At 43.2% G+C, this 50,885-nt stretch overlaps 2 protein-coding genes across 4 annotated transcripts; both read left to right on the forward strand.

Moving 5' to 3' along the window:
• Positions 1–12,773: 12,773 nt before the first annotated feature.
• Positions 12,774–17,191, forward strand: LOC127331280 (OVARIAN TUMOR DOMAIN-containing deubiquitinating enzyme 1-like). 2 transcript variants are annotated; one of them, XM_051357386.2, is made up of 9 exons: positions 12,774–12,999; positions 14,064–14,504; positions 14,799–14,861; positions 14,938–15,021; positions 15,109–15,255; positions 15,979–16,013; positions 16,142–16,197; positions 16,272–16,363; positions 16,645–17,191. In XM_051357386.2, the coding sequence occupies exons 1-9, from the start codon at positions 12,775–12,777 to the stop codon at positions 16,978–16,980; spliced, it is 1,479 nt and encodes a 492-aa protein (XP_051213346.1). In that variant the 5' UTR covers position 12,774; the 3' UTR covers positions 16,981–17,191. The 2 variants fall into 2 exon arrangements, with proteins under 2 accessions (XP_051213346.1, XP_071682000.1); XM_071825899.1 differs by lacking the exon at positions 12,774–12,999 and adding an exon at positions 13,505–13,604.
• Positions 17,192–28,858: 11,667 nt separating this feature from the next.
• On the forward strand, positions 28,859–33,157 carry LOC139835961 (OVARIAN TUMOR DOMAIN-containing deubiquitinating enzyme 1-like). Of its 2 annotated transcripts, none has more exons than XM_071825900.1 (10): positions 28,859–29,093; positions 30,156–30,398; positions 30,693–30,755; positions 30,831–30,914; positions 30,999–31,116; positions 31,535–31,569; positions 31,669–31,753; positions 31,828–31,919; positions 32,197–32,259; positions 32,540–33,157. In XM_071825900.1, the coding sequence occupies exons 1-10, from the start codon at positions 28,875–28,877 to the stop codon at positions 32,867–32,869; spliced, it is 1,332 nt and encodes a 443-aa protein (XP_071682001.1). In that variant the 5' UTR covers positions 28,859–28,874; the 3' UTR covers positions 32,870–33,157. The 2 variants fall into 2 exon arrangements, with proteins under 2 accessions (XP_071682001.1, XP_071682002.1); XM_071825901.1 differs by having other exon boundaries at positions 28,860–29,093; positions 30,999–31,142; positions 31,698–31,753.
• Positions 33,158–50,885: the final 17,728 nt, after the last annotated feature.

Raw genomic sequence — 50,885 nt, forward strand, 5'->3', positions numbered from 1 at the left:
AATCTACTGCAATACTGTTCTACTGTTTTCTGCAAACAATCATCTTCCACACAATACGGTTAATCCTTTGTTACAGCAAGCCGGTGAGATTGACAACCTCACTGTTTCGTTGGGGCAAAGTACTTTGGTTGTGTTGTGCAGGTTCCACGTTGGCGCCGGAATCCCTGGTGTTGCGCCGCACTACATCCCGCCGCCATCAACCTTCAACGTGCTTCTTGGCTCCTCCTGGTTCGATAAACCTTGGTTTCTTTCTGAGGGAAAACTTGCTGCTGTGCGCATCATACCTTCCTCTTGGGGTTCCCAACGAACGTGTGAGTTACACGCCATCAAGCTCTTTTTCTGGCGCCGTTGCCGGGGAGATCAAGACACGCTGCAAGGGGAGTCTCCACTTCTCAATCTCTTTACTTTGTTTTTGTCTTGCTTAGTTTTATTTACTACTTTGTTTGCTGCACTAAATCAAAATACAAAAAAATTAGTTGCTAGTTTTACTTTATTTGCTATCTTGTTTGCTATATCAAAAACACAAAAAAATTAGTTACTTGCATTTACTTTATCTAGTTTGCTTTATTTTCTGTTGCTAAAATGGCCAACCCTGAAAATACTAAGTTGTGTGACTTCACAACCACAAATAATAATGATTTCTTATGCACACCTATTGCTCCACCTGCTACTACAGCAGAATTCTTTGAAATTAAACACTGCTTTCTTGAATCTTGTTATGCGAGAGCAATTTTCTGGTGTTAGTTCTGATGATGCTGCTGCCCATCTTAATAATTTTGTTGAACTATGTGAAATGCAAAAATATAAAGATGTAGATGGTGACATTATTAAACTAAAATTGTTCCCTTTCTCATTAAGAGGAAGAGCTAAAGATTGGTTGCTATCTCTGCCTAAGAATAGTATTGATTCATGGACTAAATGCAAGGATGCTTTTATTGGTAGATATTATCCCCTGCTAAAATTATATCTTTGAGGAGTAGCATAATGAATTTTAAACAATTAGATACTGAACATGTTGCTCAAGCTTGGGAAAGAATGAAATCTCTGGTTAAAAATTGCCCAACCCATGGACTGACTACTTGGATGATCATCCAAACCTTCTATGCAGGACTAAATTTTTCTTCGCGGAATTTATTGGATTCAGCTGCTGGAGGTACCTTTATGTCCATCACTCTTGGTGAAGCAACAAAGCTTCTTGATAATATGATGATCAACTACTCTGAATGGCACACGGAAAGAGCTCCACAAGGTAAGAAGGTAAACTCTGTCGAAGAAACCTCTTCCTTGAGTGATAAGATTGATGCTATTATGTCTATGCTTGTGAATGATAGGACTAATATTGATCCTAATAATATTCCATTAGCTTCATTGGTTGCACAAGAAGAACATGTTGATGTAAACTTCATTAAAAATAGTAATTTCAACAACAATGCTTACCGGAACAATTCTAGTAACAACTATAGGCCATATCCTTATAATAATGGCAACGGCTATGGTAATTCTTATGGTAATTCTTACAACAATAATAGGAATTCACCCCCTGGACTTGAAGCCATGCTTAAAGAATTTATTAGTACGCAAACTGCTTTTAACAAATCTGTTGAAGAAAAGCTTGGGAAAATTGATATACTTGCTTCTAAAGTCGATAGTCTTGCTGTTGATGTTGATCTTTTGAAATCGAAAGTTATGCCTAATGAGAATCATCATAATAAAATTGTTACTACAGCAAATGCCATCCAAGTTAGAATTAATGAGAATATAAGATTAATGGCTGAACTGCGTGCTAGGTGGGATAGAGAAGAAAATGAAAAACTAGCTAAAGAGAAGAATGTAGCTAAAGTTTGGACTATTACCACCACTTGTAATGCTAATGCTACACATGTTGCTGCACCTCCTACTAATACTAATAAAAGAATTGGTGTTAGCAATGTTTTCACTTCTAATGCAAAACGCGAGAAATCGCACAAAGCTGCTAAAACTGCTGAAACTGCCTGTGATAAAGCTGCTGAAATTTTTTCCAACATTGGGGATGATGATCCCATTGCTTTAGATTATAATGGTTTGAATTTTGATGATTGCCACATCTCTGAAGTTATAAATTTCTTACAAAAACTTGCTAAAAGTCCTAATGCTAGTGCTATAAATTTGGCTTTTACACATCATATTACAAATGCTCTCATAAAAGCTAGAGAAGAGAAACTAGAGCGCGAAGCCTCTATTCCTAGAAAGCTAGAGGATGGTTGGGAGCCCATCATTAAGATGAAGGTTAAAGATTTTGATTGTAATGCTTTATGTGATCTTGGTGCAAGTATTTCCGTTATGCCTAAGAAAATTTATGATATGCTTGACTTGCCACCGCTGAAAAATTGTTATTTGGATGTTAATCTTGCTGATCATTCTACAAAGAAACCTTTGGGGAAAGTTGATAATGTTCGCATTACCGTTAACAATAACCTTATCCCCGTTGATTTTGTTGTCTTGGATATTGAATGCAATGCATCTTGTCCCATTATATTGGGAAGACCTTTTCTTCGAACTGTTGGTGCTATCATTGATATGAAGGAAGGTAATATAAAATATCAATTTCCTCTCAAGAAAGGTATGGAACACTTCCCTAGAAAGAGAATGAAGTTACCTTTTGATTCTATTATGAGAACAAATTATGATGTTGACACTTCGTCTCTTGATAATACTTGATACACACTTTCTGCGCCTAGCTGAAAGGCGTTAAAGAAAAGCGCTTGTGGGAGACAACCCATGTTTTTACCTACAGTACTTTGTTTTTATTTTGTGTCTTGGAAGTTGTTTACTACTGTAGCAACCTCTCCTTATCTTAGTTTTGTGTTTTGTTGTGCCAAGTTAAGCCAATGATAGAAAAGTAAGTACTAGATTTGGATTACTGCGCAGTTCCAGATTTCTTTGCTGTCACGAATCTGGGTCTACCTCCCTGTAGGTAGCTCAGAAAATTAAGCCAATTTACGTGCATGATCCTCAGATATGTACGCAACTTTCATTCAATTTGAGCATTTTCATTTGAGCAAGTCTGGTGCCATTTTAAAATTCGTCAATACGAACTGTTCTGTTTTGACAGATTCTGCCTTTTATTTCGCATTGCCTCTTTTGCTATGTTGGATGAATTTCTTTGATCCACTAATGTCCAGTAGCATTATGCAATGTCCAGAAGTGTTAAGAATAATTGTGTCACCTCTGAATATGTTAATTTTTATTGTGCACTAACCCTCTAATAAGTTGTTTCGAGTTTGGTGTGGAGGAAGTTTTCAAGGATCAAGAGAGGAGTATGATGCAACATGATCAAGGAGAGTGAAAGCTCTAAGCTTGGGGATGCCCCGGTGGTTCACCCCTGCATATTCTAAGAAGACTCAAGCGTCTAAGCTTGGGGATGCCCAAGGCATCCCCTTCTTCATCGACAACATTATCAGGTTCCTCCCCTGAAACTATATTTTTATTCCATCACATCTTATGTGCTTTGCATGGAGCGTTGGTTTGTTTTTATTTTTGTTTTGTTTGAATAAAATGGATCCTAGCATTCACTTTATGGGAGAGAGACACGCTCCGCTGTAGCATATGGACAAGTATGTCCTTGGTTTCTACTCATAGTATTCATGGCGAAGTTTCTCCTTCGTTAAATTGTTATATGGTTGGAATTGGAAAATGATACATGTAGTAATTGCTATTAATGTCTTGGGTAATGTGATACTTGGAAATTGTTGTGCTCATGATTAAGCTCTTGCATCATATGCTTTGCACCCATTAATGAAGAAATACATAGAGCATGCTAAAATTTGGTTTGCATATTTGGTTTCTCTAAGGTCTAGATAATTTCTAGTATTGAGTTTGAACAACAAGGAAGACGGTGTAGAGTCTTATAATGTTTTCAATATGTCTTTTATGTGAGTTTTGCTGCACCGGTTCATCCTTGTGTTTGTTTCAAATAAGCCTTGCTAGCCTAAACCTTGTATCGAGAGGGAATACTTCTCATGCATCCAAAATACTTGAGCCAACCACTATGCCATTTGTGTCCACTATACCTACCTACTACATGGTATTTTCCGCCATTCCAAAGTAAATTGCTTGAGTGCTACCTTTAAAATTCCATCATTCACCTTTGCAATATATAGCTCATGGGACAAATAGCTTAAAAACTATTGTGGTATTGAATATGTAATTATGCACTTTATCTCTTATTAAGTTGCTTGTTGTGCGATAACCATGTTCACTGGGGACGCCATCAACTATTCATTGTTGAATTTCATGTGAGTTGCTATGCATGTCCGTCTTGTCTGAAGTAAGAGAGATCTACCACCTTATGGTTAAGTATGCATATTGTTAGAGAAGAGCATTGGGCCGCTAACTAAAGCCATGATCCATGGTGGAAGTTTCAGTTTTGGACATATATCCTCAATCTCAAATGAGAAAATTATTAATTGTTGTTACATGCTTATGCATAAAAGAGGAGTCCATTATCTGTTGTCTATGTTGTCCCGGTATGGATGTCTAAGTTGAAGAATAATCAATAGCGAGAAATCCAAATGCGAGCTTTCTCCTTAGACCTTTGTACAGGCGGCATAGAGGTACCCCTTTGTGACACTTGGTCAAAACATGTGCATTGTGATGATCCGGTAGTCCAAGCTAATTAGGACAAGGTGCGGGCACTATTAGTACACTATGCATGAGGCTTGCAACTTGTAAGATATAATTTACATGATACATATGCTTTATTACTACCGTTGATAAAATTGTTTCATGTTTTCAAAATCAAAGCTCTAGCACAAATATAGCAATCGATGCTTTTCCTCTATGGAGGACAATTCTTCTACTTTCAATGTTGAGTCAGTTCACCTATTTCTCTCCACCTCAAGAAGCAAACACTTGTGTGAACTGTGCATTGATTCCTACATATTTGCTTATTGCACTTGTTATATTACTCTATGTTGACAATATCCATGAGATATACATGTTACAAGTTGAAAGCAACCGCTGAAACTTAATCTTCTTTTGTGTTGCTTCAATGCCTTTACTTTGAATTATTGCTTTATGAGTTAACTTTTATGCAAGACTTAATTGATGCTTGTCTTGAAGTGCTATTCATGAAAAGTCTTTGCTTTATGATTCACTTGTTTACTCATGTCATATACATTGTTTTGATCGCTGCATTCACTACATATGCTTTACAAATAGTATGATCAAGGTTATGATGGCATGTCACTCCAGAAATTATCTGTGTTATCGTTTTACCTGCTCGGGACGAGCAGAACTAAGCTTGGGGATGCTGATACGTCTCCGACGTATCGATAATTTCTTATGTTCCATGCCACATTATTGATGTTATCTACATGTTTTATGCACACTTTATGTCATATTCGTGCATTTTCTAGAACTAACCTATTAACAAGATGCCGAAGTGCCGATTCTTTGTTTCTGCTGTTTTTGGTTTCAGAAATCCTAGTAAGGAAATATTCTCGGAATTGGACGAAATCAACGCCCAGGGGCCTATTTTGCCACGAAGCTTCCAGAAGTCCGAAGACGAAACGAAGTGGGGCCACAGGGTGCCCAAACCCTAGGGCGGCGCGGCCCCCCCCTTGGCCGCGCCGGCCTATGGTGTGGGGCCCCTGTGCCCCCTCCTGACTTGCCCTTCCGCCTACTTAAAGCCTCCGTGACGAAACCCCCGGTGCGAGAGCCACGATACGGAAAACCTTCCGGAGAGACGCCGCCAACGCCGATCCCATCTCGGGGGATCCAGGAGATCGCCTCCGGCACCTGCCGGAGAGGGGAATCATCTCCCCGGAGGACTCTACGCCGCCATGGTCGCCTCCGGTGTGATGTGTGAGTAGTCTACCCCTGGACTATGGGTCCATAGCAGTAGCTAGATGGTTGTCTTCTCCCCATTGTGCTATCATTGTCGGATCTTGTGAGCTGCCTAACATGATCAAGATCATCTATCTGTAATTCTATATGTTGCGTTTGTTGGGATCCGATGAATAGAGAATACTTGTTATGTTGATTATCAAAGTTATATCTATGTGTTGTTTATGATCTTGCATGCTCTCCGTTATTAGTAGATGCTCTGGCCAAGTTGATGCTAGTAACTCCAAGAGGGAGTATTTATGCTCGATAGTGGGTTCATGTCTCCGTGAATCTGGAGGAGTGACAAGAACCACTAAGATTACGGATGTGCTGTTGCCACTAGGGATAAAACATTGGTGCTATGTTCAAGGATGTAGTTACTAGTTACATTACGCGCAATACTTAATGCAATTGTCTGTTGTTAGCAACTTAATACTGGAGGGGGTTCGGATGATAACCTGAAGGTGGACTTTTTAGGCATAGATGCGGTTGGATGGCGGTCTATGTACTTTGTCGTAATGCCCAATTAAATCTCACTATACTCATCATGATATGTATGTGCATGGTCATGCCCTCTTTATTTGTCAATTGCCCAACTGTAATTTGTTCACCCAACATGCTGTTTGTCTTATGGGAGAGACACCTCTAGTGAGCTTGTGGACCCCGGTCCAATTCTCTTTCTTGAAATACAATCTCGCAATCTTTGTTCTCTTTGTTTTACGCAAACAATCATCTTCCACACAATACGGTTAATCCTTTGTTACAGCAAGCCGGTGAGATTGACAACCTCACTGTTTCGTTGGGGCAAAGTACTTTGGTTGTGTTGTGCAGGTTCCACGTTGGCGCCGGAATCCCTGGTGTTGCGCCGCACTACATCCCGCCGCCATCAACCTTCAACGTGCTTCTTGGCTCCTCCTGGTTCGATAAACCTTGGTTTCTTTCTGAGGGAAAACTTGCTGCTGTGCGCATCATACCTTCCTCTTGGGGTTCCCAACGAACGTGTGAGTTACACGCCATCAATAACCTGAAGGTGGACTTTTTAGGCATAGATGCAGTTGGATGGCGGTCTATGTACTTTGTCGTAATGCCCAATTAAATCTCACTATACTCATCATGATATGTATGTGCATGGTCATGCCCTCTTTATTTGTCAATTGCCCAACTGTAATTTGTTCACCCAACATGCTGTTTATCTTATGGGAGAGACACCTCTAGTGAACTGTGGACCCCGGTCCAATTCTCTTTACTGAAATACAATCTACTGCAATACTTGTTCTACTGTTTTCTGCAAACAATCAGCTTCCACACAATACGGTTAATACTTTGTTACAGCAAGCCGGTGAGATTGACAACCTCACTGTTTCGTTGGGGCAAAGTACTTTGGTTGTGTTGTGCAGGTTCCACGTTGGCGCCGGAATCCCTGGTGTTGCGCCGCACTACATCCCGCCGCCATCAACCTTCAACGTGCTTCTTGGCTCCTACTGGTTCGATAACCTTGGTTTCATACTGAGGGAAACTTGCCGCTGTACGCATCACACCTTCCTCTTGGGGTTCCCAACGGACGCGTGTTGAACGCGTATCAGCATCTTGTCAATAGGTTAGTTCCGGAAAATGCATAATAATGACATAAAGTGTGTATAAAACATGTGTGTATCATCATAAAAGTAGCATGGAACATAAGAAATTATAGATACGTTGGAGACGTATCAAGATCCAATGCCAATTAGTTTTTGTGTTGCCTTAATTGTACGATCGCTTAGCATAAACTATCCCATGCAAAGTTTTTGTGTTGACTTTTCTCTTTTTTTTTGCTGTGTGTGTCCGTAATGTTTTAGGGCATTGCGTTGTTGCAGAGGTTAGGTGTAATTGGTATCCTTCGATATTAATATATTTCCTTTATCAAAAAAAGAAACCATAAAGAGATAAAAGTGTTGAACAATCGCTTTACTGATCCTCTGAAATTTCACCGGGAAGATATACCTAAATTCTTCACAAATTTGGATATTAATTAGAAAACCAGGAGAGCTTGATTACTCCCTCCGTTCCAAATAATTGATGTGCTAGATTTGTCCCAAGTCAAACATCCCTAATTTTGACAAAAAAAACTGTAGGAAAATGTGTCAATCGCTACAATATAATATATATTTGGTATAAAATTTATTGTGTGAAAAGCATAATAATAATAATTTGGAAGATCTTCTCAATATCTTTACAAGTTATTAGTGTTTTCAAGAGGAAGAAACATAGAGCATTGTAACAATTATATAATAGTTTATTTTTTTCCTATCTACTAATGAGAGGATGATTGTTTTTGTTTTTGTTCATGAAGAAAATTTATCTAGTGCGGTCGATCCGGCATTTCGAAGAGGTGCATGCCACCACGGTTGAGATCCGTGCCACTGCGACAAACAGTGTGGTCGATCAGGGCTATCAGAGAGTTGCATGACATCGCGGTCGAGGTCCGCACCACCGCCGTAGGTGATGCAGTCAATCTGGCCTATCAGAGAGCTGCATGTCACATCGGTTGAGGTCCACGCCGCCGCGGCAGATGGTGTGGACGATCCAGCCTATCGAAGAGCTGCACGCACCACTGTTGAGGTCCGCGCCGCTTCGGTAGAAGGTGTGGTCGATACAGCCTATAGGTGCATGTCACCATGGTGGCGAATGAGAGGGCCAAGGTTTCGTGCGAGTGGGGGATTTTTTATGGATAAGGGTCAGAGCAACCTTTGTGGGCTTAAAGGGAAAGAACTTAATTATAACGATAACCTTTGTTTTATCGATTTTTGGCAAGTAAAATGTTAAATGTCACATATTTTCTAACATTCATTTGATTAACACATTTGTATATAAATATGAAAAATCCAAATTTCATCATTTATTTTTTCTTGTAAGAATTTGCTTGCATCAACATGTTAGTAGTGTAAGGGTACATTGTCCCTATGTGTGGTTTTGGTAATTAATGACAACCCATATAGACTAATATCCCATGAAGATACAAGGTTGACCAATACAAAGAACAAAGAATAGATTCAAGTTTGGTCAACACATGAAGCATGAAGAATCTGCCACGTGAAGTCATGTGGTATGGTAAGCCTTGTAAATTATGCTTCATGAACTGACCCATCATATATCTGCTCTTGTGTTGTCTATGTGGGTTAGGTATCTTTCCATGAGCATGCATCAAAAGTGAGATCTCATATAGCCCATGAGAGGATGGCATCAAGTGGTGATCGTCATTAAGGTTGAGTTGGGCAAGTTCAAGTTGAGCATCTCAAGAGGATCACATGCTTGAAGCTTGTCGTTCATTTAGTGATAATGGACATGTGAAGATGTGCACCAATGGAGCTTTCCCATCATGGTGTATGGGGAGTATTTGTGAGTCTTCACGAAATAACATTGATCAAGTAAGGCATTCCGGCTTGAGTGGAGCTTGAAAAGTTATCATCAAGATCAAGCAGGATGCGCAAGGAAAAAGTATGGCCTTGCTAGGTTTCCCTTTTACCGGTCTCAAGGTGGTTGTTGGAAGACCGGGTTATAGGATAGATAGCCGCACTATTAAGAGGGGCTTTAGGTTGGATAACTTGATCACATCGTCTTAGGGAGCTCAACCATTTGCATACTTTGCATATCCCTATTACTTCTTAGTGTTTCTCTGTGTGAGGTTCTTGAGCTTATTGCTAGCTTTACAACAAGCCTAAGTTCATCGAAAACGGAATCCGCATGCATCTTCTATTGCGTTTTCGAGTTTGGATACCTTCACCATTTCTTGACGGTGGGAGACTCCCTCTCTAGAATCATCTAAAAATATCCTGTGAGGAGTCTCCATATTTCCAACAAAATTGGTTTCATGTCAATCGCAGTTCGGGAGCCTTTTCTATTTAAAAGAAAAAGAAAAGGTTTTTCAGGGGTCCCGAAATCTGGTCTCTGGCCCGGCAGGCCGAGTGCTGCTGCCGGGCAGCTCATCAGTCAGCCCGGCCAATCGGGTGCTGCTGCCGGAAAAGTCGGCAGCCAGCCCGGCCTACCAGGTGCTGCTGCCGGACTGCCGAAAAGAACCGTAGCCCAGGAGAAGTCGGCACACAGCCCGACATGCTGGATGCTGCTGCCGGGCAATTCGGCAGTCAGTCCGGCCCACCGGGTGCTGCTGCCGGGCAGCCCGGTATGTGGCCCGGTACCACCGGGTCAGCTGCCGGGTTGCTCGACTTTGCCTCAAATGACTAGTTTTCCCAGCCCAACTTTTTCCCAACGGTTATATTTTCCCTTACACTATAAATAGGCCTTCTTCCACCTTGGGTTGTGTTAAGTTCTTCCACTCTCTCTCCTCCATTGTTGTCTTTGAAGAACTTGCCCTATCTCTTGATTCCCCCATGATTCTTGCTCATTCTTGAGGTATTTAAGAGAGGAGATCTAGATCTATAACTCCACCAATCCATTCCTCCTCTTTGTGAGGGGAACTATTGGGATCTAGATCTTGGAGTCATTTGTTGATTTCCTCTTTGTTCTTTCTCTCTAATCTCATCCTAGGATTTGTTGCTTTGGTGGGATTTGAGTGTGAAGGATTTGAACACCTTTGGTGTCCATTGCATAGTGTTGAGCTCTCCACCACGATTACTCCGAGTGAGAGACCGTGAGCTTGTTACTCTTGGAGGGTGACCTCCTAGTTGGCTTGGTTGCTATCCCGGTGATCTCTTCTTGGAAGATTGTGAAGAGGTCCGGGCTTCTCCTTCGTGGAGCTTGTGAAGTGGTTGTGGAGCTTGCCATCTCCGGAGTGGAGGAAAAGCTAACTATAAGGAAGGGGCCATTATCCTTCGTGGGTTTGGCTCGGAGAATAGGGTGAGCGTTCGTGGCGTTGGGGGATCCTTCGTGGGACCACCACCCCTCCAAACGTGATGTACCTTCTTGCAAAGGAAGGGAACACGGGAATACATCCTCGTCTCCGCGTGCCTCGGTTATTTCTATACCCGAGCTTACATTTCTTGTGATAGTCATCGTGCCTGAAGTACATATATCTTGCTATCACTTGTGCTACATATATCTTGTGCATATCTTGCTTAGCTCTAGTTTTTGTTGTTGCACTTAGTTGAGCCTAGCATATTTAGGGTTTGTGCTTGTAGAATAAACATAGTTTAATTCCGCATTCTTACAAGCCAAATCCGTAAGAGTTTTTAAACGCCTATTCACCCCCACTAGGCGACATCTCGTCCTTTCAAGTAGACGTGTACATTGTGAGTAGCATAGGAATCCAATGCCTTTGTGGTATTTCCTTGGAGTTTAAAACGGAGGACCTTGGCCCCAGAGGAGAGTGGTGAAGCATTAGAAGAGGAACACCGGCAAGAGAAACATCTCACTTTCTAATTACTTGGTTCATCCGCATGCCTCGGAGATATACACATCTAGGAATGTTAGCTTCCAAGCATCCTGAACCTAGGTAAATTATTTGTATTTTTGCAGATTGTCTAAGATCCCGAACAAACTTGTCGCCCCTCGCCGAATCTCCAAAAGGGGGTATCAAGACCTCCGGTGTCCGTGTTCCCGCACACGACACCATGACCCTCCGTTAGTGATGCATGCAAACATGCTTTTGACCCGAGGGTACTTGGCTTTTATCAGCTTTAACCACAAGCTTTGCTCAATTCTGTAGCTAAAGAGCCTCCAAGTCCATTTGGACATGATTGTAATATTCATGTTCTTTGAGTTTTCAGGCTTGCAAATCTCTAAACAATTAACCATATGATATTTAAGTTTTCCCTGGGATTGTCCATGAAAAATCTCCCTCTGTTCCTGTAAGAATCGATGTGTGTGTGGCGAGCTAAAAGGAACAACCCTATCAAAAAATTGGGAAAGCTTGAGAGACTATTTGGTGAGCACAAGGCATGACGCAGACGACATGATCTTTTGTTCTCATGGTTTAACATGTTTCCCCACATTACGGGGAGCAAAATGACATCTAACTTCATAGATTTTTTTATTGTAAAAATATTTAATGCAGAGAAATGGCTCCATCAGAAATAAGCCGAGCCTTGACCAAAGGCATTTACGAGGGGCAATGCTCTCGTGTGTTATGGGGAGCAACCACAAGGCAAACACTTTTGCTATGAAATTGAAAACTAAATTGATAAGAGGATAGGCCTATATTTCTTGATGAACTCGGCTCCTGCCAGCTTAGGTATTAGCAAGAGGATCCCAAATTTAAGCCTAGCGACATCTACTATATCTAGGGAGAAACCGTTTAGAATCTGAATGATTAACTAATGTCAGTAGTTTTTAAAGAACTCGATAGGGATGACCCTGGCGCCATATCCGTCTTGGTGTTCTTCACCACCTCCTCAAGCTCATCCGAAACGAAGGAGAGATGTGACTGCCTGTAACATTCCATGTGTCTATATATGTTTAGAGACAAGAACTTGGGTTTCTCCGAAACCAGACTCTCAATGCAAAAGTTGTTGATATTTTCATGAATCTCCTCAAAACATATATGGTGTTCAGCTTCATTCAACTATATCATTGTGCTTTACTATTTAAAATAGGAGGTGGGCTTGAGGGCACAAATCTTTCTATATATCAAAATATAAGGAAAAAATTAATGAAATTTCTTTCAACAAAAACGAATTGTTGTTATGGCGCAAAATTTGCTACGGTACATAGAAACGACTTTTCAACCTTGAACTTTTATGTGCTTAAGAGACTACAAAAATATTCTCCTGTAATACATTTTCCATCAATATATTTCACCACCAAAATAAAAAAGAAAAAAACCAGCCGATAGTACCAAGGTAGTACACTCATATGCCGGTAGTATAAATATGTGTCAGTTCGGTCCCTGGACGAGAGTGATACACGAATTTCAGACGAAACGAGGGGAGAAGTGCGAAAATCGAAGGGGCAGAAAAGGCAAATCCAACGAGGAAAGAAATGGGGTCCAAGGGAAATTCCGATGACCTTGCTCGGGCATCCAGCGCGGGAACTAGCAGCGGCGACAGCGGCGGCGGCGGAGGCGATACCACACCGCCGTCGCCACCACGGATTCCGGTGGCACCACCGCCCACGTCGCCCTCCCTCGGCACTGGGGCGCTTTCCACATCAGCACCCCCGCTTCAGCCGCCACTTGCCCCGCCGCGTGCCGCCGACAGGGATACGGTGAGTTCTAGGCTTCTAGCGTCCTGTTATGTTTTGGGTGGCGATTGCTAGGCAATGGTTTCGCCAAGATATCATTCGCTCGGTGAAATTTGGTGCGTACGGATGTTTCTTTTGTTGTTCGTTATCTGTTTCCGAATCTTTCTTGTGCTCAGTTCATGGCGGGTGCGTTCTTGCTGCAGGATTGGGCACGGTCGTAGGTTCTTCGAGTTGGTGCGATTCTTGCATGATTTTTTTTGATACTGAGTTACTGACGGACCCTGTTCTTCCTACACTGTGTAGTTTCTGAATTTGTTTGTAGAGGAGGGAAAAATGGTGGGATTTTCTAATTGGCCCGAATATGTTTTCTGCTAGTACTTGGTATAATCGGATGGCATGGTAATCTGAAAAGGATATTCATGGCAAGATAACCGACTGAAGGATGTTTAGTCGTAGTGTTGGATTTCCCTCTAGTCCGGATCCGGTGTTCTGGTTTTCACTGCACATTTTTCTTGTTTCCCTATTCACAGCATTTGATCTGGAAGGTATGCTGTACAATCGAATGTTCTTCCATTTTCTAAGATCGAGGACCAGATAATGGGGATTTAAGGGAAGAGGAAAATGAGGAGGTGAAACTTTGTGCTCCTATTCTAGTCCAATTCCGTGTCTTGATAACTTGGGTTCTTGGCCCCTTGTCCCAGTTGTAATTGTTGATTGTATGTTTGTTTCCTTGCTGACACTATTCACTGGAGTCCGAGTCAGTTGTTATGGGTGCTACTGGTCTTGCTTTTTGTAATAGCCCATTCACTGAATTTGTGCTGGAAAGTTTTCTGTACAAGGATGGCCTCCAATTATTTAGGGTGCAGGTCTGATGATGAGAGTTTGGGCTATAAGAGAAGCTCTTTACTTAGGCTTAATTAAGTTTTACTCCAAGCAAATTTCATCATCTGTCTAGTGCTTTTACACCTTGTGATCGATGATCCTTTACATATATACTGAAACATAGGTGCACGTTTTTACTGTTTACTTGTTCACTGCATTTGTGCTGGAAAGTGTTTTTCTACAAGAAAATTTCCCCCATTTTCTAGGATGAAGGACTGGATGATGATTATATGCCCGAAAAGGAAGATGGTGAAGGGGAAGATGACGGGGGCTGGAACTGGGAGCAGGAGGAAGCTGAGTACACCTATGGGCATCTGGGAGAAGGGGAACTAGAAGATGATGCCGATTCTCAGGAGCCTGTAGAAGGGGAACTAGGGTATGACCAGGATCGGGGAGAGAACCTCAGAGGACCATCTGATAGTGAATTCTTCTCTATATTGGGCATGAGTGTTCGAAGAAACATCCCAGATCATATTATTCGGAATGGCTTTGTTCCGCTCAACAAGCATGACTATTTTTCATGCCGCCATAACTGGAGACTGTTGCTGGGTCACTACAGAAGTTTCCTCCCACCATCAAAGGACCACCGTGTGCTCATTGGTAGTTTCCGACGTCCATATAATTATCCAAGGGCATTAAGATTCCAGGTAAGAATATTGTACCTTATCTTTTTTTAAGCTATCAACCTTGAAATGAATGTACGCTAAAATGCAGTAAGTTCTTTTTCTTGTGCCCAATTCATCTAACCTCTCATATGTCCGTAGCCTGTCATAAGATATTCATTTTTTCACCAGTGACTATCACTTGATATTTGAGAGTTTCATTTTCTGCCTTGCGTCACAGCACGAATTATTCAAGTACAAACTCAAGCTAGAAGAATCTTACATATTATCCATCATACCTTAAAGATACCTTTTGTTATTTTATTTTTGGAATGATAGGAACCAATCTCGGATTTGATTCTTCGATCTTCAAATAACTACATCATCCAGGAAAAGATCAAGGTTTGTTTGCATGCAACTAATTTAATGCTAGAAGCTTTAGTTTATTTGCACGTATCTGAAAATCATTTTTTAATAGATTCTCAGTAAGCAGTATGGGCTCTTCAGAAGAACTCGGAGTGATGGCAGCTGTTTTTACAGAGCTTTACTGTTCTCTTACTTGGTAAATTTTTTCAGTTTATTTGTTCATGATGATGGCATTGCTTTCTTTATTTCCATAGCAGTGTAATACAATTAGACTTGTAAACAGGAGAACCTTGGACAAATGCAAGATAGGCAAGCTGAGGTTATTCGTTTGATGGAATGTGTTGAAGTATCTATAAAGAGGATCTATCAACTTGAGTGGGGAGAAGCATACTTCTTAAATCCCAAGGACAACATCTTATCTGTTGTTTATGTAAGTACTATAGTAGCCTACAAAAGCCTAAACTTGTTTTGCACCATTCTTTCTCTAAATATTATAGTAGGTTAGCTTGTATTGCATCATCTCTTTAGCCCAAATTATCCATACTGTTAGCTCAACCATCTACGGACACAAGAATTATGTGGGACATCTGTACACAACAATAGTCTGTATCCCTTGTGGTTCTTCAGCTGTTCTGACAGTTAAATGCCATCATGCTGCTTCATCAGATCTTGTTGGGTAAAGCTTCGACCTTTGAATTATTGTTTGGTAAAAACCTTCGACCATCTGTTAAAAACCTAACAGTGTGAACTATGCCCTACAGAAAATAATAAGTACTAGATAAGATGGTGTAGAATGCAAGACTAATCCAGTTTAGCAGGTGACTGGTACTAGGATGGCCATCCTGTTTCAGTAGTCTGAAATATGCAGTTTGCCGTGTTTAATGCTATTCTTGATAATTACAATTTTGCTTTCATGTTTTGCTACATTATGGACACTATTTAGCACCATCAAATGCTTGTTGCAAACTAACTTCACCATGCAAATAATACAGCACTATGCATCAATCAGCATGATCATTTGCTGAGCTTATATCATGTTGTTTCACCACTTTCACCACTAATGTGTGAATATGGATGGTCTACTGTAGTACTTTGATCTTCTGTTCATGATATAGCTAACATTCATAACCAAATGTCTTCACTATTGTTTCAGGAGTTCTATTGTTTGGTCAACTCAGTTGCAAACGGGTATGTGTAGTTTTTAACATGACTGTTTTGTTGAGATTCTTAGAAAATGTCTTGACAATATGTTAAAGATACCCTTAATTCATCTTAGTTACATTTTAGTTTACAACAAAGTTCTTTTATCTCTTTAGCCTGACTTCTGACAAGCTGTATGAGAGAAGCCTTGGAGAGACCTCGTCAGGCAACAGTAAGGATGGCAATCCTTGTTGTGATGTTTTGTTTGGTTTGTTTGTTCTTTATATAGCACATTGTTTTCGTCAGTTATTTATTTTCTTAGGTTGCTTACGGAGGCTGAGATCCGTACACACGATATCTACAAGCCATTTATCCCCAAAGATATGCATGTCCTCCAGGTTAGGTTTCTGCCCTGTAGTACTGTACTCTGATATCATTCACGCCATACAGTAAATGGATTATATTGTCCTCTTTGGTCTTTATCTTTGAACGAAGTAATTCAATTTCATTAGCAATTTTCCTGGTGTGCGCATTACCTGTCTCTGGGTAAACAAACTCTAGAAATAAAGTTTGCCACTAATCAACTAGTGACTGTGTAAAGAGAGCCAATAGTAAGTTTTACCACTCACAAATTATGGTTTACGCTCAAGACGTACCACATGTATGGTTTTTGTGGCAGTTCTGTTGGAAGAAGGTGCGTGGCATGTATGCTGAAGCCGGTGCTATACAGATGAGGGCTTTGACATATGCACTCGGCATACCTTTGCGTGTCGAAACTGTGGACAGAAGGAAGTCAACGTTGGGTCAAGATGTGCGAGTAAAGCGCCTTGATTTCTTCAATCATTCAGGCCTAGGGAAGAGGCCTTATTATTTTGTTCAAAGCTACCATTCCTCAAGTACAGCTCATAAGTCGCTGGAGCGGGGAAGCGGTGACAACTTGCTATCATCGGATGGCGCACCCTTGCTGACCTTGCTGAATAGGCCTGGGCACTGTGACATTCTTTATCCCAAGTGAACAAACTACGTGATGTATGCTCGATCGACAGCAACTTCTTCCTGGATGATGCCATGGACAAGTGTACAGATAGTCTCATGTAGTGTTGGTGCTCCATGTTTTTTTTTGGTTGCTACTGATTCTGTTCCTAACTCTGTATCCGGAAGTAAGGTCCAGAATGCATGAGCTATGAGAAACGTGAAGTCTGGCATGGCGACATGAGTTTGTATGATTCCATTACTTGGTCTACTGCAAGTCTGCAACATGGGTATATAGTGCTGTCATCAGAGCCTAGCTGAACACAGAACGACACCAGTTACCATTCCCCAGTGCATCTCTAGATGAACACAGAACACACAGCCACCAGAGATTTCCCAGTGCATCCCTAGGTGAGCACAGAACACACAGCCACCGTAGATAGATTCACCATCAGTACATCCCTAGCTGAGCACATAACACACAAGAGCCACCAATCATGGAGCAAAAAACGTACCACCTTGGCTCTCCTCCTCCCCATCCTTTTGGCTCCCCTCCTCCCCATCATCTTGGCTCTCCTCCTCCCCATCCTCCTACTGAAGCTGATCAGGAAACGCGAGAGCGGGAGGCTACCGCCTGGCCCTTTCGGCAGCCTGCACCACCTTGCTGGTAAGCCTCTCATCCACCATGCCCTGGCGGACATAGCGCGGCGGCTGGACAATGCTCCCCTCGTACCTCAAGCTTAGCGAGGTGCCCGTCGTCGTGGCCTCATCCCACGATGTCGCGCGACATCACGAAGACGTAGTATGTCACCTTTGTGACGCAGCCATTTTTTCGATAAAGTTGCGACACGGCCATGGAGCCCATCCACCAAGATCATCATGTCCGATGATGTGGGACTGGCGTTCGCGCCCTACGGTGACCACTGGTGGTAGCTCCACAAGATCTGCATCACGGAGCTTCTTAGCGCCCGGCGGGTGCAGTCGTTCCACCATGTCCAGGAGGAGGAGGTTGCCCCCCTAGTCACCGCCATATCGCTAGCGCCCTGCCCGGCGAGATCGTCAACATCAGCCAGGGGCTTGCGGTGCTCATCACCGACTCGACCATACATGCCATGGTCGGGGACAGGTTCAGGAGGTGGGATGAGTTTCTAGACAACCTCCGGGATGGGGTCAAGCTCCTCTCCAGGTTCAACCTTGCCGACTTGTACCCCTCCTCGTGGCTCGCCAGCTTTGTCACCAACTAGTCTCGCGTGGCGTGTGAGAACCACACCAAAAGCTTCGAGCTTATTGAGTACGCCATGAAGCAACTCCAGGAGCTCAAGGCCACCACCGTGTCCAATGGTAATGTGAAGGAGGAGGAGGAGGAGGAGGAGAAAGAGGACCTCTAGACGTACTCTTCAGGATACACGAGGAAGGTACCCACGACATGCCTTATACCATGGGAGCCATCAAATCGCTTATCGTTGTAAGTCTACACCAATAATTTTCAAAGCACACACATGTGGACATATGTCTCTTTGATTCTCTTTCATCTTATAATTTGGGTTCAATTAGCCTTGTGCGGAACCTGTTTCGTGCTGGGAGCAAGACATCCGCGACAACACTCCAATGGGCTATGTCAGAGCTCATTAGGAACTCGGACGTGATGAGGAAAGGGCAAGTCGAAGTACAAGACGAGATCAACGGGAAGCAAACGTCACCGAGGATGACTTGGCAGACCTAAGGTACTTGAGGCTCATCATCAAGGAAACGCTTATAAAAGAGGACGGATGGATTAGGTGCTAAGTAGGTTATCTCTGATGGTTTAACAATCTCTAATGCAATTGTTAAAAGAAACTCTAATACAACAATCAATGTAGGAGTACCAAGAAATAGTCATTATGGGCAAACCACGATTAATCTGGCAATGCTTGGTACAAGCGGCTTGTAGGCTCCTATTATGTTTCTGCGTGGTGTGGAGTGCATAAATGTCAAGCAAAATCCGGTGGCTTAAAAATTTATTATTTTGCGTAGAACATAAGAGAGGTGAAGGTGGCTAACCTGTTTGGACAGGCGCCATTGTATGTTCTGTCTTAGGGTTTTTCTAGGAGAGAACCCTTCTATATATATACACAAAGCTACATGAGTCACATGGGCCAAAGGGATACGCACTAGAAAAACCCAGTACTGGTTCAACAATCCCCCTCAAGATTGGTGATAGATATCTATCATTTCCATCTTATCACAAGCTAAACTGCACTCCATATGCCACTTGATGTCTTGAACTCACATAAGATATTTTGATAATTCATGCATCCAATTTTTCCTTGATGAAGAATCGTTCAATCTCCACATGCTTGGAATTATGCTTCACATGATTATTGGCAATGTTGATGGCTGATTGGTTGTCACACCACACATTTAGATTTCCATGTCTCGCCACCTTCAGTTCACTAAGGAGATTTCTCACCCACAACATTTCATTTAGCCCTTGAGACATTGCTCTGAGCTTCAGCAGTTGATTTGGAAACTATGGGTTGCTTCTTGCTCCTCCATGACACCAACTTCTCTCCAACAAAGACACAATAGCCTGAAGTTGATCTTCTATTATCCAGACAACTCGCCCAATCAGCATCCATGTACCCATCAACTCCTAAGTGTCCATTGCTCCTAAACCACAGCCCTTTACCTGGACTACCCTTTAGATACCTCAAGATTCGGTGAACAATATCCAGATGCCCACTCCTTGGATCATGCATATATCTACTCTCCGGATCCACCTGTCTGATGACGGCTAATAGCAACACCAAAAAGATCTTGATACGTTGGGACTCCAAGTGCAAAGTGTTGTATCAGTAGATTATCTTCCCCACAAGGGTGACTTGAGGGTTTATATCGAACTCTCGGGGAACTAGACAAAGAGTATTCTCTTCTCGGTTCTTCTAGCAATCCCGCAAGTAAAATAAAAGCCTTGTGTCTCAAACTCCACCGTGTGGTTGTCAAGCATAAGGTTTCGCATAAGTAAATAACACAAGTAAAAATAAAACAAGTAAAACTAAACTAGATAAAATAACTAAGTAAAAACTATAAAGAGGTTGATTGTTTTTGTTGTTTTGGATGCAAATAAGAAAAGGAAATATTTTTGTATTTTTAGATTAAAATAGTGCAGCAAATAGAAAACAAGAGAAAATCAATATAAAGGTGTTTCTTATGATAAAAAGTGGACTGGGGTTCATGGGTTTACTTGACTACTCTCTTTTTAAGTTGTAGTGAACAAATAGTAATTCATCAATGAGATAGAGTGTGCAAATAATAATATGTGTAAGATCAGAATTAATATGGGCATCACGTCCTAACATAGATATGGTGCAACATATCTCTCTTATACTCCACAAAAAAGGGAAAACTCCATGCAATCTTGTATTAAGAATTAACAAAGTATAGCCATAGGTACTTTGACATGATGTTTGAATATCAAATATGCTACCTTTAACAAACAAGATCATCACTACTGTCAGGTGACGAACATAGCATATGCATTCACTTTATCCCTAGTGAGGTAGCAAAAGAAAAGGCCAATGCCATAATAGGTCATGAAAATAGTGTCACTGTCCAATAACTAAAACCATGTTACTCCATCTAATACAGACATCACCCCATACACGTTCTTGCACATATGTTTGATCAGAACAAATACTTAAGAACGGGATACATAATATGCATCTATCAATACATCTTACACGTAATATGATTAGATCTCATAAAACAATATCATAGAATAAGGATTCACCACATAAAGTCAATTTTTCCATAGTGTATATAGTGGATGTGGTCCATTTGCTCCAGATTTTGCATCTGTCGTGCTCATGTTGGCGGGCGGTACTACCGCTCCCAGGTGTGGTACTACTGCTCCCAGGTGCGGTACTACCGCTCCTGGAGCTGAGCGGTACTACCACTTCCAACGGCGGTACTACCGCTCCTGGCAGGACTTTTATCCATCCATCTATATCCTCTCAGTTTTGCTCTCCATCGTGTGCAACCCTCTCATGGTCCCTCGCTCTTATTCTCTCACAGGTGTAGGTGGTTCTCGGGCTCCTAAGAGGCGTCATCCTCGTGAGCAACAAAGTGAAGTGGAAGAAGTCATGCCAACTAAGAAGACCACTAAGCAGCTATCCCTCACGACAAAAGAAGCTGCTCGGAAGTTTTCTGCAGCGAAGCTTGCCACCAAGCCCATGGACAAGTGGCCGGAGAACGACTAGATCAACTTGCGGAACAAGAACCCATATTTGGCAGCAAGGAGTCCGCAATGTGCCAACCCTCACTTTGGAACTCCACTCAAGAAAGGATATTCAACGATTGCTATGCAACCAAGGCATTCCGCGTCGCCCCAATGCACACTACCATCTCCCTTATGGATGATAATGAGGAGTACTTTGGTGAGGCCAAGGCTATTTGCGAAGAGTTTGGCTTGATCCCCTTGATGAACTTCGCTCATGATTTTGATGTGGACATCATTGGTCAGTTCATTGCCACTGTCTTCCTTGGATCCGATGATGCTAAGACTACGACATGGATCACACTTTACCATCAGATGACTGGCACATGGGCTCAGTTTGAATACTCTATGGAATACCCGGATATTGAAAATCCCCGGGATCACAACATGTTCCGTGCTCACACCACCAAGAAAGCTATGCCCAGAGATGTGCTTAGTGAGCTATGCATTCCCGGTCGTGGCATAGCTGGTCGCTCCAAGGACCTCCTCCCCATGTATGACATCATGCTTCTCATCTATCGGGAGGTACTCAATCCCAAGGTGGGCGTTCATGATAAAATTCATGGCTACTTGGTCAATCTCATGCACTACACTCACAAGAACCGTGGCAAAGGGAAGCAACTGGATGTCATGAACTACTTATGGGAAGAGCTTCATCTTGGCATTATTGACCGCAAGGCGCATGTATTTGCACCATATCTCATGAAGTTCATTTGTGGACTTTGAAAGGAGGTCTGTCACGGATATCTTATGGAGCCTACACATGTGGCTCCGCACAAGGTGCATGACTTGAGGAAGAAGGATCATGGTATACCTCACTTTGGACGAGGGGCTCAAAAGGAAGAATAAGATGCAGATGATGATGCTATGCTCCCACCGGCTGGATCTCTCGCATTGAGGCCAAACTGAGCAAGCTTTTATGTTTCAAGGCTATTATTCACTAGCGCCAGTATCAAGCCCACAGGGCAAGTAAGCTGAGTAGGGAAAACTAGAAGCTCATCATGAGGAAGCTTGAGATCCCTTGTCAGTCGGGATCTGAGGGAGAGATTAATCCTGAGGAGAGGTGGATGTCTGAGCATGCCAACTTGGGTGCGTTCGAGGCTTGTGGTGCCGGTCCGTCTACAAAGTACAAGTTTGCTGGCTCTAGTGAGGATATTCCGGATGCCGACGGGTCTGACGAGGAGTCTGAGGAGTCCGAGGAGTCGGATGATGAGGAGGTGTGACCTATGGGACGTTAGCATCGCTCTTCGACCTTTTTGGTGTCTTGATGCCAAAGGGGGAGTAGAGATCTATTAGGTTGCTCTCGGGTATTTTCATGGGCTAAGTCACAAGCATGCTCTTCATTCTTCAATTGATCTTCTTGGCTTGTGAACTTTATTCCTCTACGTACGTGTTTGTTGTTTATATATTTGGTTTGTGAACTACTCGTGGTATTTGTATGTGTGTAAAACTAGGCCGTGGGGAGTAGAGGTCTATTAGGTTGCTCTCGGGTATTTGCATGGGCTAAGTCACAAGGATGCTCTTCATTCTTCATTTGATCTTCTTGACTTGTGAACTTTATTCCTCTACGTATGTGTTTATTGTTTCTGTATTTGGTTTGTGAACTACTCGTGGTATTTGTATGTGTGTAAAACTATGCTCTATGGATATGTACTATGCTTAGGATATGCTTATCTTTATATCATGCTTGATAGATGGAGCTAGTTCACATTACTCTCTAACATATAGCTCTATCATATGCTTATAGTGGTTGGTGTATAAAATTTAGAGAGAGTTCCTTACCATTCTTGATATGTGGCATCGCACCTATATGCAAGTGATTGGGTGTAGCACATGTTGAGGGGGAGCTCTGGCTAAATTTTATTCACCTTTATGCTTATATCATAAAATCTATGCAAATTGGGTATTGTCATCAACTACCAAAAAGGAGGAGATTGAAAGGGCATTTTCCCTATTATGTGTTGGTATTGATGACAATGCGGTATGTGATCTAATTGTGTGCTGCAATGTGACAGATAAGTATCTTGTCTAAAAGATTGCTTGAGGGAACTCTGGGAAAAGGTCGAATGAAGATATGTGTGTGGAATGAGATTTGCTGCCTGAAGTTTACAGGGCGGTAGTACCGCTGCTGAGAGCGGTAGTACCGCTCCCAGCAGTAGTTCTGCACATCTCTCCTGGCGCGGTAGTACCGCGGTCAGTACAGTGCTGGTACCGCTCGGGGTACTACGCTCTCGGGAAGTTGGGCAGTAGTAGAGCGGTAGTGGAGCAGTGGTACTGATGATGTGCAATAAGCGGTAGTATTGTTCTCAACTAGTTGTAGTACCGCTCCCACCATTTACTGCTGGAATTTGACCAGGTGAAAGTCCGAAGAATCAGTCAAGTGGTACTACCGCTGGCAATAGAGGTAGTACCTCACTAGATTTTTTGCAACGGCTACATTAGATGGAATGGGTATAAAAGACTCCTTATTCCTTGGAATTTTGCTCATCCATCCTCAAGAACACCATACCTGGTTGAGCCACAAGAATCACTTGATCTCCTTCCTCAACCACCCAAAGCTCTTGATCTATGGAGAATCGAAGGAGAAGACCCCGATCTACATCTGCACCGAAGCGATTTACATTTCCACCTCATTTGCTTGAGTGCACCATTGCTAGTGCTCCTTTTGGAAACCCTTGTTGTTGTTACTTGATTTGATCTTTTTGCTGTTGCTGTTACACCTATTGGGAGCCTCCAATTCAGTTGTGGATGCGTGCCCCAAGAACCTTGTAAAGGCACAGTTTCCGCCTCGAGGAATCCCTTAGTGGATAAGTGAGCTAGACCTTTGTGACGTTGCTCACTAGAGAATAGGGTGAGGCCTTTGTGGCGTTGGTTAGGCCTTCGTGGCAATCACACCACTCCAACATAGACGTACTTCCCCTCAAAAGGAAAGAACTACGAGAATCATCTCTTATGTCTCCGCGTGCTCCACTATCGGTTACCTCTATCCTTATTGCATTACTATGTCTTCCTTAGTTGTGTATCTTGTCATCTAGGTAAATTCACATAGTTGCATATCTAGAGAGGATATACCTTTGTGTCAAACCTTAATTGAAAAAAGACTAAAAATTGGGTAGCACATATTCACCCACCCCTATAGGTGCGGCATACTATCCTTACACCCTTGCATTTGTTGTTCCCCGTGCACCTATTTCTCCCCATGCACCTGTTGCTCCTGTTGTACTCCACGTCGAGGTCATCGCGGATACACTAGCATGATGTCCCTCTACATTTTTACATTTTCAAGTTGTACAACAGGTGGTTCAATATGGATAGGTGGTTCAGTATGAACATTAGATGGAGCAGCAGTTATAGAAATAGGGACTGAAACCACAATTGGTTGTGGATCATGTTATTCTGGACTTGCAACAATACTCTCCCCCCTCTTGGCCAACCTCATTATTCTTTTGTTGGTTAGGCTCCTCAAACAACATACTTATATCAGTCTTTTCACCATAAAATGGCTTAACTTCTCGAAAAGTGGCATCCATACTTACAAAGGTACATCGTTTTGATGGACTACAACACTTGTAGCCACGCTTCCAAGATGCATATCCAATAAAAATGCATTTAACTGCTTTTGGGTCAAGTTTACCAACAGATGGTCTGTGATCTCTAACAAAACAAGTACAACCAAATAATTTTGGTGGGACTAGAAATGTATTATCACCCATTAACATGTCAGAGGGTGACTTTATGCCCATAACTCTTGAAGGTATTATATTTATCAAGTAGGTGGAAGTCATCACCGCTTAACTCCACAGGAGTTTCGCGCTATTCCGGTGGTTGGAGAGCGCTCGGCGTTTCCAAGCGGCGTCGGGTGGTTGGAGTTGGGAGTCTGGCGGGTGGCGGCGGCGTGGTGCCGATGGATGCTGCTTGAGTTCTTCCTCCCCCAGGCCAAGAATAAGCTTGATGTGGAGGCCAAATCCCTAGATCCAGGATTTGGGATCTCTCTTTGCAGATCGACGACGGTTGTGTAAGATTTGGATATCCAGCAAGATGCTCACCATGGTGGTGAGCACGGCTCAGAGCTCCTCTCTTTAGGAAATCTCCACTCTGGTTTGCGCCAGGGTACCAGAGAATCCACTCTTCGGAGACCTGATGTTCGCCGCGACCGATATTGCCTCTTCCTGCCCTCCCGAGTTCGTGTAAGAAACTTTGGGCTAGCTGGTAGGTTAATCCTCCTGCCTGGGTGTCGGTGTTAATCTGCTGCTTTGCTTTGAGTGGATTTGGGGTACAAGAACCTTCTCTTCTCGGAGCATCTCTTCTGCTTTCAGATCGATGGCCAAGATGGTCTTACCAATGTCGGTGTGCTCCGACATGATTTCAACCTCCGTTCGGAGGCCTTGTTTCAACACAGACGCGGGGGGATTTGCCAGGTCGAAGACAAGTGGTTTCATACCCGTCTTCGCCCATGGCTGCAGTGAGATGTGTTCTTGGCTCCATAGCGGGGAAGAGCAAGGATTATATTGCAATTTTAGATCTTTTAGCAAGGTCCTTTCTACAAGTACTAGGGATCCATATGTGTAACTCTCTTATTTCTTGGGGTCCTTTGTAACAAATTTGTACCTCCTCTATTATTTTAATGAAAGGTTCGAGCCCCTTCTAGGGCGCTCTGGTTAAAAAAAAACTCCATGCATTACATCAGGGAAGACTCTAATGATCTTATCAAAAGACATATGACCCATTCTACAATGATGAATCATGGAAATATTCTCCTTTTCAGCATCACCAACAGCAAACACCGAACCTCCACGATCCATGTACCACAGTCCTCTAGGCCTAGTTCCAGTCCCAATCCTCCTACCCGCCAGCCTCTCCTGAATCACACACATTTTCTTATGAAGATATATTATGTAGTCCAATTGATCAATTAAAGCACTTAGAGATATCAAATTGACAGGGAACGTTGGAACATGTAACACTCAATATAGTTTTATGAAGGGAGTGCACTAAACAATCCCTACACCTTTGATGGGTTGTGCCGTTGAAAGGGCATAGATACCGCCTAGAGGGGGGTGAATAGGCGAAATAAAACTAACATTTAATTTGTCAAGCACAAATCATATATAACTAGGGTTCACCTATGTGCACCAACAACTTACGCTAAGCAAGACAAGCAACTATGTGATAGCAAGATATATAACTTCAAGCACGAAGGCTATCACAAAGTAAAGTGCATAAGTAAATAGCTCGGGTATAGAAATAACCGAGGTGACGCAGAGACGGCGATGTATATCCCGAAGTTCACACTCTTGCGAGTGCTAGTCTCCATTGGAGCGGTGTGGAGGACAAAGCACTCCAAACGACACGAAGGCCTCACCATATTCTCCTCGACCCTTCCCACCAAAGTGGAAGACCTCGATCCACTATGGAACCTTAGGATGGTCACGAAACCCGCACAAAGCTTTGGGATATCTCCACAACTTAATTGGAGGCTCCCAATAAATCGCCATAAAGGTCTTGCCCTTGAAGAATCTCCACAACTTAATTGGAGTCTCCAAGAACACCACAAAGACCACTAAACCGTCTAGGGTCCAGAGACCCAAGACGAACAAGCTACGGGAACAAGCTCCCAAAGTGAATATCTCACGAACTTTCACCTCCACGTATCACCGTAAAGAAGTCAAACCGATGCACCAAATGCAATGGCAAGAACACCACAAAGATGCTCAAATCCTTCTCCCTCAAATTCTAACAAAGCTACAAAAAGCTATCGGGGGAATATGAGAGGAAGAAAAAAAATAGGAGAACACAAAATTCTCCAAGATCTAGATCCCAAAGGTTCACTCACAAAGAGATGATTTGGTTTGGTCAAAGTGTGGATATAGATCCCCTCAAATTTCTCTCAAATAGATGCAAGAAACAATGGTTGGGGAGAAAGATCTCAAGCTCAAGGATGAACAACAATGGTGGGGAAAATATTGAGAAGAGGGGAGGAGGAAGAAGTATTGCAACAGGAAAAAGAGATGGCTTAAAAATGGGCTCGCGTTTTTCTGCCCACTGGGGCTGGTCCAACATGGGCCGGTACTACCGGCTGGGTGTGGCCGGTATCACCGCCCGCTGATCGACTTGGTGAGAGGAGGCGCCGGCAGCAGGCCAAGGTGACGTGGGAGACGGGGAGGGGGTACCACCGGCCACCCATGCCCAATACCACGGCCAGGCCGGGGCGGTACCACCGGCCGTGGTACCGGCAATGTGCGCGGGGGTACGGTACTGGAAAACATTTGTGTCTTTTGAGGCATTGCCGGTACTGCGAGCGACATCCCGAGCGATGCCACCGGCCGCTGACTGGCTGTGGTACCAGCTTGCCCCTGGCGGTACCACCGGTCAGGGTGCGCCAGCGCCCAGTCTTTTTCTTCTCCTTTTTATTTTCTCTCTTAAATCAAAGGCAAACTTAGTATCGCGAAATCTAGAGTTTGGAAACTCCGATCGACATGAAACCAATTTTGTTGGAAAGAGTACGATAAGAGCTACCCCAACAAAAACTCCGTCATTGAATTTTATAGTGGGGGTTGATTTTCTATGAATTTTAGAGTGAAACCTCTAAACCCAGAGAACCAAGAAAAACTCCAACATCGAAAACGAAACAAGTGATATGCGCGGAATCCATTTTCGATAAACTAGAGCTTGTCATGGAAATAACCACAAGCTTTAAAACATTACATACATAAGATCCAAATAACAACTAAGAAATATGATGCAAGGATGCAAAGGTTTGACCGCACTACGAACGATACGACCGAGTTACTCACTCGAGAGCCTCTTGATAGTACGACGTCTAGCCTATGAACCGGTCTCCCAACTAAACCACGAGACCGGTTAGAAACAAACTACCAAGAGCAAACCTTAACCTTTTGCATTCCACTTGATCTAGATGAAGGCGATCTTGACCGCAACAAGACGGAACACCTTTCTTAATTGTGCTTGCTTGATGAGGTCTTGTGAATTGCTCTCCCATAATTCACTATACTATAGGAGAGCTTCTTATTTGGTGCATCTTCACATATCCATGATCACCATATGGGTGGCAAGCTTCAAGTGTTTGATCTCTTTGAGTTGGCTCATCTTAAACTTGCACCTTATTTCTTCTTATTGCAATCTTAAAACCAACATATTTCAAGCGTTGTCTAGGGATAACTTCTGTAAATATAATTCAATGTAAATATTAGTCCATAGGAACTGTCATTAATTACCAAACCACACATCGGGTTCTATACACTTTCAATTTTCCCCATTTTAGTAAAATTTTGGACCAGGTCTTATAAAATTATTTTCCGCCATAAATCCTCTTATATAGAAAAACATATATAGAAAAATTTAACAGAATTTGTTTAAACAAAATGGAATTGTTGCTATCGCGCAATGTTTGTTACATAGAAACAACTTTTCAACCGTGAACTTTTATGTGTTCAAGAGACTCTACAAAAATATTCTCTTTTAGTACGTTTTCCGTCAATATATTTCACCTGCAAAAGAAAAAGTAAAAAAAAAAAAAAACAGCTGTTAGTACCACCGCGGTACCCTCATATGCCGGTAGTATAAATATGTGTCAGTTCGGTCCCTTGACGAATTTCAGAGGAAACGAGGGGAGAAGTGCGAAAATCGAAGGGACAGAAAAGGCAACTCCAGCGACGAAAGAAATGGGGTCCAAGGGAAATTCTGATGACCTGGCTCGGGCATCCAGCAGCGGCGACAGCGGCGGCGGCGGAGGCGGAGGCGATACCACACCGCCGTCGCCACCACGGCTTCCGGTGGCGCCACCGCTCACGTCGCCCTCCCGCGTCCCTGGGGCGCCTTCCACATCAGCACCCCCGCTTCAGCCGCCACTTGCCCCGCCGCGTGCCGCCGACAGGGATACGGTCAGTTCTAGGCTTCTAGCGTCCTGCTATGTCTTTGGTGGCGATTTCTAGGCAATGTTTTCGCCAAGATACCATTCTCTCGGTGAAATTGGGTGCGTTTCTTGTGTCGTTCTTGGTCTGTTTCCGAGTCTTTCTTGTGCTCAGTTCATGGCGGGTGCGTTCTTGCTGTTGGATATGGCGCGGTCGTCGTTAATTATTAGTTTCTTGGCTGCAGGACTGGGCGCGGTCGTATGTTCTTCGAGTTGGTGCGATTCTTGCATGGTTTTGTTTGGTACTCGCGGACCCTGTTCTTTCTACCCCGTGTAGTTTCTGAATTTGTTTGTGGAGGAGGGGAAAATGGTGGGATCCTCCACATACAATGGCAGCCCGAATTTGTTGTCTGCTACTAGTTCTTGGTATAATCGGCTGGCTTGGTGACCTGACCAGGATATTCATGGCAAGACAACCGGCAGAAGGATGTTTAGTCGTAGTGTTGGATTTCCCTCTCTAGTCCGGATCCGGGTGTTCTGGTTTTCGCTGCACATTTTTCTTGTTTCCCTCCTATACACAGCATTTGTTCTGGAAGGTATGTCCTTCCATTTTCTAAGATCGAGCACCAGATAACGGGGATTTCAGGGTAGAGGAAAATGATGAGGTGAAGCTTTGTGCTCCTATTCTGCTATTTCTCAGTCCGATTCCGTGTCTTGATAACTTGAGTTCTTGGCCCATTGTCCCAGTTGTAATTTTTTTATTGTATTTTGTTCCTGAAATAGCGTTGATATTATTCATTGGATGCCGAGTCAGTTGTTCTGGCTCTTACTTTTTTTTTGTAATAGCCTATTCACTGAATATGTGCTGGAAAGTATTCTTTACAAGGATGGTCTGCAATTATGTAGGGTGCAGGTCTGATGATGAGAGTTTGGGCTATAGGAGAAGCTCCTAACTTAGGCTTAATTAAGTTTTACTCCAAGCAAATTTCATCTGTCTAGTGCTTTTACACCTTGTGATCGATGATCCTTACATATATGCTGAAACATAGGTGCACGTTTTTATTGTTTACCTGAATACTCTGCCATTTTCTAGGATGAAGGACTGGATGCTGATTATCTGTCTGAAGAGGAAAATGATGGGAGCTGGAACTGGGAGCAGGAGGAAGCTGAGTACAACAATAGGCATCTCAGAGAACTAGAAGATGATGCCGATTCGCTGCACCTGGAAGAAGGGGAAGTAGCGGATGATCAAAATCGGGGAGAGAACCTCAGAGGACCATCTGATAGCAAACTCATGCGACCACCAAAGGAATATCCAACAGCGTTACGATTCCTGGTGAGAATATTGTACCTCATCTTTCTCATCAACCATGAAATGAATGTACCCTAAAACGCAGCAAGTTCTTTTTCTTATGCTCAATTCATCTGACCTCTCATATGCCCTTTTACCGTAGTCTGTCATAAGGCATTCATTTTTTACCAGTGACTATCACTTGATATTCGAGAGTTTCATTTTCTGCCTTTCCTCACAGCATGTCTTATTCAAATCCACACTCAAGTTAGACGAATCTTACATATTATCTATCATACCTTAAAGATATCTTTTTGATTCTTATTTTTGGAATGATAGGAACCAATATCGGATTTGATTCTTAAATCTTCAAATAACTACATCATCCAGGAAAAGATCAAGGTTTGTTCGCTTGCAGCTAATTTAATACTTGAAGCATTAGTTTATTTGCACATCTGAAAATCATTTTTTTTATAGATTCTCAGTAAGCAGTATGGGCTCTTGAGAAGAACTCGGAGTGATGGCAGCTGTTTTTACAGAGCTTTCCTGTTCTCCTACTTGGTAACTTTTTTCTGTTTTTTTCATGATGATGGCATTGCTTTCTTTATTTCCATGGAAGTGTAATACAATTAGGCTTGTAAACAGGAGAACCTTGGACAAATGCAAGATAGGCAAGCTGAGGTTATTCGTCTGATGAAATGTGTGGAAGTATCTACAGAGAGATTGTATCAACTTCACTGGGGAGAAGCATACTTGTTAAAACGTGACTACTTGTTATCCCTTGTTTTTGTAAGTATTCTAGTAGCCTACTGCCTACAAAAGCCTAAACCTGTTTTGCATTACCGTTTCTGTAAGTATTATAGTAGGTTAACTTGTTTTGCATCATCTCTTTAGCCCTAATTATCCATACTGTTAGCTCAGCCATCTACAGATAAAAGAATTATGTGGGACATCTATACATGCCAACAATAGTCGTATCCCTTGTGGCTCTTCAGTTGTTCTGACAATTAAACGTCGTCATGCTGCTTCATCAGATTGTGTTGGATAAACCTGGCTTAGATCATGTTGTTTCACCTCTTTCACCAGTACTGTGGGAATATGGATGGTTTCCTGCAGTACTTTGATCTTCTGTTCATGATATATCTTACATGCATAACCAAATGTCTTCACTTTTGTTTCAGGAGTTCTATTGTTTGGTCAACTCAGTTGCAAACGGGTATGTGTAGTTTATAACATGAGTGTTTTGTAGAGATTCTTAGAAAAGGTCTTGACAATATGTTAAAGATACCCTTATTTCATCTTAGTTACATTTTAGTTTACAGCAAAGTTCTTTTATCTCTTTAGCCTGACTTCTGAAAAGCTGTATGAGAGAAGCCTTGAAGATCCCTCGTCACGCAATAGTAAGGGATGTCAATCCTTGTTGTGATGTGTTGTTTGTCTGTTTGTTCTTTATATAACATATTGTTTTCGTCAGTTCTTTATTTCCTTAGGGTGCTTACGGAGGTTGAGATCCGTACACAAGATATCTACAAGCCATTTATCCCCAGAGATATGGATGTCGTCCAGGTTGGGTTTCTACACTGTAGTACTATACTCTCTGCTACCATTCACGATATACAGTAAATGGATTATTTTGTCCTCTTTATCTTTGACAGAGGATTGAATTTCAGTAGCAATTTTCTTGGTATGCGAATTACCTTTCTCTCTGGATAGACATGTAAACTCTAGAAATAAAGTTTGCAGCTCGTGAACTTCTGAGACTTTTTGCGTAAAGAGAGCCAATATTAAGTCTTACCACTCACAGATTACGCTCACCATACCACATATATGGTTTTATTGCCAGTACTGTAGGAAGACGGTGCGAGGCCTGCATCCTGAAGGTGAAGCCAGAGCCGAAGCTCAACAGGTTGGGTTTCTGCCCTATAGTAATGTACTCTACGATATCATTCACGATATACAGTAGTAAATGGATTATATTTTCCTATTTATCTTTGACAGAGTAATTGATTTTCAATAGCAATTTTCTTGGTGCACGATTTTTCTTATCTCTGGATAAACATGTAAAGTCTAGAAATAAAGTTTCCCACTAGTCAACTGCTATGACTTGTTGTGTAAAGAGAGCCGATAGTAAGTTTTACCAGTCACAAATTAGGCTCAACATGCTGCATATATGGTTTTGGTGCCAGTTCTGTCGGACGAAGGTGCGTAGCCAGGATGCTGAAGCCGAAGCTATACAGATGAGGGCTTTGACATATGCACTCGGCATACCTTTGCGTGTCGAAATTGTGGACACGAAGTCGACGTCGGGTCAACCTGTGCGAGTAAAGCGCCTTGATTTCTTCAACCAGTCAGGTCTAGGGAAGATGCCTTATCATATAGTTCAAAGCTACTATTCCTCAAGCACAGCTCATAAGCCACTGGAGCGGGGAAGTGAAGACAACTTGTTATCATCGGATGGCGCACCCTTGCTGACCTTGCTGTGTAGGCGTGGCCACTGTGACATTCTTTATCCGTAGTGAACAAACTATGTGATGTACGATCGACAGTAACTTTTTCCTGGATGATGCCATGGACAAATGTGCAGATAGTCTCATGTAGTATATAGGTGCTCCATGTTTTTTTTTGTTGCTACTGATTCTGTTCATAGCTCTGTATGCGGAAGTAAGATCCAGAAGGCATGAGCTTTGAGAACATATGATGAAGGATTATCTGGATTCGGTTCATAGTTTGCAAGATTTGCAGCATAGGGATTCGGCTGAGTTGTGAACTTTTTTGGGATAATCAATTCTCTTTTGTCTGGGTCACTGATGGTTAGTCTTGCATAAGGTGTCAAGTGGGATCGGGGTGCAAACTGATTACAGAGGAGACCATGTCGGATTCTGTGGTTCATATTCGGGAACAAGATTGGATTGGAAGCTGGGATGTGTCCATCCGTTTTGAGTTAGAGTCGAAGTATCTAGCAGCTGAGATGATAAACTCGGAGCCAAACCATGCACCGCTGCCCTCTCCCGGCGATGGCGGCCGCTCTGGCCACGCACTGACACCCTCAACCTCGACACCAGGTGCTGCGGCAACCTGGGCAGCGAACACTTGTCCTGGATGAGCCACGACCACGACGGCCAGGAGGTCGAGGATCGGCTACGCTCCGACGCTCAACAGTGAATCCTCGGAAGTTGCGGAGCTCCCTGGTTTGAGTGGTTGCTGGTTCAGTTGCTTGGAGAGTCATTTGAAAAATGTCAAGTTGCAGTTTGAGTTGATGGGAGCTCGATAGCTTTGAGGTTTGCCTAGCCAAGTTCTTCACAGAAAATTGCAAAGTTCTTGAGGTCATGCAAATAGATTATGGGAATCTGAACTTTTTAAGGCATATCGATTGGATGGTAAAGAGATGGAGAGCTAATGCATTGGAACAAAGGAAACAAATTGGATGGGATCACCTGACTCGTCCAAATGTAAACATGGAAGCAAACGGAAACATGATTACGTTTTGCAACGCAAAGTAAAATCCAAATCTTAAGACTGTTTGTTTTTGAAGAACTTTGTTTCTGGCCTTTCTAAATGATGGGCATAACATATTATCGGAAAGGAGTACATAATGTGCTTATCATTCGAGAAACCAACTTGACTACACGAGAAAGAAAGTAACAGCAAAGCGTAGTTACGATACTAGTTTGGCAACCAATGAAGGCTAGACCAAGAAACCCTACGTCATTTGTTTTTGTCCTCTTAACTGTAGTTTGTGCTGCGAACAGATCGCGTTCATAGGGAGCAACAATGTTTCCTGTCATGGTCGACCATGACGATTGGTTCCTCGCAGGTTGCAGTGCTCCCTTGCCTGATTGGCTGTAGATTCCGTTGCTTGGAGAATTATTTGAAAACATTGACGTAGGTTTTGTCTTGTAAATTTCTTTGACTAAAACTGTGTGGTCCTTGAGGTCATACAAATTGTTGATGGAAAGCAAAACTTTCCAAGGCTTACCTATTGGATGGTAGAGAGATGGAGAGCTAATGCGTCTAAAAAATTATATTCCAAAACTTAGTTCTTTCAAGGTCATCCATAACAACAGTGTAATGTCACAATTTACGATGGAGAATCACGTAAAGAAACCCGAAGTCTACTTGCTTTGCGAACAATTTCCACATGACAAAATAGAATACTTAGAGTTTAGAGTTTATGAAATCTACACTATGCCGACTTTTCATTGCTTGGATGCAGCCGAGAAAGACAGTTCAATCTTACCAGGCTGGGATTAGACTTTGTAGCAAAGATATGCATGAACATATTGTGCTACAATGCAGCTCTCATTGAACCATCATATCTATTTTTCAGTATAGACAGAAGTATGCTGAACACATTAAGAGTTAAAATTTAAGGCAATACAAATATAAATTTAAGTGATTGACACACAATCACCGGTGCAAAATTTCAAGACAAAAACCAGAAGTGTTGGTGCGAACATGTTTGGCGAATCTTAATCCCATCACTTTCTGATATAATTTGTTTATGGAAAGCAAAACTTTTAAGGCATATCTATTGGATGGTTGAGAGATAGGGAGCTAACGCGTCGAAACAAAGGAAAAAAACGAAACAGAGGTGTAATAGGTTAAAAAAATTATAGGCTAAAAACTTTGTTCCTTCAAGGTCATCTACAACCACAGTCCATTTCCTGGCCATTCAGACCAATTCCCATCAGATCCCAGTTTCTTCGGAGGAATTTTACTATCCTGAAGCTTTCTGCATTTGATTGACACAACCACAACTTACAGCTAGAGTACTGTGATGTGGTCATCATCAGCATAAGGGCATGTACAATGGTAGAAAAGACATGTATTCCCTTACCTTACCACATCAACTAGAAAAGGCATTAGATATAAGTCATACACTGCATTATCTCTTGCAACCATCTCTACCAATTAATATGAATAATTAAATTTTGGTAGAAAATTTGTTGCTAAGAGAAGACATATGTGATACAATGGAGAAAATAGTCTTCCCTTATTTTCTAAGAGATGATCCCTTAGCTAAGGAAAGATAATCTTCTCTCTCTTCTTTCTCTCTCCTCCAACTAAGTAAAAATCTAATGTGACATCTCTAAGGGAAGGCTAACATCACCCCATTGTACGTGCCCTAACATACATGGAAATGAACATGTGTAACTTTTTCAGATTAGTTGTTCTGTTTGGCTTGTAAGATTTACCCGTTTGCAAAAAAAAAAAAGAAAGATTTGCAACATGAAAAGTTAATGAAATACACCGGCTGCATGCAGGGTACACATCCCTTTTCTTTTATACTGACATGCAGGGGTACAAATCTAGTGTTGTGTTGGAGTTTTTTTTTTTTTTTTTTTTTGCTTTGCCCAACCTCGAGCCAAAAATGGTGAAGAGGCGCGATACCGAGCCTCTAAGCTGCGTCACAGCCAATGCCAAACACCAAGAAAGCACGACCAAACACCGATGCTGCCTAGACCAACGTACCACTACTCAAGGGCCTAGAAAAATCGACGAGAAGTGGGCGAATGGCGGGGTCTGGCCAAGCTTGGAAAGGGGACAAGTGGATGCGGTTGACGATGACGTACATTGCGCCCCAGAGACTCACACCTAGAGTAGTAGACTGCACACAACACCACACGAACCTCGCGGGGGAAACCGGTGAGGTCACCATCTCCGAATGCCACAACGGGGACACCCCTCGCAGCCTATGCCTTCTAGAAGGGGAACATCATTGCAGCGCCACTACCTCCCGGTCCGACAAGCAGACCTAGAGTTTCCCCTGGCATCAATGGGAGGATGGTCAGGCCCATAGTCACGCCTCCAAGAAAGAAGTGGCATCCGCATGTGTCACCGTGACCAGCAACGGAAGCAGCAAGCAAGGTTTTCACCCGGACACAGACCTTCCCTGGAGAAACGGAGACAAGCAGTGAGGATGCAGCTACCACCATGGAAAGCAGCACTGTCGCTGGTGAAGGAGAGCGTTGCCCACCGCCGTAGCATCACCCTAGCTTGCTAGATCTGAGATCGAGATGGTCAAGACAAGGAAGAGCAGGGATGCTGCAATCATCGGAGCAAGACTCCGTCCAACACCGGCCCTGGAGGAGGACTACCATGGCGGCCAGCCTACCGGCAAGAATCAGGGCCGAGCTAGCGTGATCCAGGACCAGCTAGGCCCAACCATGCCCATCCGGATCAATACGGGCGTCGCCGCCAACCACCATGCATAGCCGCCACGTCAGGAGCAGCAGTGAGCCACCTCCCACGCCGCCGCAACCTCTAGGACCGCATCTAGCAGCGCACTCGAAGAATTGCCATGTACGGCCACAGCCTTCATGGCGAGCTTCCGGCCAAAGCCTTTGGAGGTGAGGGCGTCCGCCGCCACCGCGGAGAGGCTTGGGCGGCATCAGCGGCGGAGGGGTTGGTGGTGGGCGGACTAATGTTCCCTCAAGTCACTCGTACAGAGCAACGCGAGGGACGAGATTTCTTAAGGCGACAATATCTGTCAGCCGAGTTAGAATGTTGGCATTTCTGAAATAGCACGTAAAATATACGAAATCGGCCGTAGAACTTGGGTACCAGGGCATCTGGTTTCAAATTTATTGAAAAATACTATTTAAATGATTTGGAAAATTTTGAAATAATTCACGCATGTATGTATCACATTGATACTTGCCCGTGCAAATTTTCAAGAGAAAATACGACCATACGTGACCGGCACAAAAATGTGAAAACAGAACTCTTTTATACTTAGTTAAAAATTTTATTTTTGTATAGGTTACATACTTTCATATATTCGGTTCAAAATTGACATGCACATATCTAAATAAGTTCTCTACATATTTATGCCATATTTTTATAATTATTTTCGTTTTTTTGGTTGAAAACAGGTTCTAGCGCACCCTTTAGCCAAAAGTCTGCGTCCGTAAAATATATTGCCTCAAAAAGGAAAATATAAGAAGAACAGTACCTTCCCTAACACAAGGTCCATCTGGCCACTTCCTATGGAAAGGTCTTGCCTACGCTAGGCAGTCAATCGTTTCATTTAACGCGGGTTGATTCGAGCAAAGAAATTTAAGAGCTGAGATTCACAAGATCACTTACCCAAAATCTGAATATATCCTTCCTGTGCGCATCTTGATCTTGTACTATATATAAGAACCATACCCTGCCCACAACCATCTCTGCATACCCAGACACGACACGAACAAACACAGCTGTATATTCTTTCAATTCTCCAGATTCAGAGGAACCAGCAAATGGCACTTTCGTCCAAGCTTTTCCCGGCCGTCCTTCTGCTGCTTCTCCTAGTTACAGGTACGCTACATGCAAGTTTCAGAAAAGAAGGATATGCATAGACGGATCAATCCGACAAAATCTTGATGTGTTAACTTGCTAACCTGAGATGGAGCGGATCTAATTAATGGTGGTGTCTGTCTGCGTGCAGATATGGGGCCTGTGCAGGAGGTGATGGCGGGGGCGCCGTGCCAGCGCAGCCTCTGCAAGAAGTGCACCGGATCCTGCTTCGACCCAGATGAGTGCAGCATCCTGTGCCGGAACGAGGGTTACCAGACCGGCGATTGCACCACCCAAGACCAAGCCTATCGTTGCATGTGCAGCAACAATTGCTAGCCAGCGAGGTCATTCGTTCTCTCGTGTCATTCGATCGTGTGCACTTGGAAGGAAAATAAAACCTTAGAATGTTGCATTTTCGTATCCTCAATCTTAACTGTAGGGATGAAAGCGGATACGAACGAAACTGAGTGATACCACATTTGTTTTCTTTTTTTTACAGAAACAAAAACAAATACATAAACCCTTGGAAACAAAAACGAAAGCAAATATTGTCGGAAACATATATAGACCGAATTCAGTGTGAAAATAGAGAGATGTAAAACATTCGCGGGAAGCAAGAAACTCCTTAAATCATGCAAAAAATTCAAGCATTCAAGCGAATCAACAAACTTGTTTCTCAATTCTAATGTGCTGCTAGATTTACTAGGAAGCGGAGGAGGTCGACAAGTGGAAACCTCCTTGAATATATGAAGGGATTACCTAAGAAAGTCATGTAATGGGATTTCTTGGCCTGGGACATACCCATCAAACCTAAAGCAGAAATTTCATTTTAGCCGAAAATGAAAATTCCATTTCCATGTAAGTTTTGCTGGAAAATGCTGTTTTGCTTCCATTTCCATTCCCGCCACTTATTTGGGTTGGAGTCGTTATTTGGTTCTTTGGCTCAAATCACATTTCTCTTTCATCCCATTCGTTTGGAATCTTTCATCCTTTTCATCTCCGCCACTTTATGCCGCCTTTAATCCCCTCTATTCCGCTTCTCCAAAGGTGCCTCGAATTTTGCTCGGTGTTTGCCATATTTTCTTCTAAAACTTTTGTTCTCCACAAAAATATTTTGCCTCTTGGCAGTCCACTCTATTCTCCACAATATTTCACTCTTTCTTTCTCCAATTTTTTTGCTTTGAAGTGTGGCTCGAAGTGTGCTCGGTATTTTTTCCAAAAGAGAGAAAGAAGTAAAGAATCAAAAGGAAAGGAAAAGAAACAGAAAAAAAAGAAAACCCCGTCGGTCAAACCAGGAAACTAGCCGGTAAAACCGGCCCACTCTCCATTCAGAAACCAGAGGATCTGGCCGGTCATTCCGACCGAATACCCGGTATGACCGGGCCAGCCCACTGCTTTTTTTTTATGTCGACCCAATCCCGAAGCCACTCGCTCTAGCAGCGCGTGCTTGGCTCCTCTCTGTTCGCGCTGCTAGCCGCTCTTTTTTCCTTCGACTTCTCGCTCACATGAATCAAGCCGACATGTGCTGCCGCGCGGCTCTAGGTTCCTATGCCACGATGGCTCATGAGATGTGAGCCGCCTCGCTCGCCCTCTGCTGCGCCGTGGTGCTGCTTGGGCCGGTATAACTGGGCCACGGCCAACTTGTGTGTTTATTTTTCCAGGCTCCGTTTCTAGTAGGTTGGGCTGGTATAACCGGGCCTAGAGCCGGCTATACTGGCCGTCCCTTTTTCCTACGCGAAAATGAGCCCAACGACTAGTTTCTCTCCATATAAGGCAACCCAGATTTTGTGATCAATTGCCTTTACCATTCTATTTGATCCAGATCCATTTTAAAAGGTCTCAAGAACTCTGTTGCAACTGCTCACCTCAAATCCTTCATTCTGGGAGGTTCGTCCAACGATTTTTGAGAGTTGAACCGTGCATCTCGAAGATCTCTTCATCCTCTCTCTTTGAACCACACATATTTCGATTTGAGCCATCGTACAAAGTGTCTCTCTCCGATCTTGTTACTCTTCTAGGTTGAGGGCTCCGCCTAGGCGGTAGTGGTCGATGATACGTCTCCGACGTATCGATAATTTCTTATGTTCCATGCCACATTATTGATGTTATCTACATGTTTTATGCACACTTTATGTCATATTCGTGCATTTTCTGGAACTAACCTATTAACAAGATGCCGAAGTGGCAGTTGCTGTTTTCTGCTGTTTTTGGTTTCAGAAATCCTAGTAAGGAAATATTCTCGGAATTGGACGAAATCAACGCCCAGGGGCCTATTTTTCCACGAAGCTTCCAGAAGTCCGAAGACGAAACGAAGAGGGGCCACGAGGCAGCCAGAGCATAGGGCGACGCGGCCCCTGCCCTGGCCGCGTGGCCCTATGGTCTGGGCCCCTCGCGCCGCCTCTTGACCTACCCTTCCGCCTACTTAAAGCCTCCGTGACGAAACCCCCAGTACCGAGAGCCACGATACGGAAAACCTTCCAGAGACGCCGCCAACGCCGATCCCATCTCGGGGGATCCAGGAGATCGCCTCCGGCACCCTGCCGGAGAGGGGAATCATCTCCCGGAGGACTCTACGCCGCCATGGTCGCCTCCGGTGTGATGTGTGAGTAGTCTACCCCTGGACTATGGGTCCATAGCAGTAGCTAGATGGTTGTCTTCTCCCCATTGTGCTATCATTGTCGGATCTTGTGAGCTGCCTAACATGATCAAGATCATCTATCTGTAATTCTATATGTTGCGTTTGTTGGGATCCGATGAATAGAGAATACTTGTTATGTTGATTATCAAAGCTATGTCTATGTGTTGTTTATGATCTTGCATGCTCTCCGTTACTAGTAGATGCTCTGGCCAAGTAGATGCTTGTAACTCCAAGAGGGAGTATTTATGCTCGATAGTGGGTTCATGCCTGCATTGACACCTGGGACAGTGACAGAAAGTTCTAAGGTTGTGTTGTGCTGTTGCCACTAGGGATAAAACATTGATGCTATGTCTAAGGATGTAGTTGTTGATTACATTACGCACCATACTTAATGCAATTGTCTGTTGCTTTGCAACTTAATACTGGAAGGGGTTCGGATGATAACCTGAAGGTGGACTTTTTAGGCATAGATGCAGTTGGATGGCGGTCTATGTACTTTGTCGTAATGCCCAATTAAATCTCACTATACTCATCATGATATGTATGTGCATGATCATGCCCTCTTTATTTGTCAATTGCCCAACTGTAATTTGTTCACCCAACATGCTGTTTGTCTTATGGGAGAGACACCTCTAGTGAACTGTGGACCCGGTCCAATTCTCTTTACTGAAATACAATCTACTGCAATACTTGTTCTACTGTTTTCTGCAAACAATCATCTTCCACACAATACGGTTAATCCTTTGTTACAACAAGCCAGTGAGATTGACAACCTCACTGTTTCGTTGGGGCAAAGTACTTTGGTTGTGTTGTGCAGGTTCCACGTTGGCGCCGGAATCCCTGGTGTTGCGCCGCACTACATCCCGCCGCCATCAACCTTCAACGTGCTTCTTGGCTCCTCCTGGTTCGATAAACCTTGGTTTCTTTCTGAGGGAAAACTTGCTGCTGTGCGCATCATACCTTCCTCTTGGGGTTCCCAACGAACGTGTGAGTTACACGCCATCAAGCTAGATTTCTGGCGCCGTTGCCGGGGAGATCAAGACACGCTGCAAGGGGAGTCTCCACTTCTCAATCTCTTTACTTTGTTTTTGTCTTGCTTAGTTTTATTTACTACTTTGTTTGTTGCACTAAATCAAAATACAAAAAAATTAGTTGCTAGTTTTACTTTATTTGCTATCTTGTTTGCTATATCAAAAACATAAAAAAATTAGTTACTTGCATTTACTTTATCTAGTTTGCTTTATTTACTGTTGCTAAAATGGCCAACCCTGAAAATACTAAGTTGTGTGACTTCACAACCACAAATAATAATGATTTCTTATGCACACCTATTGCTCCACCTGCTACTACAGCATAATTCTTTGAAATTAAACCTGCTTTACTGAATCTTGTTATGCGAGAGCAATTTTCTGGTGTTAGTTCTGATGATGCTGCTGCCCATCTTAATAATTTTGTTGAACTATGTGAGATGCAAAAGTATAAAGATGTAGATGGTGACATTATAAAATTAAAATTGTTCCCTTTCTCATTAAGAGGAAGAGCTAAAGATTGGTTGCTATCTCTGCCTAAGAATAGTATTGATTCATGGACTAAATGCAAGGATGCTTTTATTGGTAGATATTATCCCCCTGCTAAAATTATATCTTTGAGGAGTAGCATAATGAATTTTAAACAATTAGATACTGAACATGTTGCTCAAGCTTGGGAAAGAATGAAATCTCTGGTTAAAAATTGCCCAACCCATGGACTGACTACTTGGATGATCATCCAAACCTTCTATGCAGGACTAAATTTTTCTTCGCGGAATTTATTGGATTCAGCTGCTGGAGGTACCTTTATGTCCATCACTCTTGGTGAAGCAACAAAGCTTCTTGATAATATGATGATCAATTACTCTGAATGGCACACGGAAAGAGCTCCACAAGGTAAGAAGGTAAATTACTGAAAGAAACCTCTTCCTTGAGTGATAAGATTGATGCTATTATGTCTATGCTTGTGAATGATAGGACTAATATTGATCCTAATAATGTTCCATTAGCTTCATTGGTTGCACAAGAAGAACATGTTGATATAAACTTCATTAAAAATAGTAATTTCAACAACAATGCTTACCGGAACAATTCTAGTAACAACTATAGGCCATATCCTTATAATAATGGCAACGGCTATGGTAATTCTTATGGGAATTTTTACAACAATAATAGGAGTTCACCCCCTGGACTTGAAGCCATGCTTAAAGAATTTATTAGTACACAAACTGCTTTTAACAAATCTGTTGAAGAAAAGCTTGGGAAAATTGATATACTTGCTTCTAAAGTCGATAGTCTTGCTGCTGATGTTGATCTTTTGAAATCGAAAGTTTTGCCTAATGAAAATCATCATAATAAAATTGTTACTACAGCAAATGCCATTCAAGTTAGAATTAATGAGAATATAAGATTAATGGCTGAACTGCGTGCTAGGTGGGATAGAGAAGAAAAAGAAAAACTAGCTAAAGAGAAGAATGTAGCTAAAGTTTGGACTATTACCACCACTAGTAATGCTAATGCTACACATGTTGCTGCACCCCCTACTAATAATAATAAAAGAATTGGTGTTAGCAATGTTTCCACTTCTAATGCAAAGCGCGAGAAAGCCCGAAAGCTGCTAAACTGCTTAAACCGCTTGTGATAAAGCTGCTGAAATTTTTTCCAACATTGGGGATGATGATCCCATTGCTTTAGATTATAATGGTTTGAATTTTGATGATTGCCACATCTCTGAAGTTATAAAGTTCTTGCAAAAACTTGCTAAAAGTCCTAATGCTAGTGCTATAAATTTGGCTTTCACGCATCATATTACAAATGCTCTCATAAAAGCTAGAGAAGAGAAACTAGAGCGTGAAGCCTCTATTCCTAAAAAGCTAGAGGATGGTTGGGAGCCCATCATTAAGATGAAGGTTAAAGATTTTGATTGTAATGCTTTATGTGATCTTGGTGCAAGTATTTCTGTTATGCCTAAGAAAATTTATGATATGCTTGACTTGCCACCGCTGAAAAATTGTTATTTGGATGTTAATCTTGCTGATCATTCTACAAAGAAACCTTTGGGTAAAGTTGATAATGTTCGCACTACCGTTAACAATAACCTTGTTCCCGTTGATTTTGTTGTCTTGGATATTGAATGCAATGCATCTTGTCCCATTATATTGGGAAGACCTTTTCTTCGAACTGTTGGTGCTATCATTGATATGAAGGAAGGTAATATAAAATATCAATTTCCTCTCAAGAAAGGTATGGAACACTTCCCTAGAAAGAGAATGAAGTTACCTTTTGATTCTATTATTAGAACAAATTATGATGTTGACACTTCGTCTCTTGATAATACTTGATACACACTTTCTGCGCCTAGCTGAAAGGCGTTAAAGAAAAGCGCTTATGGGAGACAACCCATGTTTTTACCTACAGTACTTTGTTTTTATTTTGTGTCTTGGAAGTTGTTTACTACTGTAGCAACCTCTCCTTATCTTAGTTTTGTGTTTTGTTGTGCCAAGTAAAGCCGTTGATAGAAAAGTAAGTACTAGATTTGGATTACTGCGCAGTTCCAGATTTCTTTGCTGTCACGAATCTGGGTCCACCTCCCTGTAGGTAGCTCAGAAAATTAAGCCAATTTACGTGCATGATCCTCAGATATGTACGCAACTTTCATTCAATTTGAGCATTTTCATTTGAGCAAGTCTGGTGCCATTTTAAAATTCGTCAATACGAACTGTTCTGTTTTGACAGATTCTGCCTTTTATTTCGCATTGCCTCTTTTGCTATGTTGGATGAATTTCTTTGATCCACTAATGTCCAGTAGCATTATGCAATGTCCAGAAGTGTTAAGAATGATTGTGTCACCTCTGAATATGTTAATTTTTATTGTGCACTAACCCTCTAATAAGTTGTTTCGAGTTTGGTGTGGAGGAAGTTTTCAAGGATCAAGAGAGGAGTATGATGCAACATGATCAAGGAGAGTGAAAGCTCTAAGCTTGGGGATGCCCCGGTGGTTCACCCCTGCATATTCTAAGAAGACTCAAGCGTCTAAGCTTGGGGATGCCCAAGGCATCCCCTTCTTCATCGACACATTATCAGGTTCCTCCCCTGAAACTATATTTTTATTCCATCACATCTTATGTGCTTTGCTTGGAGCGTCGGTTTGTTTTTGTTTTTTGTTTTGTTTGAATAAAATGGATCCTAGCATTCACTTTATGGGAGAGAGACACGCTCCGCTGTAGCATATGGACAAGTATGTCCTTGGTTTCTACTCATAGTATTCATGGCGAAGTTTCTCCTTCGTTAAATTGTTATATGGTTGGAATTGGAAAATGATACATGTAGTAATTGCTATTAATGTCTTGGGTAATGTGATACTTGGCAATTGTTGTGCTCATGATTAAGCTCTTGCATCATATGCTTTGCACCCATTAACGAAGAAATACATAGAGCATGCTAAAATTTGGTTTGCATATTTGGTTTCTCTAAGGTCTAGATAATTTCTAGTATTGAGTTTGAACAACAAGGAAGACGGTGTAGAGTCTTATAATGTTTTCAATATGTCTTTTATGTGAGTTTTGCTGCACCGGTTCATCCTTGTGTTTGTTTCAAATAGCCTTGCTAGCCTAAACCTTGTATCGAGAGGGAATACTTCTCATGCATCCAAAATACTTGAGCCAACCACTATGCCATTTGTGTCCACCATACCTACCTACTACATGGTATTTTCCGCCATTCCAAAGTAAATTGCTTGAGTGCTACCTTTAAAATTCCATCATTCACCTTTGCAATATATAGCTCATGGGACAAATAGCTTAAAAACTATTGTGGTATTGAATATGTAATTATGCACTTTATCTCTTATTAAGTTGCTTGTTGTGCGATAACCATGTTCACTGGGGACGCCATCAACTATTCACTGTTGAATTTCATGTGAGTTGCTATGCATGTTCGTCTTGTCTGAAGTAAGAGCGATCTACCACCTTATGGTTAAGCATGCATATTGTTAGAGAAGAACATTGGGCCGCTAACTAAAGCCATGATCCATGGTGGAAGTTTCAGTTTTGGACAAATATCCTCAATCTCAAATGAGAAAATTATTAATTGTTGTTACATGCTTATGCATAAAAGAGGAGTCCATTATCTGTTGTCTATGTTGTCCCGGTATGGATGTCTAAGTTGAAGAATAATCAATAGCGAGAAATCCAATGCGAGCTTTCTCCTTAGACCTTTGTACAGGCGGCATAGAGGTACCCCTTTGTGACACTTGGTCAAAACATGTGCATTGTGATGATCCGGTAGTCCAAGCTAATTAGGATAAGGTGCGGGCACTATTAGTACACTATGCATGAGGCTTGCAACTTGTAAGATATAATTTACATGATACATATGCTTTATTACTACCGTTGACAAAATTGTTTCATGTTTTCAAAATCAAAGCTCTAGCAAAAATATAGCAATCGATGCTTTTCCTCTATGGAGGACCATTCTTTTACTTTCAATGTTGAGTCAGTTCACCTATTTCTCTCCACCTCAAGAAGCAAACACTTGTGTGAACTGTGCATTGATTCCTACATACTTGCTTATTGCACTTATTATATTACTCTATGTTGACAATATCCATGAGATATACATGTTATAAGTTGAAAGCAACCGCTGAAACTTAATCTTCTTTTGTGTTGCTTCAATGCTTTTACTTTGAATTATTGCTTTATGAGTTAACTCTTATGCAAGACTTATTAATGCTTGTCTTGAAGTGCTATTCATGAAAAGTCTTTGCTTTATGATTCACTTGTTTACTCATGTCATATACATTGTTTTGATCGCTGCATTCACTACATATGCTTTTAAAATAGTATGATCAAGGTTATGATGGCATGTCACTCCAGAAATTATCTGTGTTATCGTTTTACCTGCTCGGGACGAGCAGAACTAAGCTTGGGGATGCTGATACGTCTCCGACGTATCGATAATTTCTTATGTTCCATGCCACATTATTGATGTTATCTACATGTTTTATGCACACTTTATGTCATATTCGTGCATTTTCTGGAACTAACCTATTAACAAGATGCCTAAGTGCCAGTTGCTGTTTTCTGCTGTTTTTGGTTTCAGAAATCCTAGTAAGGAAATATTCTCGGAATTGGACGAAATCAACGCCCAGGGGCCTATTTTTCCACGAAGCTTCCAGAAGTCCGAAGACGAAACGAAGAGGGGCCACGAGGCAGCCAGAGCATAGGGCGGCGCGGCCCCTGCCCTGGCCGCGCGGCCCTATGGTCTGGGCCCCTCGCGCCGCCTCTTGACCTACCCTTCCGCCTACTTAAAGCCTCCGTGACGAAACCCCGATGCCGAGAGCCACGATACGGAAAACCTTCCCGAGAGACGCCGCCAACGCCGATCCCATCTCGGGGATCCAGGAGATCGCCTCCGGCACCCTGCCGGAGAGGGGAATCATCTCCTGGAGGACTCTACGCCGCCATGGTCGCCTCCGGTGTGATGTGTGAGTAGTCTACCCCTGGACTATGGGTCCATAGCAGTAGCTAGATGGTTGTCTTCTCCCCATTGTGCTATCATTGTCGGATCTTGTGAGCTGCCTAACATGATCAAGATCATCTATCTGTAATTCTATATGTTGCGTTTGTTGGGATCCGATGAATAGAGAATACTTGTTATGTTGATTATCAAAGCTATGTCTATGTGTTGTTTATGATCTTGCATGCTCTCCGTTACTAGTAGATGCTCTGGCCAAGTAGATGCTTGTAACTCCAAGAGGGAGTATTTATGCTCGATAGTGGGTTCATGCCTGCATTGACACCTGGGACAGTGACAGAAAGTTCTAAGGTTGTGTTGTGCTGTTGCCACTAGGGATAAAACATTGATGCTATGTCTAAGGATGTAGTTGTTGATTACATTACGCACCATACTTAATGCAATTGTCTGTTGCTTTGCAACTTAATACTGGAAGGGGTTCGGATGATAACCTGAAGGTGGACTTTTTAGGCATAGATGCAGTTGGATGGCGGTCTATGTACTTTGTCGTAATGCCCAATTAAATCTCACTATACTCATCATGATATATATGTGCATGGTCATGCCCTCTTTATTTGTCAATTGCCCAACTGTAATTTGTTCACCCAACATGTTGTTTGTCTTATGGGAGAGACACCTCTAGTGAACTGTGGACCCCGGTCCAATTCTCTTTACTGAAATACAATCTACTGCAATACTTGTTCTACTGTTTTCTGCAAACAATCATCTTCCACACAATACGGTTAATCCTTTGTTACAGCAAGCCGGTGAGATTGACAACCTCACTGTTTCGTTGGGGCAAAGTACTTTGGTTGTGTTGTGCAGGTTCCACGTTGGCGCCGGAATCCCTGGTGTTGCGCCGCACTACATCCCGCCGCCATCAACCTTCAACGTGCTTCTTGGCTCCTCCTGGTTCGATAAACCTTGGTTTCTTTCTGAGGGAAAACTTGCTGCTGTGCGGCATCATACCTTCCTCTTGGGGTTCCCAACGAACGTGTGAGTTACACGCCATCAGTCGACATCGGGAGCGATCAACTTGTGATCGAGCCGGAAAGTTTGAACGGGATCGAAGGCCTCCCTAAGATCTTCACATAGTGGAAAGGGCTCTTACTTTGTGGAAGGAGCTCACGAAGAAGAAGGTGAGCCTTCATGACGTTCGGTGTCCTTCATGGTAACCGCACCTCTCCAACGGTGACTACCTTCCCCTCAAGAAAGTAAACATCGGGATACATCATCGTCTCCGCGTGCTTCGGTTATTTCTTTCCACTTATTTAATTTGTGATAACCATCGAGATTGAAGTTCTTTATATTTTTATTTTTCCATATAGGGTGATCCACTTAGTTTGCATTAGACCGCTTTATTTACCTGCATAGCCTAAAATTGTAAACAAGTCAAAGAAATTTTTGTACAACCTATTCACCCCCTCTAGGTTACCGACATTGAACTTTCAATTGGGAGGAGCATGGGCTGCAACAGGACATGCACTTTGTCCTATCTACAAAGGTTGCTTGGCACCATGGGGGTGCCGACGTTGACGAGCTAGGTGACCATGGCCATGATGTGGCTGTGCGTCGTGGCGCAACAAGTCTAGTGATGGTCGCAGCACCGACCTCACGGTTGGTGGTGATCTTGTCTGTCGCGGATTTGGGGAGGTGTTACTGCCGGTGAGAACCAAGCACGACTTCGGTTGTGGCGAACGATGGCAACTCATGTGCGTCGCTACCTTGTTGAAGGCATCGTTGCTACATCCTTCGTCTCCTCGCCCAAGTTGCTTTGGGGAAAAAACTAGATCCGTGTCTCCCGAATCGGACAGTCGTGACGTGAGGCGCCATTCTACCCCCTAGGGGGCATCATTTTTGGAGAAGATGCTGGCTGGAGAGGCTTTGAGGTGGAGCGGCCTGGTCCTTACCGCGTCGATGATGATGGGTCTCGGCGGTGACGCCATGAAGTCTCAACAAATGACATGTGTTGAGGTGCCCGCGAAGGGAGGAGATTGATCAGCGGTTCTTAACAGTGAAGATTGCTCAATAGTTCGATGGCAGCGTGTAAATGAAGTGCTCGCTAGATTATGATAAACCAGATTATCTCTCGTTTTGCCTAAAGTGTGTCTCGGGGTATGTGATATGTTTCATGTGATGGGGAGATTTCGTTCTTTTCCGAGGAGCCTCTTACCAAGACCCTCACTCATTGTGGGGTCCGTACGTGTTGTGTGGAGGCATCAAATTTTCTATAGATATTCTCTTTGTCCATCGTTTGTTGGATAAATTAATTAAAAAATAACCCTATGTATAACCACGACGCAGAGGACTACCGTCTCTTCCTCTATTTCTAGAAAAGCACAAAATTTTCTACACAGAAACGAGTTTTCAGTCTCGAACTTGATGTGCGGAAGAAAACACATATATTATCCTTTTCGACTTTGATCATTTGGGTGACAGTCATCGACGATTGTAGGGGCGCGACCTTGGGACCGGTGTGGATGTCGGAGCGGTGACTCCGGTCTATCGCATCCGTCTTGCGTTGAGGTGTTGGAGTGTTGGCTTTGGTCGCTCGACCGACTTTGTCATCGACTCTTTTTTGAGCGTGGTCTCTGAACCGGTGTTTTGCGTTGTGTGTTGTATCGGTTTTGTGTAAATTTTTTCTTATAAATCGGCAAATTTCAATTCTTATATATCAATGAAAAGGAAAATCTTTTCCTCATTTAAAAAAATAAATATTATCATTTAATACCTTTTTGGCACGTTTCTCTAAAATAAAAGGTAAGCAAATTGGCAGTTTTGTAACTTAGAGCATCTCCAGTCGCGTCCATGAAAACGCCCCCTAAAGTGCGCCAAATTTAGCATTTCGGGACGCCGTTTCTTCGTGCCGTGTTTGGGGCCGGCGCTTCCCAGTCACGTTCCCTAAACACGCCCCCAAATTTGTGCATGTGCCAATAACGCGTTAGGCCCGCCACTTCCCGCCTCGCTTCTCACTCGGACCGACGTCCCCTATGGAGCGGGGAGAGTCTCGAAACGGCGAACAGCGTATAGGACCGCGTCGAATAGAAATAGCCTTTGGATAGCAGGGATGATAAAATGTCTAGCGCGCCTAGAAATTTTTTGGGGGACTTTTTTTGATGCGGCTGGAGATACTCTTAGGGCATCTCCAGCGGCGCGATGTTGAGCGACCGTTTGTGTCCGCCGTGATCGAAAATGCGTCGTGCACCACCACCAGCGGCGCGACGCAAAGTGATCGGGCCGTCCGCGGAGACGCAAACCTGGCCCAAATATGCGCCAGGTTTGCGTCTCGCGAACGCTCGGCGGTCGCGAAAAATGTCCGCTCGGTCCTCGCACGAGCCCGCCTGGCAGCGGCACAACTGGTTCGTCTTCCGCGGCATTACTTCCGGGCGGCGCGCTGCAGCCTTTGCGGGGACGTGTTAATGGCGTGCCTCGGCTTCCGCGAGCGTGCGCAGCGTCGATGCGTCTTCTCCACCAGTACTGGCACCGAGGCGTCGCGTCGGCACTCTGCGGCCGCGTTAATGGCAAAGCCTCGCGTTCCGCGCATAGTAATGGTGACGCCCCGCGTGGCGCGGCCGTCGCCCTGTCTCTGACCTATATAAACAGGGGCGCGAGCATCTCATCTCCTCCCCACTAAACCCTAGCCGCCGGTGCCGTAGCGGCGCTTCCGTTCAGCCCTAGCAGATCCGCCATGAGCAGCGCCGGACGCGGCCAGGCTGCCGCGCCTCCACCTCCACCTTCACCTCCCACTCCACCTCCCCCGGCCTCGAGCTCCGACGACGAGTTCGACTCCGAAGACAGCACCGACCTCCTCCACCCGGTCAGGGACGCCGCGACCCTGGCACTCGCGGCGCAGGAAGCAGAGGAGGAGCTGGCGGGCCATGCGGCGTTGGACGTCGAGCTGGAACAGCGCAGGCTGGCGGCCGCCGCTGCAGCCGAGGACTCCGACTCGGAGATATCTTGGTCCTCCAATGACCCTGATCCGCCGACGCCGGAGGAGAAGGCTGCGGAGCAGCGGGCCCTCGTCGAGTCTTTCGAGACGCTCAATGACGAGGCCGTCAACGCGAGGCTGGA

Source organism: Lolium perenne, chromosome 2 (assembly GCF_019359855.2).
Source record: "Lolium perenne isolate Kyuss_39 chromosome 2, Kyuss_2.0, whole genome shotgun sequence".
Classification (NCBI taxonomy): Eukaryota; Viridiplantae; Streptophyta; class Magnoliopsida; order Poales; family Poaceae; genus Lolium; species Lolium perenne.

What these genes read in the sequence shown, in the direction of transcription:
- LOC127331280 (XM_051357386.2), top strand. Translation starts at nt 12,775, where the DNA reads ATGGGGTCCAAGGGAAATTCCGATGACCTTGCTCGGGCATCCAGCGCG. An exon ending in TCATCCAGGAAAAGATCAAG is followed by an intron (nt 14,862 to 14,937) that starts GTTTGTTTGCAT and finishes ATTTTTTAATAG; the next exon opens with ATTCTCAGTAAGCAGTATGG. An exon ending in CTTTACTGTTCTCTTACTTG is followed by an intron (nt 15,022 to 15,108) that starts GTAAATTTTTTC and finishes ACTTGTAAACAG; the next exon opens with GAGAACCTTGGACAAATGCA.
- LOC139835961 (XM_071825900.1), top strand. Translation starts at nt 28,875, where the DNA reads ATGGGGTCCAAGGGAAATTCTGATGACCTGGCTCGGGCATCCAGCAGC. An exon ending in GTGCCGCCGACAGGGATACG is followed by an intron (nt 29,094 to 30,155) that starts GTCAGTTCTAGG and finishes GCCATTTTCTAG; the next exon opens with GATGAAGGACTGGATGCTGA. An exon ending in AGAAGCATACTTGTTAAAAC is followed by an intron (nt 31,117 to 31,534) that starts GTGACTACTTGT and finishes CTTTTGTTTCAG; the next exon opens with GAGTTCTATTGTTTGGTCAA.